The following is a 72,089-nucleotide window of genomic DNA, read 5'->3' as shown; positions in this document are numbered from 1 at the left end:
ACTTAACTCATGTGCTTTTCTATTTTTTAATAACTGAAAATTTGTATCATTTGACCCCCTTCACCCATTTCACCTGCTCCCCACTCTCACCTCTAATAACTCTCAATCTGTCCTCTGTATCTATGAGCTCATTTCTAGTTTTGTTTTTGTTTGAAGATTCCACATATAAATGAGATCATACAGTATTTGTCTTTGACTTATTTCACTTAGCATAATGCCCTCCAGGTCCAACTATGTTGTCAAAAATGGCAAGATTTCATTCTCTTTATGGTTGAATAATATTCCATTATATAGATACTACATTGTCTTTATCCATTTATCTGTTGGTGAACACTTTGATTGTTTCATGTGCCTTTTTTCTTTGCTGATTTTGCAAAGTATAACAGTAGCCTGAGTCCCATTAGTCCTAGTAAATCATCTAAACTGGGAGTGACCTGGGGGATCGCCAACACAAATGGCCATCAGGTTCTTCACATTTTGTAGAATGGGTGGGAAGGAATTTTTCTCACTCCTACGGTAGTATCTTCATGTATCCTGCCCAGCTGATCTGAATAATCTCACTGGCTATGGACCAGTGACTTGTGTGTCTTGAATTCTCTTTTCTGAATGGACGATTTATTGCAGTTTTCTTGTTAGCTTCACCACTGAGAACTGGATATAAATGCACTCTCAGCTTCTAACCCAAATCTGCTTTGTGCTGTCCTGAGACTCTGAAAACCACATTTCCGCTTTGCCAGCTAGTTCCCTACTAAGCTATTCCAAATGAGGATCTTCACAGGAGACCACAGTCTGAAACAGAAAAAAAGAAATTCTATACTTCCTATTCACTTATTGTTTCGGTCTGTCCCAAATCAGCCTCATGTTTTCACACTGGAAGTGGCAGTCCATTCCAGTAGCAGCAGTTGAATCCAGTTAGCAGTTTTTACAGCCCTCACAGAATCAGCTTCATTGAAGCTCCTCAGAGTCATCAACACCAGCTGAGCAACAATCATTTTTTAGAGGTTGAGTTCCTAGCCCCACGTGGCCCATCCTCCTAACAGAGACACCAGCAACAGCTGATCAGCAACTCTGTTTTGAATTCCACATTTCAGCTTCATACAGCCTCTTCTCCAAGCCTCTAAATACAATAATTCAAACTATTTCCCTTTATTGTCTCTGTCCTCGAGCTGGTGGCTACCACTTCTATGACCTCCTTGGAGCTCTTATTTTGAATCCTTAATTCTTCGAAACCTACTGATCAATACTCTACATCAAATTCCCTCTTTTAAAACAGCTGATGTGATTTCTGACTCCTGACTGGATCCTGACTACTTGTAAGTGGGAGAGGACAGAAAGGTGAGAAAGGTGATAATTTGCCCTTTAGTCCATTGGTTCACAGACCATAAAAAGCCTCACCCAGACTTAAGAATGCTGCATCACTGAGACACTCTGGACCATCAATGTGCTGCAGTGATCAGAAAGGACTTCCTGTTACCGTTCTTGGAGGATGTGTGAACAGTTCCATACATGGGAGGAAAGATAAAACAGGTATCTGATGGCCAGAAAGGCAAACTGTGGCACAGACCATTCGGTTGTCCACCAAACTTGTTTCCTTTCCTCCTGGGCAAATGGTTAGATTATAGCTTCCAGGTCCCTTGCTTTCAGATGTGGTCATGTGATGGTTCTGGATCAAACCGAGTGGCTTAACCAACAGCAACTCATGGTTTCTCAGTTCTAGAGGCTAGAAGTCCAAGATGAACGTATTGGCAAGGTTCCTTCCTTTTGAGGGCTACGAGGGAACACCTGTTCCATGCCTCCTATCTAGCTTCTGCAAGTTGTAGCAATTTCTAGCATTCCTTAACTTGTAGAGGCATCATTCTTATCTCTGATCCCTGACTTCATGTTGGCATGGTATTCTTCGTTTTTGAATGTCTGTCTCCAAATCTCCCCTTTTTAGAAGGACACCAATCATATTAGAAGCTCACCCTACTCAAATATGACCTCAACTTAACTAATTATGTCTACAATGACTCTATTTCCAAAAAATGTCACATTCAGCTAAACTAGAGATGAAGATTCACCATGTGAATTTTGAGGGGATACAATTCAACTGATAGCACTGGTGACACAAGATAGTGTGTCACCAGGCTGGCCTCTAGCAACACCCATATTGTAGGTTCTTTTCCTCCATCTTTCTCTTGTATATCAAGCTCCAAGGACCTTGAAATCAACATGTTGAGGAAGACTGGAACCCTGAGTGATGTATGGAGCAGAATCCCAAATGCCACCCCATCTTTAGGTTGACTGAACTCTTTGAAAGAAAAATATCTATTTTGTTGAGACACTGCAATTTCTGCATCTATCTTTTATAGAAACTAGTATTACATTAAGAAACATAATTACTAAGTGCAATTAAAGATCAGACACTTAAAAAGAGTATCATTATTTCACTTAGATTTTTACCAATACCTCTGTGACAGCACTTTAATACTTACATTAGACTTATATATGCCTAATCCCCCTCTAAGCAAAGTCCTACCAGAGGGCAGAATGTGTGTTTCATTCTTTTATTCTCTATACTTCCTTGCACAATGTAAGTGCTCCAAAATATTTGTTCAATTAAATAAAGAAAAATAAAGGTGAAAGCAAATAGGGAAATATATTAATACAGAGTCTATATGCATTGATTCATTGTGACAGTCAAAATTTTCAACTAACCAATTGAAATAATTTTCTTTAAATTAAATCTATTAATTTTAATAAAATTTTCCATTCAAAAGAGTAAAGATGTTTTATGCATAGAAAGCCTAAGGAAAATGACTCTAAATAATTTCATCTGGCCCTTACACCACAGAGCTGGTATGGTAATTGGCAATACTTTGTACTGAAAGAATGACCCAATACATGTACAAAACCAAAAGTCAAAGAACATAAGCCAAAAAAAATCAAACGATAGATTTCTTGAGTAAGTATAACATAAAAAATTAATAATGGACATTTAGACATTTGTAGAAAAGCACTGGTGAAATTCCCTGAAGGAAAAAGTACTGTCTAAACTGAAGTTATTTCTAAATTTAAAAATAAACTGTCATTTCTTAATGAAAGTTAGATATTTAGAAGTTCTAAATAAGTCACTAAAAACACTCTGTATGAGAGGGTAGAGTTGGATTTTAGGGCCGTCTGAGAAGTAAAAATCCCAGAAATTTTAGCAAATGGAAAAATATTGCATTTCCCCATAAATTAGTATATTTAAAACACCTTCAAGAACTTTCCAGCCTTACATATGAAAAGAAATGACTGAAGTAAGAATCAATTTGAACTCTTGAATTTCTGGAGAATGCAGAAACAATATTCTAATAATTATTTATGTGGTTAGTTGCTAGTAAGTCAATGTTAATCAATCACTCGTTTTGAGTATTTCAGGTACTTAGAGAAATATGTTTAAAGTCATCAACAATATGGCTAATCTTAGATAATTTTCCCTGTTTTCTGGTATAAAACAGTACTAATTTGAAGGCTCACATTGTCCTTCCACTATAAAATCATGGTTTTCAACACAAATCTAAGAAATTGAGTTTCTGAAAATAGAATGATAAACGAATAATGCCTTTGGTTCAGATAGACAATAGTGGCTGGAATGACTTTACAAGTAACTATCTTGATGGAAATTATTAAATCGCACCCAAATTAAATAACTGGGGGAAAAAAACCTTCATTTACCAGAATATAAGGTGAAATTATTTGTGATAATAGTACAAAAATAAGAAAAATGAGGTACAACAAATTACTGAGAACGCAAAATATTAATATGGGCATTTTCAACAGATAGGACATTGAACGTAAATACAGAAAAATTACAAGAATTTAAATACACTAGATATAATTTAGATAAGGGCAAGACAATATTGTATCCGGAAGGCAAATTACTATTCTTTCTCTTAATCCGGGCAAACCAGAGTTACTACTTTTTCTCTTTTTGAAGTGAAAGGGATCAGAGGCGTGGAACGCATGGTAGTCAGCAAACATTTATTCAGTACTCACAGGAAATGAAATGTCACAAGAGACTGTGGAGAAAGAAGATTCTTTATGGATGGGAGTAATTTGCCTGGTTCCAGATTCTTACAAATATCAACTAATAGTTAAATAAATGATTTTAGTAAAATTCAATACAAATATTTATGGGCATTTTTAGTATTTATGGGTACCTTCTGCAAGTCACCTAAGCTCTCTAAACCTCAACTATCTTGTCTGTGATAGGGAAATAATGACTAATTAATGCAATTTATGAAATCCACATGAGAGAATACAGGTACATCCTCCAGAATATCTTCCAGTTAACCTTTTCTTCATAGAACCAATTTTGGATTACAGTACCCATATTTCACAGAATGTATATATTTCTCAAAACAATATTTTGACTAATATTTACAAAGAAAAAATGTACATGCCCAAAACTCACTACATTTTTGATAAAATAATATGTGGAAAAATCTTGAATTACTTTTCAAATACAACTGTTAGTATGACAGAATCACATGTAGACCTTTTAAAAACCAGGTATCAACAAAGGGAATACATACTATGTTTCCACACATATGTACAATTGTATGGGAGCCAGTATATTGATTGATTATTGATATGTGATGGCTTAATTTTTTACTTCCTAACGTGATTGTGTATTATACATAGGCAGTTTATTTCACCTTATTTACTTTTTTAAGAAATTGACTGGGGGCTTTCAGTAGGCAAATGACTTCAGTAGACAAATTACACTTTTTAAAAAACTGGAAATAGTCTACCAATTAGTATTATTGTTCAGAGCATCAGATTTTCATGACATTGAGCAGGTGATGCCAATATATCCAAAATAACCACCACTATTAGAGGAACGAAATATGTGCGGATTTTCTAGCAAACCATGATAAGAGAGAGGAAACAACCTCTATCACCATCTATTTTTGATAATGTGGTTGCTAAAGATAATATAATAGCTTAACTTCTAGAACTGTCATTAAAAGAATTCATGCTCAGAATCACATCATTATTTTTAAATAAAATGTACATGAAATCTATTTTTGATTGTTAAAAAGTGTTATTTTGTCAAAAATATTTCAACCTGTTTTCAGTATTATTTGATGAATGTGTATAAAATACAAATATGTGTGGTCTTTTAATTGGAAGTCATTTGTGTTCATGTAGAGGTGACATGTTTTCATTTAAGACTTTGCGATCTGTTGCCAAACTGTATTATTGTTCCTGTGTATATGCTGTGATTGCCAAGCATCATTTCTACAAACAAATTCTCTCTTAGAATCATACAGTGGGAAGAATAGCTAAACAGAGGATCTACAAATGTAACTGCATAGCAGTGATTTTTTGTGGCCATGTTAAGAATTATCCTATCATTTAGGTTATAACCACAATCACTTATTTATTATTGCTTTAAAAAAGTACTTTGTGATGTTTAATCTATTTGTAATATTTAATGATATTTATATTATATAAATGTAGTTAAATCTTGAGCTATCCTATATGTGAATTAATTTCTGATTATTTTTAATAATTAAAAATCATGTATTTTTCCTTCCTATAAAAAATACCATTTTTTACTTAAAACTCTTATGAAAGTAATGTAAAGAAACATAGCTGGAATGATACCCAAATGAAAGAAAAGCAGAAATAGAAATGTGCCCTCAAGAGATAAAAAAATTATAGTCGGTTGTAGTAAGAATGCCAATATTTTCTTTTATAGACCCAATATTCTGTAGTTTCTAGACTGAGTCATCTTTACTCTCTCCTTTGATACAATTATTTTTGCCCAAAATTGTCCATTTTGAAGTAATGGAAATATATGATAGAATTTTTAAAATGACATGTTACTTAGAGATCATTAATATGAGTGAGTGTGTGTGTGTGTGTGTGTGTGTGTGTGTGTGTGTGTATTTTCCCATCTCTATATTCTCAGGTTCCCATAGTGGGCATTCAGAACAAGTTTTGGGAAAAATGTATTAACTAATCTAGTCCAGTGTATTCCAATCATTTTCACATCATTGTGAACACATGGGAAAAGATCGTTTTCTATGCACTCCTGGGTAAGTGAAAGAGGCTATGTAAGGCCAAACATCACTGGTTTAAAGACTCTGGCCAGCCTAGGTATTGTGTTGCTGCATTGAGGGCTGAAGCCATCAACATCTTGACACACCTATAACTCATCCTTGGCATCCCAAATAGGAATCTTGCAGATGACAATTTGTAAAAACCAATAAACATTAGTTTCATGTTGCTAGTCAGGGAAGTTATGAAGAGGTGCAGTGAAAACAGAGAATTGTTTTTTAAAAGAGATTGCCAGAGAAATGTCCATACAGTTCAATATATACAAGAAAAGTATCTACATCCATTGTGCACAAGCCCAAGCGAGGACTGGCCAACTTCATGGATTGGCTGTAACACTGGAAGCTGGGAAACCAGTTTCACCCTGATACGTGTTGAAATGAAGGAAGAGTGGATCGTCTGCATTAACGAGGGCAGATGTTCCATCACGTCCAGCAGGAGCTCCACATTCTTTCCCCACCAAGCAGTTCCCACATCTCAGATGGAAAACCTGAGATAGGCTTTCAGGCATCCATGGCAGTGGGCCTCCAATAGGGGGCCATGACCACCTCTTTGATCACCTACGACCTACATATTTCTTTTATAAAGCATTGATTTTTGTAAATGAAACCAACATTATCAACTATTCATGTCTCTAATGTCATAAGCTCATTTTACAGATGAGAAGACAAGCAAGGAGGTATTACGTAATTTATCCAACTTCTTCCAGCCATTTTCGGCAGTAGAATGACTGGGAGCCAAAACTACTGACCCCCAGCTACAGAGATTCATTGGAAGATACCAATCACAGCTATTCAGAAAAAACATACCACTTCAAAAGTGTTCTAAGACCTAGCTCTTAATCTGTTCTGAAGAAAAACCAAACACTAGAATAAGGCATGTGTGTGTGTGTGTGTGTGTGTGTGTATTTACAAACTAATAGTTTTAAAGTTACATATTTATCTGTTTTCCTGTGGAAATGAATCTTAATTGTAGCCAAATATATATACAGCAACATGAAATCAGGGCCATCTTTGGCATTTGCTTGGGGATGCATATTGCCTTTGATGCCTCAGTAACTATAATCTTGGGCTGAAATATTTCATGTTCTCCTTGGAATAGTTTTGTTCAATTAGAAGAAACATCCATTTATCAGCAAAATAAATAAGTCGCCTTTGTTCATATTCATCCACCTTCATTGATGAACAAGGCAGAAATCATCATTACCCTGAAAAGCCTTTTAACAGAAGGGTGTTCCCTTTATTATGTTAACATTTAAATAATGTGCTTCCTTCATATAATCATCAAAGACAAAATCAACACTCAAAATGCTGTCAAGCTTGTTGAGCAATCATGAAATTATGCATGCACGTATGGAGTGAAGCACTTACATAACAGGAGATAATATATCAACTATAACATCAGAATATTGTGGCAAGGGTGGGAATGAACTGGCCTGTGAGGGGAAAATAAACTCATTAAGAAGAAACGAGTGGAACATCTTGGATCAGCAAAACTGACTCATGTTGCAAAAGAGAACTTCCTAATTCCCACACTACACCCTCCTCCCTGGGTCAGTAATAATTAAATCGGAATAGATATTCCAAAGAGTTAATAGAGCATTTCATTTGTTTTTTTTAAATTAATAATATCATACATCTACTATGCATTTCAGAAACTATTAAAGAAAATCAACATAGTTTATGCCTTCATGGAGTTTGCATTCTAAACATACAATATACCAGCTGTTAAGATGAAGAAAAATAAAGGGGATAAGTGATGAGGTCAAGGTTCACTTTCCAATGGGGCTGCAAAGGAATGTCTTACAAGAAGAAGGCAAAGTTTAAAGAAATTAGTGTAGGTAGGGAGGTGGATATGGCAGTGGAAAAATGAGCAACTTGTTTTCCATTTCTGTATTTTCTCATAGAGAAAACAAAAGCAGTCAGATCAGCTGCGAGTAAGACGGAGAGAGGGAACGTTGGAAGTTTGAGAATCAAGGAGATGTAAAACCACTGTCTTAGGGACTCAGCTGACCTGAGGAGAACAGAAGGTTTGCTGGACAGCACTGAGGGAGAGCCTCATGCCTGAGATCCTTTTAAATTGTGAGCAGTCAGCATAGCCATGGGTTGTTTTCCAGTCATGTAGAGCTGCTCAGGAGCAGGTGAGGAAGAGAAAGATGGAATTTATCAGGTTTGGGGTTTGGGACAAGAACTTCAGGAGAGAGAAACAAAGCAGCTGAGGGGGATGACAATGATGGACCACAGAATGAGGGACAATGAAATGAGGACAGGATAATAGGATTGATGGGGGAGAATAGATTGATTGGGCAATGGATGAAAATTCCTGCTGTGGTTGAAGTGAATTTGGAGCATTGCCTAGAGAGCTGAAAGGTGACTGATTTCTGTGCCAGAAAGTTAACAAAAGACCTTGAGAAAGTTGGAAACTCGGTCTAAATGCTGAGTAAACATGGTGATGAGGTCTTTCTCCTGAGTGCAGAGGAAAGTTCTTGGGAGAGACAGCAAATGAAAGAAATAAAACTAAAAAGTAACTGCTTTATCCAGATAAATAATACCCTTATCATTGCCTTTTGTCCTCAGAGACCAGTGTTGGTAAATTTAAAAATGTGTAAATATATATAAAAATATATAACAGGCTTATGCTGCTAGAAATTGAAATTAGAATTTTATACTTTGACTTCCTGGTGAAAATTCCTTTCAACAATGAACCAAACTGTAAAATATTCTCTTTACCTGAATTCTCAACACAGATAATTATTCTATGTGGATCACTTTTTTTCTCGATCCTAATATTGGAAGAGACTTAAAAAATCACTATTCTATATTACCTAGGAAAATTATCTGTGATTATTGAACCCTGACAGTGACAGTTTGCTTTCTCTCCCTTCTTTTCTTCCATGTTTATTCTAAGTCTTTTTTTCAAAACATGTCTTGAAAGATAATTTCGACATCTAATTTTTCTTAGCAGGTGGTGGAGTGAGTCTGAAACTAATAAAAATTGCATAGGAATTTTCTACCTTTAATTACAATTATGGACATAAAGATTTATGTAAACGTTCTCAAGTAGGGTGAGATGTATATTAAACACGTTGGAATGACAATGATGGAATTCATCACATTCCACTTTCCTCACCCAAAAAGTTAACTACGAAGTAAGATGTTCTGAAAGTTGAACTGCACAAATGGACTGTGCAAAATGGATAAGACTTACCTAAACATGAGTGCAGAAGAAAAACTACGTCACAGAGAGGTACATAACAGCCCCTCGAATAAAGGAAGCAGATCCCCCAACTGTGATTCTCATACTCTGATGCAGTATCTAACAGTAAAATAGCAGGAAGTCATCCTCAATTTTGAAGAAAACACTAGAAGCAAACATGTGTAAGATAAAAGAACTAAGCTCCAATGCTTTGTATACTTAGCTGCAGTGGTTATCTCTTTCACCTTTTATGAAAGCTATTTGCACCTTTGTAGCAATAAAGCAGCCAGCCAATATTAATGAAGCCTTTTCCATTTTACAAAAATAAATCGAGCATTGTTATTATAAAATATTTTCATTATGGAAAAAAAAGGTCAACATATAAAATAACAGAAAATCATACACTAGGCGCTTGGGCATGTACGGATTAACATTACCTTCTTTGCTCCTCCTTTCTCTCATTTTCACTCTTTCTTTCTCTCCATCTACCCCCAACCTGCTCACCTCTCTTTTCCTTTCTCTAAAACTGCACTGTTGGAAATATGGTCATCCTTTCTCTCTTCCTCTGTTTCCATACTCAGAAATAGTTTCCTCCATCCCAAAGTTGTTATTCATTGTTCCCAGGTATGTTCTTATTAGATGCCTCCATGAACAATGCACCCTATTGTTTTATGTGTTTTTCATATATGATAAACTATATGATATGTACCATTTTGCAACTCAACGTATTATTTTGAGAAATATATAGAATTATTATTAAAATATTCAGAGAGGGTGATATTGACTGAATGTTTATAGCCTCCCAAATTCATACACTGAAGCTCTAATCCCCAGTGTGACAACATTTGGAAGTATGGCCTTTTGAGGTAATTAGGCTTAGATGAGGTCATGAGATGGAGCCTCCATGATGGGATTAGTGCCTTTAGAAGAAGAGACCAGAGAGCTTGCCTTCTGTCTCCACCATGTGAAGACACAGTATAAAGGTGGTTGTCTCCAAACCAGGAAGAGGGCTTCCGCCAGAAACTGGATCTGCCATCACCTTGATGTGAACTCCCTGCCCTCTAGAACTGTGCAAAATAAATGTTTTTTTTGTTTGTTTGTTTAAGCTAACACTAGTGTTTTTGCTTCGGTAGCCTGAACTGTCTAAGGCAAAAGAGAACACATTTCCATCTGATGCATTCATTTTAACTGCTGTAGTATAATATTCCACCTTTTGAATAAGTCACCCTATGTTTGTTCATTCTTTTCTTAGCAAGGTTGCCACATTGGGCAATTCTCATTCTTATGGACAATTATGTTATTTCTACATTTTTGCTTGCAAACAGTGCTGTAGTAAACATCCTTGTATCCATGAATGAATTAGATGAAGGTAGATACCAGAAGATAAATTGCTGGGTATAAGTATATGAATATCCCCCCATATCAAATATTATAAAATGCTAGGTTTAAGTATATGGACATCTTTTTATACAAGGTACTATAAAATTGTTCTTTAAAGTGTCTATAATTTATACTCTCCAATAGTTATAGTTAAGGGTTCCTGTTTCCCCCATCTTCATTAATACTAATATGATTACTATTATTAAATTTTTCATTCTATTGCCTATAAAAGAGTATCTCATTGTTTTACTTTGCATTCTCTTAGCTGTTGGTGAAGTCCAGCCTTACATTTACCTAAGACATATAGTAAGTAGTTCTATGTGATAATTGACAGGATTGCACATCAGTATATTATGCTTCTCATGTTGATTCAGTATGTGAACACTACCTATGATTCTGAGTGGAGGAGAGAAAAGGTAATAGTCTTTGAACTTCAGGCTGGAACTGTAAGTTTTGGGGAATGTTGACTAAATGAGAACCTGAAAAAAATGAATAAAAATATAGCTGTGATGATTCCTTCAACTCCCCTAACAATTTCAAAAGGTTTATATGACAATGTGACTGGTCTTTCATGAATTTAATTCCCAGGTTGTACGCAAGTGAGCTGTCTTACTCACACAACAGAGACTCAGTTAGTTGTAGGTGACAGTAAAAATGATTCTACCTAGAGATTCTTGAAGAAAACAATGGGCTTTTATAATTTACCAAGAAAGAGCACAAATGAGGCTGTTTGTGTATAACAGATGCCGTTGATGCCCCTGCTTCAGCCTCCTGCTCAATTCTGAAGAAGTTCCATTCCTATTAAAGCCAGCAATGGATGTCTATATGAGTCAGGGAATGGACTCCCCCTTGTAGCAAATCAAATCTTCTTAGCTTCACTTCCTATTCCTGCCACTGATGCAGAGACAACATCTATAACATAGGTACAACCCAACCACACCTTATATCAGGCCTAGATGGGGTACCTCTAGCTTCCTGTCCAGCAAGGGTCTTCTCTGACAGCAGACTATAGGACACCTCAGAGAACCCACCCTTTACTTATGCAATCACATCTTGGGAGTACAGGGGAGTTGATGATTCATGGGGCAGCCTTGACCAATGAAGGTGGAATCCAATGGATAAAAGCTTCTCTTTTTCTTTCCTTGGGTGAAACGTCCTAATACATACTTTATAAGGTCTAGGAATCAGTCTGATTTTCAAGGTTAATAAAAGAAGAATTCAGCAAAGCAGACTATGAAGATCTTGCAAGTGAGATAAGAAAAGGACCAGGAGAGGGAAAGGAATAATTGTGAGAGCACATTCTTAAGGGTGGGAGTGAGGTGCATTCATAAGAGGAGGGGACAGTTATAGATTAGAACAGGGAGAGGGCATCTGCTGTATCAAGATAAAAGTTAAAATATGTGAATATAAAGGTGAGCCATCTGGTAAATATGGTAGGGAGAGGATAAAGTTCTCTGCTAATTCGGTTATTTCAGGTAAATTTAAAGCACTGTCATAGTTTAAGGTGAGGAGAGGTAAGGAGATTTAGGATATTTGAGAAGAGAAGAGATATGATTAGAGAAGGTACTAGAATTAGTGGCAACCCATATATTCTTCATATTTTTCTTCTGTACTACGCAATTTATAAAAGATATTTTCATAATTATTATAACTTGAAATCTTGCATTCTTGGACCAGATCAATCTATTGCAGTGATTCTCAAAGTACAGCCCCTGGACCTACAACGTCAGCATCACCTGGAAATCTGTTAGAAAGGAAAATCTTGAGGCCCTCCTCAGGCCTGAATCCGAAACTGTGGGGCGAGGCCCAGTAATATGTGTTTTTATTAAAAATCCCTCTAGTTCTTATGAGAACTAAAGGTATAAATCCACTGGACCACTGTAAGTCCTTATTCAATTTACCTTTATGCAATTTATCTGTGCATATTTGATTTATAAAAATATTTATGAAAATAAAAATGCTATAAGATGAACACAAACTTTCAATTTAGAATATGTTAATATCTAGAACCATCCGTTTCTTTACATTTTGTTCAAAATATTGAATAAAATACCAATTACATACTTTCAATCAAAGCTACATAATTACTGTGATTTGAATTTGAGGTATTTCAAAAATTCATATAAAATGTAAAAACAATATTTTTCTATATGTGTTAAACAATATATAGGCTAATTCCCTTATTGAATTTTTAAGAACTGACAGCTGTTAGTTCAAATTTGATCACAGCACTGCAATTAATCCTGGATGTTAATGAGGCATAAATTTGCCAAGGTAGAATATATTCATGTCAAATTATAATGTACACCTGAAAATTATATAATTATATTAACCAATGTTACCCCCCCCAATAAACTTAATAAAAAAATTCTGTTTCAATATCTTGATGTTTAAAGGCATAGCAAAAGTACAGCTCTATTATTAATAGTTACCGATGAGGAATAAAAAAGCATATAAATCTAAAATACTACCTTTATTAATCTCAATAAAGTAGTTTCTATGTGGGACTTATTTGGATGCTATAGAGATTATCTTAAATATAATAAATAGCATACAAAAGAGTTCTACTAAGAACACCTCTCTCAATTTAATCTACCCATCTCCCTCTGTGTCCAATGCCCACTCAGGAGCATTTGCCACACACATTTTAGGGAAAGCATCATAATCATCGTCAAAAAACATATTAAATATTGATTTTTATACAAAATGAATAAGATATGGTTTTTGTGTCCTTGGAGCAAAATAAAAATGAAGAGTTTTCATTGCCTTTTGCTGGGTTTTGTTTTATATTGTTCCTGTGTTCCCTTTTTCTTCTTTGTCCTTTGTCCAATTGTTTCTATGGCATTCTAATTTAAATTAAAGTTTAATCAGAATGACATGCTATGATATCTGGAATTTGCTACAAAATACTTCTGTGGTGGGTAGAGGGGAGGAGTAAAGGATATAAATGAAATTAGATTTGACATTTATCGATAACTGTTAAACCCGGATCTATGGGTACCTAGAAGTCTGTAGCTCTTTACTATTTAATATATTTGAAATTTTCCACAATAAGATATTAAAACGAAGTTTAATCTAATTTAATTTTGTTTGGAAATTAAGAACTTTACTTCAATACTTGAAACATTCAAAGGCATACTGGAGTGGGGCAAAGCAAAGATTGAGAATTAACGTTGAAACTTGTGGAACAAATTTTCACAGTAAGATTTTTTTTTTTTAAATATCTGGTAGTGAATAAATAGCATAATAACTTTCTAGAGACTGATAGGAAAATAGCACCAATTTTCTTATCACTTTCAATTTGCGATAATTATGAATAATTCCAGAGTCTCTCAGGCTGTTTCTGGGATGATTTGATATCTGAACTGAACCCAGACTCTGATACAGCTGGTTACCACAGGCAACTGCTTAGCTTCAGCCTCGGTTTTGGCCGCCTACACAGGCACTATGTTGGATAGGATGTGTATAGTTAGAAAGAGTGGTGGAACGAAATGAGGGTTAAGATTTTGAGAAAGAAATCTACCAATAAGCTCAATTACTAGATGAAATCACAGAGCGTTCACAGCATAATGCACACAACCTTTCAAGGCAGCAGGCCTGTGTTTGAATCCTTTGTCTGTCGCCTACTTTCCGTGTCACCAGAAATAACTTAATAACTTACTTTCCTCTAAATCCTCATTTGTTTGTTTGTTTCATTTGTAAAATGAGGATGATAATACATATCACATAGAAGTATGGTAAGGGTTAAGTAAAATTTGTGCATGTAACATTCTTGGAACATACTAGATAATACCACAGATGATAATGACTTATCCTGACATGTATTACATGCCACCATATCTGAAACACACTAAGTTCTGATTCCATGACATTAGTGGATGCAAGTGATAGGAAAAGGGATAGATGTGACTCCTATAAGAATGCGTACAAATTCCAACTATCCCTTAGTGACATCTGAGGGTATTATGTTAACTTGAGATTCAACCAGGCAGATTCAGAACTGGCCATGGCGATATTGCCCTAATATGCAAGTTTGGGAAGGCTGGGTTAAATAGAAAGGGAAAAAATCCTAATGTGTACAATGGACCTCTCGAGCTATCAGTCTCTCATATTGACAAATCTAGCCAGATTAAGCAGGAGCTGTATGGCAGACAATGTATATCTTGGACTGCCATGGAGCTGTAAGGCAAATATTTTATGTTTTATGTTTTTCTTAACCCATTTCCCATTTCCCCTGAGAATACTTGCCAGCAGTGCTTGTTTACCCTGAGATAATGTGTGTGGATTAGAGTTCTAACCTTGCCCTTCAAGTTTGCCATGAAATATCTCGCTTTCATTATCATTTTCACACCGCTCTAATATATCAATAGTCTTTGGAAACAAATGACATCATTCTATAGCATTCTGTTTTTAGTAGTAGTATTTCCATTTACAAGATATAGTAATTCTCGATTGCTGAAAATGTCAAATCCTAGAAAACGCAGTATTCCTACGCATGATATTAAATTAATGCTGGCAACAAGCTGCACTTTTTTTTTTTCTAAATGGGAAAAGGGTTAAATGAAAGGAAACATACTTGTTTTAAACAATAAGAATGAAGATGGCAAAGTTGATAAGAGCAATTCTTTACTTACACCTTATGTTTTATTGATTGTTGTATCCCCAACATGTTATGCTGACCTTTATAACTTATCCATTTATTCACTGAATAAATAATCACTGATTATGTACAAGATCTAGGCACTGCTCTAGATGCTGAAGATATGGCAATAAATAAAATACATAAAATCCTCCCTCCCAGAGCTCATATACTAGAAGGCAAAAGCAAATAATCTTTTCTAATTTAACAGGCACCTCAAGAAGCCCTTGCAAACAGGCTCAAGACTTTTTCTAGAAAGTGGGTAGGGTCCTGCTCGAGACCCAGATTTCTGCACTACCATGAAATAATCTTTGTCTTGAAGATTATTTTCCAGAAGAAGTTCATCAACTTCTAACTCTGTGTTTCACTTTTGAGCAGAATTCTTACTTATTTAATCAAGATAATTTATCCTCGGGTCCATATACAGTTAAATAAACAAACCCCTTGACTTACATCCTTTAGTGTAATTCTCTAGTTGCCAAGATTCTGCTAAATGTAAATTCGGGTTTGTCACTAAATAAAATGCATTCGATCAGAGAAATGTGAGGAGTTTACAATAAACCTTTTAATTTAAGGATGATAACTATTTGAAACTTATTTACCATCAGTCATTAGTAAATAAAAATAATATTGTTAGTACGTATGATATTTAATTACCAAGTAACAAGCAGTTTTAAGTACTACACATACATTAACTCTCTTAATCACTACAAAACTCTATGAAGTAAAGACTACTATCATCTTCATTTTATAGATGAAGAAACTGAGCCAAAGATACGGTTATGTACCCAAGCTAAGTAAATGAAAGAATTAGAGTTTAAATGTAGAGTTTGTGCTTATAACTACAACATTATGTGTCCTCTGAGAAGATAAACAAATAGATTTCAGCTAGTAGAGACATAGATCACAAAGGAAAGACAGCTTAACTTGAATATAATAACAAAAGAAAATACAAATGTTCATATTGCCTTCTCTAATGATGATCTCTTGCTAGAGATGGTGTTACATGGATTCAAAGTATTCATTTTAGATTTAGATTTAGAATTTGCTTAGTTTATTAAGAGTTTATGTTGAAAATTGATAATAAATTCTAATATAGAGAAATTGTTTTTCTTTTTCAGAAAGAGAAATTTTATTGAGCATGTATTATTTGTTCATACTAAATTACCTTATCTCATTTAATCCATAAGATGACATTGAAATATAGGCACTGTTCCCTGTGTTTCATAGAATATGAAAACAAGACCCAGGAATATTATATAACTTGCTCAAGATAACACAACTGTCAGCTAAAAGGTCTGGAAACCAAACAAAAGTTTTGTTATGTTTGCCTGAATCAAAAACATTTTGAATTTTTTTGATATATTTTATTTACATATAGTATTTTAACTATATCACTGTTACAGAGTTTTGCTAATACGATTACTTAACCCAAAGTTGTCAGAATTCCACAGAAGAAATTTGCAATCCTACAACTGAGTTACACTGGTCCTCTGAATCCTGAAAACATACAAAGACTAGAACTCCCCAAGGACAGAGTACATTTGAGGACGGCTCTCTGTATGATGTACGATTCCTCAGTTTGTAAAAACATGTCACAGAAAATATAAAAAGTGTTCTAATCTCTCCACATATTTCCAGCCAGCATGAAAATAATGTGCTAGAAATTTGGGGAAATCGTCATTTTCATAATTCAAACATTTAAACACAAACTTTTATATCACTACTATGTGTTGAACAAAATGAACTCATAAGGCCTTTGTCTTATTCGAAGTCAATAAAACCAGATCTCCTGACTACCAGTAATTTTCTCCAGACTATTCTAGCATGAAGGAAATTAGGTTCTGAATTAGAAAACTTGGTTTCCTATTTCAGTTTTGCTACCAGTTGATTCTAGGATTTGGGGGAGACATTTCAGAATTAAGAACTCAATTTTCTTCTCTACAAATGGAATAAGTTAAATAGCTTTCAGTTTTAACATTCTATGCTGCCTGCTGTTTACATTGGTTTTCACTTTGGAAAATTATCATGCTCAAATCTGTATTGAAAATATATTTGTTATAACATGACTGGGCCTACGATATCTATGTTAGTCTGTCAGATTAGCTTTCTACTTAATCATATTGAAATACTACATCTGTTTAAATATATCTCACAGATATGCACTGCAAGAATGTATGGAGTATGTTACAACATTCAAGACAAGACACTAACTGCCTAACCTCCATTTGCTCCTTGCTGCCCTCATTCTTCCTTCCTACCATTTTCCTTCCCTCTCTCCTTCTCTTCCCTTCTCCTTCCTACCTTCCTCCCTCCCTCCCTCCCTCTTTTCCTCCCTCCTTCCCTTTCCCCCTTCCTTCCTTCCTTCCTTCCTCTCCCTCCCTCCCTCCCTCTGTGGCAGGCATGAAGAAAACCCTAGAAAATTTTAGTTAATTCTCACATCTCCTGCTTTCATCTGTAATTCCCTTCCTTCCTGCTAGAATATAACCTCCAGGGAGGTAAGGATCTTAAGATCTGAGGATCACTGCTGATGTCTTTATACTATGCTTCAAGATTCATTTCTTAAGTACTATGAAACTTTTCTATTATGTCTCTTTGTTTCTGGTAGTTTCAAGGATGGCTCAACATAGCTTCAGGTGACCTGGTCTTATCTAGAGATAAGAGTCCTTTTCCATGCCTGCCTTTTACACACTGAAAATTCCTGGCCATTTATCTCTTTTTTTCCTTTTCTTCCTAATTTTATTTATCAAACCACCACCTTTCATTTGTTGATGATTCTTAATGTGTTGAAGATCATTATTCATCTAATTAAAATTTGGGGTTATCTCCCTAGAAAATGCACATAGTCACATACATGCACACAAATTTGACATTTTATTTCAGGGGTTTCATTGACTCTCCCAAATCTCTGGGTCTTGGAACCTGGGTTCAGAATTCCTGATTTAAAAAGCATGGCATACATAAGTGGTATACATAATGACACATGAAAACAACAGAAAAAGTTTGATACACGCACACACACAACCAGGAGCCTACAATATATCATTTACTTTTATTTCATTTTATTACATTTCTCCAATTTCCTCAGTAATATAAAACTACTCCTTGAAGAAAGTAAAACCATTCAACTCATATTTCAACTTGGATATCCAAATAGTTTGGAAGCAGTAACTGTTAACATTTACGGTTAAAATTCATAGCTGCTCAGATTGACGTGAGATTCATTTGTAGTTGTCCATGCATGAAAGTGGTATTGTATAAAGAGCTGTTTTCTGTTTTAACAAAACCATTCAGCTTGAAGCTGTTTCCTTCAGAACTCCTTTGTCAGGTACCTGTAAATGCTGCTAGTGTGATTCTAGATTGATACTCCATTTGATATTCCTGATAACAACCACAGTCACAAAAACATAGTTACAACACAATAGGGCACTCCTGTTTGTTCAGTCGAGGTGCCCAAAGGTTTCCATGGCACCTTTTTTCCTTGTTCCCAGGTTCAACTTTCCCTAGCCAGTAATGGTAAAGTTCTTTAACTTATTAATGCCATCCTCCTTTTCTTTATTTATTTTATTGGCTGTTTTTCTTTTTACTCTTTCTCCATCTTTCATACCCTCATCACACTCTCATATATCTCTTTTCCTACTTTGATATGTATTTGTCTCCCTTCTCCACCTCTGTTATTTCTTTTGTGTCTATTTTCAAAACAGTAATCATTTCCCTGAAAACACACACACACATACACACACACACACATTCCAATAAAAGTCCTGTCATCTTAAAACTAGTTTCATTGTCAAAGTAACACCTCATTCATGAAGTTACACTGTCATATTGCCAGGACAACTGCAAATATGATCAAGCTCGAACAAATTCTTCCTCATGGAACACTACCCATGTTGTCATGACAACTTGTAAAAGTTGGTTTGTGTCATTTTTCTATATGGGAGATCTGCATATACAGTGGTTAAAATCAAAAACATTTGATAAATTTCTGCAAATTTTCACACTTCAGATTCACTTCAAGCTTCTAAACTAAAAGTAACCAAATTTAATAGCAGTTTAAAACATGAGAATTTTGTAACCCTAGTGAAAAAAATTATATGGTTGATACAGAAGATATATAGCAATGGAAGTTATGACTTGCAAGTGAAATTTTAAAAGCTACTAGTAATTTGTGATTTGTTTTTGCCTGATTAATATTTGAAATTTGGACTGCGTAATGATGAGATCGTGGGTCCTTACCATCTACAGATAGTCCTACTATAAGTTCCTAATTAACGATATTTATTTCTTATGAAATCTAATAATCCTTCTAATAGTGATACAAAATATTAAATGGTAAACCAAGAAAGGTTTTATAAGAGTGAAATTTTATTACCGCTATGCTAATTGCATATCTCTTTTCTGAAAGGTTTCAACGATTCATTGATTCAGAAGACTATATATTATACCCTCTTTTGTGATTTGAAAACCTTCTCTTTTCACTTTATTCAGTGCAGATGAATTATTCATATTTATCTATATTGAGTACTGAATTACTGGCAGAGTAAAAACTGCTTTGAAAATCTTCTTAAAAATAATTTTTCTATTCTTGATCATCTCTAGAAAGTATCACATGTCTCACCTCTTTACAAATAATCCTAGTGTGGCTTTTGAACTCTCCCCTTCTTTTTTCCTGTTTTATAAATCTCAAATTGATCCCATCTCCAATCCCTTAACATCATTTCTTTGGCATTAATATGGAAGATTTGTGACTCACATAAGATTCAGTAAGCTCTCTAATTCAGTGAGCTCCATCTTGCATTCTCAGGATTCCAATTACATGAATTTAGAGCAGAGCTTCTGAGAGTTCAGAGACGGGCTTCAGAGTGTCCAAAAGCACACCCGAAATTGCACAGTAAATTTTACGTATATGTTCACATATGCATTTTTATGAGGAAAATAGCCCATAACTGGCATCACATTAGCCAAGCAGATAGTACCAAAAATGATTAAGGACCAATACTTTAACTCCTAATATGGCATTGTAAAGTATTCATGGTAAGGTAGAAACAGCTTTAAATCAAAAGAGCTGCTTTTTAAATCCTAAGTTTTACCCACTAGGGTAATGCATATAAGAAAAAATATAAGCATTATATATCCTACTATAAATTTAAGAATATACTAGTGGTTGATAATTCTGGAAAACAGTGAAATCTATTACAGGAAATTAAAAACTAAATGCAGGCAAAATCATTAAGAGTAATTCAATTTAGAGTATATTATTGCTGTAAATTAATTTCCACATAACATTCCTCTAAGAACTGACAAGGGAGATGTTTTTTAAAGGGCTGCATCGTCTCCAAGAGAGGATATTAAAAAAGAAAAAAAAAAAGGAAAATAAATTCTCAGAAAAAACTAAGTGTTTGATAGAGTTTGTGTTATAGATATTTGGATAAGCCATTGCCCTTAGGTTATGAATTCCTTGAAATAGAAAACTTTAACAAATATCTTTACAACTACAACATGTGATTAGCATTGGTTGGATTTATCAGGTTCTCAACAAATTAATAGACATATTTCTTAAGGGATTTTCAAAATCAAATTAGGTGTCGTCCTCCTATACATGAACCACTTCTCTAGCTCATATGAAAAACACCTACCTTTTAGGTAAAGAGAGAAAGCAAGCTTTAGGTAGAGAAAACTAAAGCAACTGAAAACCTGTGATAAATCTCTACAATAGTGCCATAAACAGACACCAAACCAAAGAGAAAACATCTTTTAAACTCAGTGTGGTCTCAGTAGATAACTGACCTTAAAGAAGCAATATAGCAGCCAAAAGGGAAAAAAATATACCCAAGAAAATGATAAATCAAGAAGAAAAGCATGTTAAGAAAATGTTTGTTTCTTAAAATAAACATTCCTCTAAAAATTTTATTTACTAGAAAATTAAAGCTAACGTTGAATTGCACTGAACTCAGAACTCCACCCAAATAAGTTAGTCTGGAAGGAGACACTTTGTGTCAAGTCACCTGAATTCCAGTTAACTATCTCACAAACGTGTAGGGGTTTCAAGCACAGGTGAATGACTACAATTATTTGGAGTTTGGTAGTGGGAGTTGAAGGAGGCTTCCCTAACATCCTCCACACTGTTACTACAAGTATTTACTCTTCATCTCTAAAATGTACTGGATGATATACATATTGTGTTAGGTGCTGGTGTTATTAGCAATTGCCAGAAAGTATCATAAAATCCTATTCGAGGCAGAGTTAGGGATGGAAGGAAACCTGGAGCACCAAAAACACCATACATTAAGCAGAATTAGGCAAGGATATTGACTTTGTAGCAGCCAGCACATATGGAGCAGTTGACTCAAGGGCTGAGTCAGACTAAATTAGCCCTTCGCCTGGAAAACCCTGACAAGAAGTGAAAACCATGGTGATGGTGCCAGAGTGTTCCAGCTCAGGCATGACAATTCAAACTACCCTGGACTGAGAAAGATAAATACTTGGTCAAGTAGGCTGTGGTTGGCAAATGAAAAAAAATCAGGGCACAGCAGCCCAAAGAATGAGAGCCAAAGGCAATGGGTCAGGATTCATAATGGGAGTAAATAGAGGAAGTAAGTTTTCGTACAAAGCTTGAGGTTAACTAACATTCAGTCTGGTGTTTTAAAGTAGAATAGCCATTAGAAATGAAAGCCCTCCTTGTCTTAAAGAAAGCACTTTGTAAAGGTGAATGGTGCCTATAGATAAATTTCTATCAGACATAAGTCACTGTCCTTGCCATCGTGAAACTAATTCCAGAGACCATATATATAGATTTATATGACTCTCTCTTTCTCTCTTTCCCTCTCTCTCTCATTCTCTCTCTGCGTGTATATATATATATATATATATATATATATATATATATATATATAACATATATACACACACACACACACATATATATATACATATATACATACATACACACACATAAATATACACACACACACAATCTTATTGTGCTTATACTGCGTATAGGACATAAGACATCATGTTAAGCCTTGTAGAGGATACAAGGATGAAACAAACATGATCACTGCCTTTAAAGTTTTCATAGTCTAAGAAAAAGATAAATATGAGGACAAAGTTTGCAGTTCATAAAAGCGCCAGTTAAGTAGAAGCGTGCAGCCAGGTCTAAAGACAGAATGGCGAACCTCTAGGGAATGACAACGGCACTTAGATCACAGTGGCAAACAGTAGTTAAACAAAGGGTTAATCATTTCAAGCAAATGTTTCTTTCAGGGAAGGAAAAGTCCTGCCAATAACAGATGGAGACCTGAAAAGATTGCACATTTAGTTAAGCAAATGGAAGCGAGTGCTGTTGACATATCACTTCAGCCACACCTGTACCAAGGAAAGTCACACCTGGGCACAAAGTGTGAGTGTGCCTCTGTGTGTGTGTGTGTGTGTGTGTGTGTGTGAGCATTCTTAAAAATTGAAATCTTCTTTAAATACTTCCATTCCTGTTCTTATTATTCAAAATAGATTTTATTAACCTCTAATTTTAAGAAGTATATGCCTTTTATTGTACATGTGCCCCGTTCACCCTCATTTCTCTTTTTTTCTAGAATAGAAAAAAAAAATTTTACCTTGGAGATTCACAAATTAGTCTTCTTTGCTACTTCTCTTCTTCCACCAGGAAACCATCTTTCTGTTCTTAGGTAACAAATATAAAATTCCAATAAAACTAAAATGGATCGTTTGAAAATCAAAAATTGTTTACTAAATAAATCATGAGTTCTAAACAGAAATTGTGCTTTCCTGCTCATTTTAAACTATACTAGTCGACATATACTAAATAAAGAGCAGAAATTTGGTAAATATGATTTTATAAAAAATATCAATTAAGTAATTGAAAACTTGATCTTAGAGTATGTTCTGAAGGAATTGGTTTTAATCCTAGGATCTCTAAAGACTTCAGGTTCAGCTGCTCAAGACTGTCAGTGCTCACTCATGAATCAGAAATAATGGGCGTGGTAATGGAGAATTATGAAAACTGGAAAGAAACAAAATGATTTCAGAAGACAATTATTTGACTGGAAAATACAAACAAATTAACTGACAAATTTCTGTAGATTAAAAAAAAAAAAAGAAAGGGTGGTAGATTGTGAAGAAGTTCAAGAATTGTCAAGTGAGCCCGTGCGGAGGTCTGATTCCAAGTCCTGAGTCTTTGCATAGTCAATGCTTCATTCCCTTGACAGGGTCAGGTTGACCATGTTATACTTTTAAATTTTTATTCTCAGCTATATATTGACTAATTTATATCCGTGATGGATTGTTAATCAAAAACAGGAAACATGGTGTTGAAACACAACCTCTTATCAGATGATTATAGAAAATTTTATATTTTTGCAACTTTACTTAAGATTATTCATTCATTTATTCAACAAATATAAAATAAATGTTTACTGCATATTGGGCACTATGCTAAATGTTAGGTCTAACATGAACAAAACAGACAAGATTTCTACTCATGGATTTTATAGTTTTGCTGGTGTGAAAATAAATAGATATAGAAATGAATATGTAATTATAAACTCATGATTGCTATGAAGACAATAAAGTACAATAAGAACATAACTGAAATTGGAAGTCAGGTAAGACATCTCTGAAAAAAACTGAATATTTAAGATGAGATATGAATGATGGAAATCTAGAACATTCCAGAAAAAGAAACAAAAAGAAGTTGGTGCAACTGGGAAACAAAACGATACCACTGTGGTTAAAGCTTGGGACCCAGAAGAAACTCGCAGAGAATTAGGCAGTGACAGACCCTTATTGTCCCAACTAAGGAATTAGACTTTTATTCTAAGTGCAGTTGGAACCATTAAGCAGTGGAATAAACTCATATGCCTCTTCAATCATTATTATGTCTTCTATGTAGAAATGGCTAATAGGGTGGTGAGGATGAAAGTGGGGGTACCACTTAGGAGGCTGCTGCTGTATTCCAGGGAAGAATTTACTTTGGTAAGTGCATAAGCAAATCTACAACGACTTGGACTGTGGTGGGGGCAGTGAAGAAAGAAATGGATATGTTTGTGAGGCTGTCACATGCAGGGTATCCATCCTCTCCTGCCTGACAGCCAGGTGCCCTTGGCAGTGAGATCCTAGTACACTGTAAGGACCCTTGGATCCTGGAAACACTTGGTTTCAGATTGCAGCACTTAGATCTGATAGAGATAAATCACAACTTGTCAAAGCTTAGACCAATGGTTGTGGGACATACAAACAAGTTAAGTTGTTCATCTGAAACTAAGTGTGGGCTATAAATAGGAATGAATTGAATATAAATGTCAGAGACCAGATGAGGTCAAAGGTTAAGGATAAAACAGAAGTGGAAGCCTGGTTTCAAATACTCTCATCTTTTAGAACTGGCTACCTTTACTGCTAAAGAAAATTTATCAGCAAAGTGACAAAGAAAGCAACAAAGCAAGCACTCAATTCATAATGTTAAAGAACCATTCTAATAATGCCTACATTTGGAGATATTTAAAACCAAATATAATAAGGAAACCTAAGAAACCAGCCGAGAGTAAATGATTAATATGGGAAGGAGAGACAGGTAGCCACTAGTTTTCATCTGTAGCTAATGTCAATATCGACTCTGAGATCAATGGAAAAGATCTCAGGTATATCTTGGAACTGTACGAAACAGACTTAAATTTATTCTGTATAATTGTAATAAAGAAATTCTACTATATTAAGGGGAAATTATAGAGAGGTTGACTTCAATAAGAAATTACTTTTCTAATTTGGGCATTAACTCTTTTAATTTTTAAGGAACAACCCATCCAAGTTATATAGCCTCTAACAATTCCATGGTCCAAATTCTAAAGCGCAGAGAAGCTTTACTTCTGACAGGCCTCCAGAAGACTAGTTCAGAAGACATATAGTCACCTTACTTAGGTATTTACTTGTTTAGAATTTTAGGAGAGATGGACAGTATATAAACTCTCTTTAGGTGATTCTAATAGAGTTTATGACTTCAGAAGCTCCCAGTTCAATGCAGACACCCTAACAATCCATTGTCATTCATTGACCCTCCTCTGCCCTGTAAGTACTCTTGGCTATTGTTAAGTTTTTCAGGTGTGTGTCCTCAGGGACACGAGCTGGCCCTTCAGGCCATTCTCACTTGCCATAGGCTATAGCAATAGGGCAATTTTGCTACCTCCTCTTCTAAGTCTGATCATTCCTCTACTTTTTACAACTTTAAAGCCATTATTTAGTCACACTGAAATATTCAAAACCTTTAGAAAACCCCACAAAAATGTTGTCAAATAGGAGTGTGCTCTCTTGTGCATACCAAAAATTAACAATAGTAAGCGCAAGAACAATTAAAGAGGGGGTATTGACAAGAAAGGTCATTCTAGATATCTAGGGGCTTGTGCAGCCCTAGATATGGCATTGGGAATTGGGGCTCTTTAAAGTTTTAAATCACGGCTTTTGTCTTTGCAGTTTCAGGATGGCTGCTGTACCTCCAGACATCGCATCTTTATACCAGACAAGAAGAAAGGGTAAGAGTAAAGGAGACTTGGCAGCTTAATCTATTCTTTTTTTACAAAGAAAGGAAAAATCTTTCCAAGAAGCCCCAGCCAGAAGTTTCCTACCAATATCTCCTTAGCCAGAACTATGTCACAAGGCTACTCCTAGCGGCAAGACAGACTGAAAGCTGTATATTTAGCTGAGCATGTGACTGGGATTTTACAACTAAAAAAGTAAGCAACTTGTAGTGTTCACTATAGGGAAAAATCAATCTATTGAAGCATTCTTTGAGGTTAATTCTTGGTTTTGAATCAAACTTGTTAATTATTATTAGGTTAAAAGACTATACTACTAGTATAATTGTGATATATGCAGAAGTAAGTTTACCAAAAGAAAACATTTAAATCTTCTATTTAATCATTTATCCCTATACTTAAAGTATCTCTGTAGGCTGAACATTAGAATTGCCTGAGAAAAAATCTAGAAAATATTGATGTTTGAGTTCCACTCCCAGAAATTCCAATTTCACTCATTCTGAGTTAGAGCATCAGGCTTTTTTTTTTTTTTTTTTTTTTTTTTTTTTTTTTTTTTTTAAAGTTCTTCATGTGATTCTATCACACAACTAAGTTTTAGAGCCATTGATTTAACCCAATACCAGAAAAATTAAAGCTGCCTCAGAATACAGCATAGCCACCTAGATATACTTGAGAAAAGTTGTCCTTTCCTTGGGGTCCCGGTACACAACAGATTCCACAAATGCTTTGGGAAGCTTCTCGGGTTGACTCGATACAATGGCAGGCAATGCCCTGCCTGCTCTCTGTGTTTGTTCCAAAGACACTGCCACTCCTGCCGACCCGATAACTACATACAAACATATTACATCTTGGGTATGGAGCACTGAATTAATCACCCTCGTTTCATATAAACACCATTGTCAGGCATGGCCTTCGCATTTGCTTTTATTATTTTATTTGTTTTTAATCAATAAAATGAACATTCATAAGCTCACTTAACCCAAGATTTAGAATATTACCAATCTTTATTTATGTTACTCCTCTATCTTTTCATTCCTCTTGTATAGAGATAATTGTCATTCTGTATTTTGTGCTTTTATTTTATTTATGGATTTATTACTTAAATTGGTATGTCCAATTACTGTTTAATTTTTTTTGTCTTGTTAACTTTTGAAAAAAGGAATCTTCCGGTACTTGCTTTAGGCCTGAACCCTAATGTTACAAAGATCAATGCACAAAGTTAATACACATTAATTTATTTTCACTTTTACATTTAAAAAAAAAATGAATGCACCACAATTTATTTATTCATTTGCCCATTAATGAGTATTAGAATTATTTCCATTTTTTGGTACCATCGACAGTACTGCTATAAACATTCTTTTCCATGTCTCGTAGTGCACATATGTGTGCAATCCTCATTGGTATATGCTAGCTCCTCTTGAGAACTCAAGAGTCCAAACCATGGAAATATTCAACTTAATAACAACAACAACAACAAAAAGTCAAATTCTTCTCCATTTAAGAAGAAATCTCAATGATTTCAAATTTGGGGTGAATTTTTGCCAATCAAACGTGTGTCGAGTAGTATCTTGTTGAGATCTTGAGATTCTTAAGAAGATATGATTAGAGTCTAAAAGGGTTTTATTTAGTATTAAAAATAGATATTAGGTCTAGATGAATTTCATTGCTGCCTATCTTTCAAATAATAGATGACTGTGATAGTATTCTTCCACACAGAAACATTTTGAAATATCTCTACAGTTAAATGTACTAACCTCAGAACATAAATTTGATTTTAAAATACTAGAAAATGGAAGCTACAGATTGATTTAACTTATGGCCACTAATGAAAATTTCTGAATAGCTACTCCATCAAGAAGATGAATCCAGTGGTATATTAATACAATCATGTATCATGATTAAGTGAGATTTTCCTGGGAATATAGGAATATTTCACTATTAGGAAATCTATCAAGGTGGTTTAATCCATCAGAAAATTAAAAAGAAAAATAAATGAATACATCACTAGATGCTAATTCTGATAAAACAAGCAGGCTGCTAAATTTAAGTAAAATAAAAATAGAATGAAACTACCCAAACATGAGACATATTCCTACATCCATGAGTTGGAAAATTCCTTAGACAATTACAGTATTTGTTCATTTTTATCCTCATTATCCAAGGTTTCATCACCTATTGGTAACTGAGAGAAAAAAAATGTATAACCATTTACCTCCAATTAAAAAAAAAAATAACAGAAAACTATGGGAAAGAAGATGCTATATTAATGGAAACTATAGTGTGATATGAATAAAAGAAAGACTAATGGAAGCCAGAGAAATGAGAAGAAATCAATCAGGTCATCTGTACTTTTGTCTGGTGGTTAAGATCTAATCTCATGCTAAATAAATAACCTTGTACATAAATATTCTCATAAATATATGAGAATAACCTTGAAATCTTTTCTAACATTTCCATCTCATTAACTTCTGAGAGTCTCTGGCATTAATGCAAATATAAAGGACCGTCACACTCCCGTGCTTGTTCTGCAGTCACTGTACAAGTGCGTCAGGGAGGTCACAGAAACCAGGAAGGCACTTTATTAAACCATAGGAAAACTCTCTTGTCAATCCTAATGCAATTTAATGTGCTGCCACTGGTGCTTAATTGAATTCAATTTTTTTCTTGACTGATTTTTGTCTTATATTGTCTATATTTTTATGAACTTTTGCCATGTGAAAAAATTTGCATCTGAATTCTCAGCAAGCTCACAGCAAAAGCTTTTTACTTTTATACCTTCTTCCTTAGATACTGAAAACCAATTAGCTTCCTTGATTAAAGTGCCTATGTCTATGCACATACAAATATACACTCAGATGCACATATAGTCTAGATCGGAATACTTAATTGCCTAATCCATTAAAAATTATAGAATTCTTTTTTCACCAATACACAACATGTTCAAACAATGCCAGGTCAACGGGAACAAAACCATGTGACTGAATGCCACCAGTAAATGGCAGAAAAAGAGGAATTATGAGTTGTTGGCATTTGATATATAATTTTTTCAATAACTGTTAAAAGCTAACTTACGAATTCAAATGTCAGAGCTCTGAGAAGGATGCTGGGCAGGAGACAGTGCTACTATTTTTCACTGTAGTCAATAAATTCAATAGTTTTTCTTGCACTCTAAGAAGAGACAAGGTTTAGATACTTCAATTTTATGTAAGACTTAAAAAATTATTGTCCTTTGTTACATTAACTTATACCTGACAGTTGAAAATAGTGTGACTTGTGCCTCAGAAAATCACATATTTTCCTCAAATGTTCATCTTATTGTAAACTGAAATCACTATCAAAAAAAATCTTCTGTGTATTCATTCTTAAACCACAGTCTCCATTTGAAATAGTGCAATAAGAAAATTCGGCATAAATATCCTGAGATAATTAAATTAACCACTGTACTTCCTAGTACAAAGTTGCTATTCTTTAATACTGACATGCAGATGGCATTCTCTTCTGTATTCCTAAGGGTCAAAGATGCAGAAATAACTCTTTCCGAAAAGAAGACTTAGTTAAATATTTCTGTAATACTAGAAAGTCTTGCAATAAACCTGGCCAACAACAACAACAACTATAACAACAACAACAACAGCAGCAAACAGAAAACAGAAAGGAACATTTGAATCCTATTAAAGGAATTAAACTTTTATTAACTCATTAGTGTTTTTCAATAGCCAATGTACCTCCATATGATTACTTGAGATAATATATGGACATTGTCTGCCTAATAACCACTCATTAAATGATAGCTATTATTGTTAACATTTATTGAATACTTATAATGTGCTACTGTACTACAGTATGTTGCAAATACTCTACCTTTGTCCTTCCAAACACTACTATTGGAGATCCCTATTATATCAGGCTTGGAGACTTAAACTGTTCAAAGCCTCACAGGATAAAAGTGGTCTAAAGTCAGATTAAAAACTCTACAGCCCTGACACAGAAAAAAATTCAGTGCTTCCCCTATACAAATCCACAATACACTGAAATTTTAAAATAATTCTAGGCTATAATATAATTGTTAGTTCAACCAATATCCATTTTTCCAAGATGTTTTTTTTTCCCTCCTGAAATATCAAATTCTTTCATTTGGGAGGTATAATTGAATCTGGACTTTGGATTCAGACAGTTGGAGCTCAAATTCCTGCTCTGCCACTGACTCATTCTGTGACTTGGACAATTATAAACCTCTTGGTGCTTTTGTCTCCTTAGGGTAACAGTAGTATATCCCATAGAACTGCTGCGAAGGTTCAAAGAATTTATCTACATGTCAAGTGCTCTGAGTACTACCAAGCACATGGTAAGCCTTGAATAAGCATTAGCCATTATCATGAATAGCTGAATTTTATTGTATGTCTGGGGGATTTGGCTTTTCCATGCCCCAATCCAGGTGTTTGGTTTGCATAATTTATCTGGAGCACTAACCCTGCATTCAGCCATCTGGCCTTAGCTGATCAACTAATGGTGGAATATTTTGAATCACAAGAATTCAGGGGCTGTGGAGGAATTGTCATCATCATATTTCAGAGGAATAAGACTAAAGTTGAAAATAGGAAGCGAAAGAAGATGGGAGTTGAGGTAAGGTTCACATTGTCTTAGGGTAGAGAGAGAGGCAGGGTGAGAATACAATAAATAAGAACCCTCAAGACTTGCCCTTGAGACTTTCATGTAATTTTTCACACTTGTTCTGAAATTTAGTTCTTCTGACACTAACCCCTCTATAGGAATCTAGGTGTTCAAGCCATGGAACAAATTCTCATGAAATTTCACTGATGGTTCAGGAGAGGGTTAGAATAAACAAGGAGACAGGGTGAAAGATGCTAACTTTTTCAATTTGTTCAGTCTGTCTTTAGGCCTTTGGATACTATCAGAAGATTAAGATAGGAGAAATGAATAAAATCATAAGAGGTTTCTTATAGCTTCTCCATGACTAAGTTAAACAATACCCCCAGACATTTAAATTTGTTTTTCAAATCAGATCAATGAACCAGTGAGGGTAGAAGGTAGATGAGCAATTAAGTTATATAACCACCAGCTCTTTGGGTCAGGCACCCTGATCTCCAACAGCATCCCCCAAAAACATTATTCTTAAAGCACGGGTTCCACTAAAGCACCTATTGCTCCCCAAATCTCTAACTCATGGGAATGATGGATCAACAGAACAAACTTCAAATCTGCACAAATCCTAAGTAGTAGAACCAATATTTGAAACTGGTTGAGATTCAGTCAGGGTGCTGATGAGTTTGAGAGGTTTCTTCTTTGTATTTCCATCTACGGGTATGGCTTCATCTAGTGGTGTGTGATATTCATATAGAGTGAAAAGTTATTATTTTAATACATGAATAATTTGGAAACAAAACCAGTAATAACAGGTTTCATTTTTTCCAAATCTTTCCAGATACAACATAACTAATGCTTCCTTTTCAAAGACTATATGCAGGGTCTGTGGACACAAATGTTTAGGAGTGATGGGAATATGACTGCTATGCTGGCTTGTCACTTGTTGTACTAAGCTGTACTATTGGAGATGCATAAAAAAAGTGCATGACAAATTATATGCATTATTTCATTCTACTAGACACAGATGTTACTAAGAAACTAAAGTACAGGAATATGCATTAATGATAATTATTCTGCTTATGTTATTTTAATTATTCATATCTTCAATATACATAAGCTTTTTTGCTTTAACATACAAAAAGATGTTATATTTCAGAAAAAGATTTATTTTTGAAAATAGTTTTTAATATAACCGCACCATACAAAAACATACAGCATATTTTAAAAACCTGTCAGGGAATAAGTAAATAGTCAAAGAAATTTGTAATGTTATTTATGTTTAGTGCCTTCTTTCACTGTCAAAAGGGAACTTTTTGGGACAATGCATTGTATGGTTTCCTATCTATAAGTTTGTTCTGCTTTACCAATCCACTCCAGGCCTACTGATCTTTCTCTCAGCCTTGCCCTGAGTAAATTCTTTTAGTTCCACTTGAAATGAACTTGGACTTATTATGTCAAAGACCCAAAGGGCACTTACATACTTGATGCTTCCAAGACAAGTATTAGTTCTAAAATAGATTTAGATTTGAAAGGTTGGCATCTCCTCCTCTGACTTTACTAACACTACCAAATGGTCTTTGGGACTTTTTCCTGGTCTTAAATGGACCAGGAGAAGATGGAGGAAAAAAAAAAAAATCTAATGTATAGAGATAGGTGAATAGATATAGCTTCATATACAGTATATTTAGTGTATTATCAACTGCTTTAATTCAAGTCTTCTTGGAAAAGATTATATTTAAATAAATTTCAAAATATACACGAAGTTATCTATAAACTAATCACCTTTTGCTTTGGCAAATGAGCCTTCCAGTTTCTCTCTGTTCTGCATCATTCAAAATGCTTCATTAGCAAGATGCTTCATAAATATTTGACATCTCTTTTAATTCCTTGTGGCCAAGATTCAACTTCACTTAAGTCAAAAATACTGACTTCTCCAGCCATTATCTTGGAGGGAAGCCACTCAAATGGAATTTTCAAATGTACATACAGTTCCTAGTAGCCATGCCTTTGCTTTTCACTTATCACATTCATTTATAATCGAATAATATGTGGACTATCCACACATTACAAGAAAAACAGGAATGTCTGCTTAATATTTAAATGAGCACAAAGCGTCAGTGGAAATACTTTCAAATCCAAACTATCAATCGCTGCTGGAAACTACTTGTAAAAAGTCTGTATCATTCCATGCCTTCTGAGCTTGCAGGGGTATAAAGCCTGCAGACTGTTTTCAGATTCTTTGGCCAAAAAGGACCTATCCAGGGTATAGCGAGAGAGGCTCATATGAGAGGTAGATGGCAGAAAAGAAAGAGAGACATTACTCTCAGGTGGAAAATCGCTGCAGGTATGACCTAGACAGAGAGCTCATCAGGTTTTGCCCAAGGCTTCCAGGTAACTTCCTGAGAAGTGCCCACATTGGTTGCTGCGGGCAGTTGAGACTGTTGGTCCAACTCAAGTTCAGCTCTTCCAGGTTCCCTACCCCAAACCTCCTTTCCACAGTAAATACCAAGGTTGCTTCTGCTTTCCCAGCCACAATCTAACTTACACGTCAAATGAATAACCAAATGTTCAAACGACAATTCAGATAATACTTTTCAGTTCATGTATACAATATCATATCATTAATCACAGTCACACATTTGAGCCTCAGAACTTATTCTTCTTATAACTGAAAATGTGTGACTTCTGACCTACATTATCCCATTTCCCCCTCACCTCAGTCCCTGGTAACCACGTAATTTTCTGTTCTGCGAAATCAGTATTTTTTTTTTTTTTTTTATAGATTCCACATGTAAGTTATACCATACAGTATTTGTCTTTCTCTTTCTGGCTTATTTCACTTAGCATAATATCTTCCAGATTCATGCATGTAGTAATAATATGATATTGTATACTGGGAAGCTGCTGAGAGCAGATCTAATTATCTTCACCACACAAACTAAAAGAGTTACCTATGCCAACTATGTGAGGTGATGGATATGTCAATTATCTTAATCTTGCTAATCATCCTACAGTGTATATGCATATTAAATTATCACATTGTGTACTTTCAATATGTGCAATGATATTTATTAATATTAATTATTTCTCAATAAAGTTAAAAAAATAACTTTCGGTTAACAAATTTCACAACACATCTTCATTGAACCTCACAACAATCTTACAAAATAGATGTAGTTGGTATTAGAGCTCTCATTTAACATGAAAAACTTAGATGCTTCTAGACACAATTTCTTGCTGAATGCATATTCCTTTCCTTTTATTTTATTTTTAATTTTTTTTAAGGTAAGGCAACCCTTGGTTGACTTCACAAATTCCAAAGACCTTGTCAGCTTATAATCCCTTATTTTTTATTTTTATTTTTTACACCTACAGCACTTGGTCTTCCTAGGTGGTCTCCCATCCAAGTACTAACCAGGCCTGACCCTGCTTAGCTTCCAAGATCAGACAGGATCAAGCTTGTTCAGAGTGGCATGACCATATAGACATTCCTTTCCTTTTAAATGCATGCCCAAATTAAATAGCTAAGTATATAAAGATGTGATGCAAGGATCCATTTTACCTAAGTTCTCATTTTAACCTTGTTTTTGTGAGTAAGCCCAGTATGGTAGAAGCTCTCTTAACTGACTTTCCTTTAAGTAACCCACTGGGTTAACTTTTATTAACAACTTCTATTTTCTCTGTAAAGTAGTGACTAATGCATATTGAACACCCAGTGAGCCTAGGTATCAGGATCCCACAGGTTAAGTTTATGAAGAATCAGTTATGTTTGTTCCCAATTCTGTCATACTAGCTGCACTTGCTTTTAGAATTACGTAATTTAATATTACAAAAAAATTATATTATAGTAAATATTTATAAATCAGGTACAAGTTCCTTGCAATATTCTATACATTTTATATAGATTAATCCACTCAACAATCCTATGATATCGACACTATTGTTATCATATTTTTAGACATGAGAAAACTGAGGCCCAAAAAAGGAAGATACCTTTTACAAAGTCACACAGATAATAAGTTGCAGATCTGAATGTAAACAATCTAACTCCAGAATCCATGAATACTCTTAACTACTACACAAATAATAGTGCAAAATGAGTTATTTCTATTAAAAATTAATTATAAAAACACACATAAAAATGTTCATAGCAACATTATTCATAACAGTCAAAAGTAGAAACAACCTAAAAAGTCATCAACTATTGAATGAAAAAGCAAAATACAGTATATCCATACAATGAAGCATTAGACATAAAAATACATGAATACAGATGCATGTTACAATATAGATGAACCTTAAAAGCATGCCAAGTAAAAAAGCCAAACATGAAGGCCATATAACATATGATTCCACTTATATAAAATATCCAGAATAGGCAAATTTTTAGAGACAGAAAGTAGACTGGTAGTTGTCTAGGGCTGTGTTATGGCCACAAATGGAGAGTAATGCTAATGGGTATGGGAATTCTTTTTGGTGTAATAAATATGTTCTAAAATTGATGCAGTAATAGTTGTACAACTCCATGAATAAACTAAAAACCACTGTATTTAGGAGGGGAAAAAAACTAAACTGCTTCAGAAAGACTCAGTAAAGATGGCCTGCTGGAAGACAGAAATTCAACGGGAAAAGACGAAAAAAATAAAATAAAATAAAATAAAAATCTCTAAAGATTCCGCAATTAGAGTATTTAAAAAATGTTTTCATATCTTGTTTCATCTGAAAGAAACTAAAACTGGAAATCATAAACGTCGTATTACGGATGTGGGTAATACAAGAAAGGAAAACCTGAAGTCCAAAAAAAAAATACATGAAGCACCAGGAAAGCCCTGAATAGGGGAATAAGAAATCTGGAAAGATTTCAGAGAAGGACAGATACCTGTGGTGGTTACTAAATGTCTTCCAAACAATGTTCGCCAAACACTGAGAAGTGCAGATGGTTTTCCAAACAAGAGTATGAAAGCCACGTGATCAGGATACAGTGAAAAGCTCTGTGTACCTGGACCTCGAGGCAAAGAGGAAAGAGGAAGAACATGCAAATAAAGAGGTAAGTCAGGGGAAAAAAAGTCTTCCTAAGGATTATATACCTTATTTTGTCAGTCCAGGAGAGCCAACAAATGTGTGTAAGGGAGGATCAAGCACTGGTGCAAACTCGCTTGTGTCAAAGAGCGAGACGCCGTTTGCAACGCAGGCTGATCAGAGAAGAACACTGGAGATGCAGAAACCAACTTTGTGGTTAGTCACTATCAAAGCAGGAAATGCTGAGACCCAGACCACAGAAATGACTATGAAGACGAAGAGGAAGGGATGTGATGATATCTTTAAATAGAATTAAAAAAAAAAAAATTAGTTACAAGAATAGAGGGTAAACGTCATGAGGACAGGAAGCAAGTGGTTTTGCTTAAAATTTTACCCCAGAGCCATCTGAGTCCCTGACATGCAACTAGTGTTCAATATTTGTTTAAGAAATAAATGACTGCTGAATGTGTAGGAGGGAAGAAGGATGACCCCATGATAATTTTCTTATTTTCTAATATTATTTTCTAAGCTCGATATAATGGTATCTTTAAACGGAAATGAAGGTGGCAAAAGAGAGATCAAAAGGGAAATGATCATTTTGGCAGGACAGCTTGGGAGTGAAGTATCTGAAAATAAGAACCTGGTGAAAATGTACCATGCGCAACTTACTGGAAATGTAAGATTGGAGTTCCATAAACAAAGGAGCCTTGGTGGGTATAGATTTAGGAGACTTTGAGGTAAACATTAGCTAACACTGTGAGACTGGATGAGCTCAAACCAGTTAAGTCTTAGTAGAAAGGGAGAAGAATGTCAGAGGTGGTAGTTTGAAAAACTAAGGAAAAGGGAAGAAGAATCAAGGCAGACTGTAGAAAACACAGAATTAGACTTTGAGAAGAGTGTTAATATTGGGGTTTCTAATACTGCAAAATTAGAAGTCTCCTGTCTACTCAAAACCTACATGGTGGAAGAAAAATGGCTCCTTTTACCTATCATGACAAGCATTACTAAACATTGGATTTGAGAACCCATTCAATAAAGCTCTGGATCGGCTACCAAGAGCATCCTCAGCTAAACTGTTAGATTATTTTTTTCTTTCCAGGCAACAAGTTTACTGACCTTATATTAAAATACTGACTGCCATGACACTTTTTTTTCTTTGAAATTTTTATATTGTTAGAAAACAGTCCAGTAAAAAGACAAATCTCCTTGAAAATTAAATTATGATGACTGGCATGTATCCACAGAACAAGAATATAACTGAGTAATGAAACAATTGACAGTCATATTTTATCATAATTAAGTAATGATAAATTCTGAAAGTGGGAACTAGTTGATGGCCATGCCACCGTGAACAAGCCTGATCCCATCTGATCTCAGAAGCTAAGCAGGGTCGGGCCTGGTTAGTACTTGGATGGGAGACCACCTGGGAAGACCAGGTGCTGTAGGCATAAAAAATAAAAAATTAAAAAATTAAAGATTAAAAACTGACAAGGTCCTGCAATCTATGAGGTCAACCAAGGGTTGCCTCGTTTAAAAAAAAAAAAATAAAGTGGGAACTAGAAAAGGGTCGGCTAAAGGACAGAGACGTTCCAGCTTCCCTCTAGCCTGGGCCTAAGAGAAAGTGCATTGACTCCAGGTGTCCAGTCTCATCCTATAGAAAGAAATAGCTCTGAAGGAGGAAGGGGGTAGTTCATCACTACACTTAGAATTATTTGAAAGAATATCTCTTAAGATCATGCAACTTCCTTTATTATTATTTGATGGCCACCAGCCAAGCTCTTTACCTGTAATTGTTTCTGGGAGGACATGCCGTGTTTGGTAACCTCCTGGTGAGACTGCACAGTCAGCCAGCATCTCCTTCTCTAAAATTAACACCTTTCCATATGAATACATGAATCCAAGAGCAGCCCACTACAACTCATGTCCTAATTGAATCACTCGTTCTCAATATCAACAGTCTAAGAGAACAGTCATTCATCGAACAATTTTATTGACTGTCTACCATGTGCTAGGCACCATGTTGAGTGATCTGGATACTGGACACATTAGAGATTAAAACAGAAATAGCCCCTTCCTCATGGATTTCAGTGAGAAAGAAATACAGGAAAGTAAATAAAAGGATTAACTATTGCATTGTGATAAGTGTTGGTACACATGCTGAATCCACTCCAAACTCATGGGCCCCTTGCTGGTCCTCAAACACGCCAAGAGCTCTCACTCCAGAGCTTTCACATGTACCGTTCCCCCTCCTAGTCATATGTCTCATTCCTGAGCTTCTTTCAAGATTTATAAAGACGTCACCATCTCAGGAAGGACTTTTCCTACCACACTACTTAAAATTATAATTTTTACCCTCTAACTTTTCATCCCATTCTCTGCCTTGTTTTTTTCTACCAGCACTTGCCATCTTTTATTACTGGAGATTAGAGATTTTGGTTGGTATATTAATTGACTTATCCCATATCTAGAATAGTTCCTGGTACACAGTCGAGGCTCTTTCTATGATAGATAAAGTAGGAGTAAGGAAGGAAAAACTATTTTAGATTGGAGTGGGGATCAGAAGACCTTGATGAGGAAGATATTTAAAGAATAAAAAAGAGTTTAAGAAATGTTTTGGAGATATAACTGACCTCATTTCCTCATGGATTATGTTGGGACATGAAGAAGAGTGTGGATCTGAGAAAGACTCCTAGGTTTCTAGCTGAAGAATCATCTTTCAGCAACAGCATCTATGGATTCCAACATGAATAAATTGCTACAACTATATTGTAGAATGAAAGAGACATAAATGAGATAAAGCATTTATAAAATTTGTTGAATGTCTCTGAAGTCTACCATCTGACTCCATTAAGTCTGTTAAAGTGCATTTCTATTTTAATCCTAAGATTTCATTGAGTTCAAGATCGCAGCCCATACAGTCTTTTTGGTCAATGTTTTTTATTCTACTGAAAACTTGAATACATAATATACGTTCCCTGGCTTCCACTGCTTTTTTTATTCACCCAGTGCTTTACTGATGCTATTTCATTCTTCCTTCTCACCAATTCTGTTTTGTCTATGTTGCTATTACTTCTAAGAAAACTAAGGCTCTATAAGGTTGAATATTTCGCCAAATAACACTGAGCTAGTAAGTGTTGGATCTAGGATTCAAACTGACATGCTTACTCCTAAGTTTCCTCTTCTTTAATGTCATGCTACTTCAGATGGTTTAAATTATTCGAAATTCAAAACAGCAAATCAGCCCCATATTTCTGCCATTTTTACCTTCAAATGCATTATTTCATTATTTGTACAGTAACTTTTCCTACATTTAGACTAATATTAAAATAGTTATTAGGACTTTCTGAGGGATGCTGCCTGGACAAGGTGGACAGTGAGAAGGGGAAGGATTAACCCATCCTGAGATGAAAGACTGACTATGGCTCCAAAAGTCATTTCTTTTTTTTAAAAAAGTGACTCATTTATTAACTAAATCATATAGGATAGTATCATCTTATTAAAACTTTTTTTCCCATGATCTGATTATAAAAAGGAACACTGTTGTTATTTAAATAGGGCATTTTAATTATAAGTAAATGATATTTTATCACCTTATTTGCATCTCCAATGTCTAAATGCCTATTAAAATATATCTGATTGGAATATATAATAGCTTTCAGGGACAGTCGTTTATAGAGTATTATAGCTTACACGTAGGGGAAAAAAAAAGGAAAAAAGAGTTCCTTTCTTCATTTGACTTGGGATACAGTATGATCTGATTTTGACTCTTGAGAATTAAATGAAAATGTTTCAAATTCTGAAACACACTGTATAGTAAAAATGCCTGCATATGTAATTATTTACCAAAATTCTATGGATTTTTAGTTTAACCAAAATGAAGCAAAATTAATAGAAAACTGGTTTCAGTTGTCTTTAAATTTAATCATTTCCATCGATCAGCTGATATTTTGTTTTATTCTTACATGTTTCTATTGATAATGATATATAGGACCATAATACACATATTCATTAATTTTTAAATGCATATTAGCATTAAAGTGAAAAAAACCTGAAACTCTGGATGCTAATCACAATATACATGATTCACTGAACATAAAATATTATGCTTGAAATAATTTATTTTTGTTGTTTTAAATGATACCTCAATTAACATGCCCTTCACAGGTATTGGTTAGGAAAAGAGCAGAAAAAAATATTAAATTATTGTCATTATTTTTCAAGTAATAAGTAGTATTTAAGTCACCCAACTAGAATAAGGTATATAAGCATACAATATGGCTTTGAGGAATCATAAATATGCCTTAATTGCAATATAATAACTAAGGACACAGAATAATAGGCATCTAGTGGTTTAAAATTACACTGCTATTTCATTCCATTCTTTAAAATGAAATTTAAATATGTGAAAAATTGCTTCAGGTTCCAAAAAGGGGTGCAAGTATATATTATTCCACAAGGTGGCGCAAGCATGCCATGAGTTGTTCTTTTGTGCATGCTCCAAAAGTGTTTTACTATTTTATCTATTCCGTGGAATGAGCGTTTTCTGTTATAAAGAGTTACACTTCAAACAGCCATCTTTTGCTTAGACAGTGCTTGCTGGTACACAAGCTATGCACATTACATGCAAAAGTACAATAGAATCAGGACAATTCTAAGCAAATAAAATTTCAAACCTATTCAGTAAACTCTTCTGAGAGACTACAGTTACAGCTTTGACCTTATTGCTCCGGATTCTCTCTGAATCCCACTGCATCAAATGCTTTTGCACTTGCAGTTTTAAAACACATTTACAAAATGTGTTTTAAAAATTCTCCTTGATCTATGTCCCAGGGTGATATCGATGATGTTTCCTAATAAGTGCAAAACACAGGTCCTCATAGGCTTTGTGATTTGAAGTGACCAGAAGGAAGCTATTGTCTTTACTGTCAAACAAACAAACAAACAAACAAACAAACTTTGTCCTAGCTAAGGGGGGAGAGGGGTTAAGTGTCTAAAATCCTACTTCTAGAGAATTATTCTTTTAGTAAAATATTACCTTCAATACTTGGTCTTGGAAAGCAAACCCTCTACTAGAGTAATGCTAACTCTTTACCACCCCCTCTCACTGGCTGTGTGACTTTGGGTAAATCACTTAAACTCTTCGTGCTTCAGTTTACCCATGTGTGAAGCGGAGGAAGTAGTAGAGCCTACACAGGTAGATAATTCACATAAAATACCTTGCTCAGAACCTGGCATACTACAAGGACCCAACGAATCCTCGCTATTATAATAATCATGATGAACACCTTGACATGTTTCTTAAGAGATCTTTTGTTCCATGACTGGAATATAGCAATGGGAGAAGAGAAATGGGCAGCGGAGCAATTCAAAGCAAATTTTGTGTGGCAGTTTTATTCAGTGGTTACCTATGTGCCATGATATTTTTGTACTGCTTCAGCTTCCCAGCATTTCAATTAATCCCCTCTAAAACGTTCATTTGGAGGTATTTTGCATTTCTTCTCTTTATTCCACCTGTACCTACTCAAAAAGATGGCCGAACACATCCAGAAGAAGAAATCTGTGTTTCTACCTTTCCAGTGGCCCCTCTCCCCAGTCTATGATTTAACCAGTATCCCCATAGGTCTCTGAATTCTGTAGGTACTAAGTGTCTATCAACTTAGGGATCTCTATTCAACGTGCATCAAAAACATAGAAAGCATATTGTCTACCAGTCTCTTCACATACCCAGACTAGCACAATATATCAATTCCAGCAGATAGTCTGCATTTCTTCATCTCGGTATTAGTTTCATCTTTGCCGAGTGTTGTTAACCTTAGCAAATAGGTGACATTGATTAGCCTGATTAAGAAGTAAATTTAAAGTCCAGAGCTACAATAACCTGGAAACTTAAATTTCATAACTGTTATTCTTTTTTAATAAGCGCAATGTGTTAAAGTCTCAAAGAGGTGATTTTGTTTGTATATATTTATATTTCATATAATTAAGCCAACAAATAAGCAAACAACAAACAAACAAACAAACAAACAAACCTATGTCAGACTCAGTCTCCTAACTTTTGAATAAGAAAATATATCCATCATTTTTATATTAATTTTGCCCAATAATTAAAAAAAATATGTAAGAGCAATGGCAGGAGAAATTTAACTGCTAACATTATATAATTAAGGTGGTGACAATATTATAATCCCAAAACTAAACCTCCTGAGTGAGATGGGGCCTCATATATGCTATTTCAGGGCTCTGAACTGGGAACTAGTACAAGTTGTACCAACTCAAGAGAATAAAACATCCACATTTCTCAAAGATGATCCGCAGTTTTCCAAGTATGATTTAAGGCTCCTTGGAGTCCCTAAGACTTTTTTAAGGAGTCCACAAGGTAAAAATTATTTTCATAACAACATGAAGACACTTTTCCTTTTTGACTGTTGCTTTGTCACAAATGGATTATGGAATTTTCTGGAAGCTACATGACAAGTGATAATATCATTACTCTTGACAGCTAATGAATATGTTTGTGTATTCACATGTTTTTAAAAGTTCTTGATTTTAATTTCTAATATAAATATCAGTAGACATAATCTACATAAATTAAGAAGTCTACATAATCTTCATACATCTACAAGAAGTTCTTTGAGCTCTTCATTAATTTTACACAGTGACAAGTGTTACTGAGACCAAGATGTTTGAGAACTACTACTCTAGGTCATGTTTAACTTTCCATATAGCACTAAAGACTTTGTTACTCAGTTCATTAAATAAAATATTCAAGAGCTACAGCTTAGAATTCTGACTCATGATTTTAAGAAGTAAAAATTCTAGAGAGGGATTGGTTGCCACCTTCTCTGCCATAGGAAGGCCAGGCAGAGACTCTCAACCAGGAAAATTTTTCAGAACCACATCAGAGGGTCAGTCTCACTCACTGATGTTCCAATAGCAATAGAGGCTCAATTACAACAGGGGAGCACAAACAACCCACACAAGGGACACTCCTGAAGTATCTGGCTCAGGCGATCAGAGCAACTATGCCACTGGTCCTCACAGGACACCTGCTCCATACGGCCGGCCTGCCAAGACTAGGAGACATAGCAAATATACCTAATACATAAAAAAAAACAAACACAGAGAGGCAGCCAAAATGAGGTGACAAAGAAACATGTCCCAAATCAAAGAACAGAAGAAAACCCCAAAAAAATAACTAAACAAAATGAAGGCAAGCAATCTACTAGATACCAAGTACAAAACACTAGTTATAAGGATGCTCAAGGAACTTAGTGAGAACTTCAACGAAGAGATAGCAAGCATAAAAGAGGACACAGAAACCATAAAAAGAGCCAGTCAGAAATAAAGAATAAAATAAGTGAAATGAAGACTATACTGGAAAACAATTAACAGTAGATTAGATGAAGCAGAGGACTGAATCAGCGATTTGGAAGATAAGGTAGCATAAAACACCCAATCAAAACATCAACAAGCAAAAAGAATGGAAAAAATAAATAAATAAGAAAAGTTTTAAAAACTTCTGAAACAACATGAAGCTTAACAACATTTGTATAATAGAGGTACCAGAAGAAGAAGAAGAGAGCAAGAGATGGAGAAACTGTTTCAAGAAATAATGACTAAAAACATCCCTAATCTGGTGAGGAGAATAGATATACAAGTCCAGGAGTTGCAGAGTCCCAAACACAATGAACTAAAAAAAGCCCACACCAAGAAACATTATAATTAAAATTCTAAAGGTTGAAAACAAACAGAAAAATCTTAAAAGTAACAAGAGAAAGGCAGTTAGTTACCTATAAGAAAGTTCTCATAAGACTGTCAGCTGATTTCTTAATGGAAACTTTGCAGGCCAGAAGGAAGTAGCATGAAATATTCATCATGATGAAAAGCAAGGATTTACAAGCCAGACTATTCTACCCACAAGGGCCATCATTTAAAATTGAAGAAATAAAGAGTGTCCCAGACAAGAAAAGGAGTTCATTACCATCAAACCAATAGTATAAGAATGTTAAAGGGACTTCTTTAAGAAGAAGGGGGGAGATAACATAAATATGAATAATAAAATGGTGATACCTATCAATAATCACTTTAAATGTAAATGGATTTTGTTCTCCAAACAAAAGACATAGGACAAGAAAACAAGACCCATACATATGCAATCTACAAGAGAGCCACTTCCGATCTAAAGACACACAAACTTAAAGTAAAAGGATGGAAAAAGATATTTCATGCAAGTGGAAAAAATACTCATATCAGACAAAATAGACTTTAAAACTGAGGCTATAATAAGAAACAAAGAAGGATATTTCATAATGATAAAGGATTCAATCCAACAAGAGGATATAGCCCTTGCAAACATTTATGCACTCAACATAGGAGTACCTATATAAATAAAGCAAGTATTGACGAACATAAAGGAAAAGGTCAACAGTAATGCAGTCATTGTAGGGAAATTTAACACCCTATTTACATTAATAGATAAATCTTCCAGACAGAAAATCAACAAGGAAACAGAGGCCTTAAATAACACATTAGACAGATGATTTAACAGGTAATTTTAGAGCATTTCACACAAAACAGCAGAATATACGTTTTTTTCAAGTACACATAAAACATTTACAAGACAGACCACATGTTAGGTCACAAAACAAGTCTCAATAAATCTAAAAAGACTAAAATCATATCAAGTGTCTTCTCTGACTATCACAGTATGAAAGTAGAAATAAGTTATAAGAAAAAAACTGAAAACACAGAAACACATGGAGGATAAATAACATGCTACTAAACAATGAACTGGGTTATCAATGAGATCAAGGAAGAAGTCAAAAGATACCCCAAGATAAATGAAAATAAAAACACAATGACCCAAAATCTATGGGATACAACAAAAGTAATCCTAAGAGGTAAATTCATAGCAATTATAGGCCTACCTCAAGAAATAAGAAAAATCTCAAATAAATTGTCAAAGTTTACACCTAAAGAAACTAGAAAAAAAAAACCACCAAAGAATGCCCAAAGTAAGCAGAAGAAAGGAAATAATAATAAAGATCAGAGTGGAAATAAACAAAATAGAGCCTACAAAAAAATGCAAAAGATCAATATAACCAATAGCTGGTTCTTTGAAAAGATAAATAAAATCAATAAATATTTAACCAGACTCATCAAGATAAAAGAAAGAGAACTCAAGTAAATAAAATCAGAAATGAAAGAGAAGTGACAACTGAAATAAAAAGGATTATAAGAAAATACTACAATTACATGACAACAAATTGGACAACCTGGAAGAAATGAAGAAATTCCAAGAAACATACAATCTTCCAACACTGAATCAAGGAGACACAGAAAATCTGAACAAACCAATTACTATTAACAAAATCAAACCAGTAATCAAATAATTCCCAACAAACAAAAGTCCTAGACCAAATAGCTTCGCAGGTGAAATTACCAAACATTCAAAAAAGAATTAATACCTATTCTTTTCAAACTATTCCAAAAAAATAAAGAGGAGGAAAGGCCCTCAAGCTAATTTTGTGAGGCCACCATTACCCTGATTCCAAAACCAGAAAGAGACATTACCAAAAAGGAATTTAGGCTAATATCCCTGATGACTGTGGATGCAAAATCATTCAAATATTAGCAAACCAAATTCAGCAATATATTAAAAAGATCATATACCATGATCAAATGAGATTTATTCCTGGGATGCAAGGCTGGTTCAATATCCACAAATCAATTAATGTGATACACCACTTAAACAAATGGAAGCTAAAAATCATGTGATTGTATCAATAGATGAAGAAAAAGCATTTGACAAACTCCAACATCCACTTAAGATAAAAACTTTCAGCGAGTGAAAACAGAGAGAATATACCTCACCATGATAAAGGCAACATATGATAAAACCACATATAATATCATACTCAACAATGAAAAGCTGAAAGCATTTTCCTTAAAATCAGGAACAAGACAAGGGTGTCCACTTTTACCACTTCTATTCAACACAGTATTGAAAGTCCTAGCCACAGAAATCAGACAAGAAATAAAAGGCATCCGAATTAAAAAGAAGTGAAACTGCCATTATTTGCAGATGACATGCTACTAGATAGAGAGAACCCTAAAGATTCCACACCAAAAAAAAAAAAAAAAAAAAAACTATTAGAACTAATAAAAGAATTCAGTAAAGTAGCAGGATACAAAGTTAATATTTAAAAATTGGTGCATTTTTATACACTGATAACAAACCATCAGAAAGAGAAATTAAGAAAACAATCCTATTACAACCACATCAAATACCTAGGAATAATTTAATCATGGATGTAAAAGAAAAAGACCTGTATTTGAAAAAATATGTCATTAAAAAGAAGAAAATGAAGAAGATACAAATAAATGGAAGTACATACCTAGTTTATGGAGGAAGAATTAGCGTGTTAAAATATCTGTACTACCCAAAGCAATCTATAGAGTCAATGCAATGCCTATAAACATACAATGGCATTTTTCATGGAACTAGAACAAATAATCCTAAAATGTATATGGGACCACAAAAGACCCTGATTATGTCCATGACCTTTAGAAAGAAGAACAAGGTTGGAGTATCACACTACCTAATATCAAACTACACTATAAGGCTAAGATAATCAAAACGTTAGAGTACTGGCAACAAAACAGACACATAGATCAACGAAACAGAAAAGAGAGGATCTATGAGGAAAGAGGCAAGAATATACAATAAGGTAAAGACAGGCTATACAATAAATAGTGTTGGGAAAGCTAGACAGATGCAAGCAAAAAAAAAATATGAAACTAGACCACCTTCTTAAACCATATAAAAGAATAAACTCAAAAATGAATTAAAACCATCAATAAAATGAAAAGACAACCTATTGAATTGGATTTGCCAATGATATATCTGGTAATATGTTAATATCCAAAATTTATAAAGAACTCACATACCTTAACACCAAAAAAATCAAACAATCTGTTTAAAAAATGATCAAAGGACCTGAATCGACATTTCCCCAAAGCAAACATAAACATTGCCAATAGACCTATGAAAAGATGCTCAGTGTCACTAATCATCATAGAAACATAAATTAAAACCACAATGAGATATCATCTCACTCCTGTCAGAATGGTCACCATCAATGAATTGACAAACAAGTGTTGGAGAGGATGTGGAAAAAAGGGAACCCTCGGGCCCTATTAGTGGGATTGCAAATTGGTGCAGCTACTATGGAAAATAGTATGGAGATTTCTCAAAAAATTAAAAATTGAACTACCTTATGACCCAGCAATTCCTCTTCTGGGTATTTATTTGAAGAAATCTAAAACACTAATTCTACAAGACATACACACCCCTGTGTTCACTGAAGTGTTATTTACAATAGCCACGATATGGAAGCAACCTAAGCATCCATCAATAGATGATTGGTTAAAGAAAAAGTGGTACTCAAATGCAATGGACTATTACTCAGTCATGAAAAGAATGAAATTTTACAATTTGTAATACCATGCACAGACTCAGAGGGTATCATATTAAGTGAAGTAAGTCACACAGAGAAAAGACAAAGACTGTACAATCTCATTTATAAATGGACTCTAAAGAACAAAATAAATGAACAAACAAAATGGAGACACACTCATATATACAGAGAACAAATTGATGGTTGCCAGATGAGGTTGGGGGGATGGCAAAAAAGGTGAAGGGATTAGGAAGTACAAATTAGTAGTCACAAAACAGTCACAGGGATATGAAGTACACCATAGGGAATACAGTCAATAACATTGTAACTACTGTATGATGTCATGTTATAGGATACTAGACTAATCAGGGGATCACTTCATAAACTAAATAAATATGCTGTACACCTGAAACTAATACAAAATAATATTGAATGTCAATTGTAATTGAAAATTTTCTAATGAAAATATATACCTTTTAAAAGAAATAAGTCTACATTTCTAATAACTGAAAATTGTACTTATTATAAGGGGTCTTAGAGACTTCTGGATCTAAAGCCTTCCCTTGAGGATCAATTGAAGAATTACGTAATGCAAATCCAGCATTTTAGGAAGGTATTTTGTATTATATTTTTCTGATTATAAAAATAATTCGTATTTTTCTAGATAAAGCACTAAGCTGAAGTAAGAAACAAAGGATTAGATGTAAACACATTGATGTGAATAAATCTTAAAAATAAATTGCTAGGTCTTTAAAAAGTAAGAAAAAGTCTACAGCACAATTTCATCTATCTAAGTTAAAAAAAAATTCGTGCACACAAAATAATTCACATTTCACAAGTAACAATCATTTGAAAAATTATAAACATGTCATTAAAGACTGACTATGGGAAAAAGGGAAATGAGAGTGAGGGTCTGAGATCAAGAAAATAAATAAGAAAAAGTGATTCAGAGCCTAAGATAAATTATATGCTGAGAATGAGGAGTATGAGCTCTCACATCTACCGCTAAGGTACAACAAGCAGAAAAGGAGAAAGAAAAATAATTTACTACTAACCCATCATTCAGAGATTATTATTGTTAACATTTTGGTGTTCCACATTACAGTATTTCATCTTGTTTCTTTTTTTCTGATAAATAATAATTTCTTCTATGCTTTTTATGTAATTAACATTTGTCTTGTTAACTTTCCTTTAAACCAGCTTTAAGCACCTAAGAGTATGCTATACTAAGATCCATTGTTTTAACCCATTAACAAATTGGTAATTATTTAAGTTGTTTCTAATATTTGCTATTGAGAATAACAGCAAACCCACACATTTGTATTCCTATTTCTCTAGGATAAATTTCTCTAAATAAAGATTTTAGCTGACAAGAAATGAATTCAGTAAGTTTCTTGATACACATAATGGAATTGATTTCCAGAAAGATTTGTACCAATTTTACTCTCTCGCCATCAATATAAGACAATGCTGTCAGACTACACTCTTACCAGCTCTAAGAATCCACCTTTCTTCTTGTCATTCCAGTTGGGTCAGAAGAACATGGAATCACACTGGGTTTCATAAGTTTTATTTCTTTAGAAACTAATGAGGTTAAATATTTTATCATATTTTTATTGCCCATCTAAATTTCTCCTCTTATGAGAACTATCTAAACATGACTTCAAGTCATGTTATTCTTAATACAATACGTCAAGACACTTCTATAATCGGTGTATATTCTGGTGTCATAAGGAAAGACGTAATTATTTTTAATTAGTCCTATTATAAATTATGAAAATCAATATAGTTTATGCAACTCAAATTTTAGACAAATTCTTTGTCTTCCATATTTAGGAAATAAGTAGAAAAAAATCTTAAACTTTTTGTGCTAATTATTCTCCATTTGCCCCAGATGCACTCTCTGTCCATCTCAGCTCAGTGCCCGGGAAGGCACTGAGAGCATGGAAAGGCATCCCATGCTCTCCCTTACTCTGGCTCCTTCCTGGTTGTGTTTGGCCAATGAGGGTTGCTGTAGGAGACCAGAGTGCAGGAGGAGGAAGGTAAAGTGTATAACCCTCTCACTTCTGTCTTGGTTATTCACACTGTGGCTTCTCTTCAGCAGCATCTCTTTCATATGTGATTCTCACCTGGTTCAGTAGGTCTTGTTTGTTCCCCCAGACCCCTTGAATAACAGAGGTGATGGTTTCCTTTTGTTGTCAGTCCAAAGGTGCCTCAGTTACCCTTGGTTCTTTTAAATCTGGCTGTACTGCTGTAAATACCACCTCCATTAAAACATTTCATCAGTCCCAGCTGAACGTGTTTGGTTCTTGCTAGAACCCTGACAGATATGCTAATTAAATTCACTATCTGATTTATGTTTAGGAGTGTCTCTGATATATGATTGATCGAAAACATTTTATTCAACATTAGCTAAGTATTTATTTTGAATCTGGTTCAATGGTAGAGTCTAGGGACACATAATTCACCCTTCCTAATTTGGCCAAGTTTTTTTTTTTGCCTAAAAATTAAAAGCCCTGAACGTTTTCCCGTTTTCACAGCATCAAATGCGATGACATGTAAAACTCTCTGTAACCTAGCTCTCTCCCTTGCCTATCTAGTCTGAATCTCCACCTTCTTAATTGTGCTCCCTTTGCCTCACAGAGCTTGCTCTTTCTACTGAACATGTCAAATTTCTTCCCCATCTTTGAGTCATTGCTCATGAGGGTATTTTCACTTGCTGGTATACTTTCACATTGCTCCCCTCCCCCCAAATCTAATCATCTAATCTAATTTTAAAATACTATCCTCTTCCTACGTCCTCTTCAAACTCTGAACATACAGTGGTAGCTCTCCTCTTCTGCTGATCACACTCCAGCATGGCAACAGGTGTCTTTCAAGTCATAGAATATTTTTTTTTTATTTCTGATATTCTTTACTAAATTTGTCATGACACTAAGCATCCAATAGTGTTCACGTAGACTTTTTAGCTAATGCAAGAAAAGGTTTAGCTAATATACAAAACAATAAAATATGAATAGAAAATGTTAAGCCATAAGAATAGATCAGTATTTAGAAGAGAATTTAAGGGAGTAAATTCTGACTTAGTATATTAAGTACATGATTTAATTTTAGAGATACATGAGCTGATCCTTTGTTTAAAATTATGAATAAAACAGAAATTCTGTGGTCCTTAAATCAAATTTAGAACCGCGCACGTTATTGATGCGGCTATTCATATGGAAATTGACTAACATAATCTGTAAGTTATTTAATAGAGTTATGATTTTGAGATTCAAGCGAGACCATAATGAAAGTAGCTAAAATATTATAAGAAGCTTATGCCTAAATTTTTCCCTTCAAATTCCAGAGCATACATCCATGTGTGTTCAGAATGTGGAGGTTACAAGAGTCTCACATTCACCACCGAATCCTGACTCAGGTCAGATTCAAGCAGATTGTTACAACCAGCAGCCTCTGCAGCTGCCTCCTAACAATCTCCTAAGCGGCTCTCACAGCTGCATAGTAAAATGTTGGAGGGCTCATGGGAAGCACAGCTGTGTTCCCAGACACAGCTGTGCATCAGAAAAATCACTGGGTGGGGCCACCTATTGTTACAGGCCCAATAATGGGATCTGGTAACTTGGTTTCTATGAGCATAGTATCTTTGAGGTCTGGAGCAAAGGGCATAAATCCACAAAGTTATATTATGAGCCGCTGTTCAGCTTCAGAATAAAGAATTCAGTGCATTTTCTCTTTTCCACACAATACACATTACACACACATGCGTGCACACACGCGCACACACACACACACACTATTTTGTTTTGTTTCTTTGTGGAGTTAATCTCACTGGATTATCACTTGAAATGACACTACTTTGAATTTGCATTGACCCTGAAGTGAGCTTTACACGCTGATCAGCTATACCCCACCTCCCCAAAAGATAAGAAAAAAGAAAGCTTAATCTTTCCATGTATGTAGCCAAGAAAGCACAAAATAAAATTGCACAACTAACTTTTCTGAATACTAGTGAATCACCATTATTCAATAAATATTTATTGTATGTCTACAATATGCAAAGCACTTAGAGACAAATCTTAAGACTTTTTTTCTTGATGAGGAAAATGAACATTAAAAGAAGGCTGGTAAAAATACTTTTTATATTAGTGAATTTAAAAACCCAATCTGTGTAACTGAAAAAAGATGCATTCTAGATACATTTTTATATATTTTAAGCAAAGTTATTTAGGCTTTAAGTTAACAAACTTTCAGTTCATATCTGTGCCGCCACACACACACACACACACACGAACATATGTGTGTATGTTATACTTAATATTTTGAAAAGTTTAAAAAGATGCTTAAAGGTTTCATTTATTCTGAAGCTTGCATTTTTAAAGGCAATAAAACAGCAATATTTTACTTAGGTCTATTCTTTCCTTCAAGAATAAACCCCAAACACATTACAAATTTTAATTATTTTTCTCAAAATCTATTCAAAGGGATAAATTTAATAACTATTTAATATATTGATACATATAAGTCAGATGACACAAACATTGAAAAAGTGAATGGAGATACTGAGTGAGATTTGAAAATAAAAGCTAAATAATATTTGCATTTTTTAAAATATTTGCCTTTTTTTTTTAATCTGGTAACTACTCCTCACTTTCCTAGAATGTTATTTGGTATTCGCCTTGCCTAAAATTGGTGTCATGACAATTACTGGATTTATCACACTTTTCCTTATACCAACTGCCTCATTTGGTTTTTATTTAAGGTTCGTGAATAGTGCTGCGTTGGAAGCTAGCTATATTAAACAACAGAATAAAATGTTTACTTGTCAACATCTATGCAAAGAGTTATGCAGAGAGTCTTGCTTTAACAATTGCTTTAACAATCAAATCAATTATAAACAGACTGATAGTTAACTAGGAAAATATTCCTTTAAACAATGGAGAAAGCATTCATTTGACAATGCCCACATTTTGCGTCTCAATTGACATTAGCATTTTTCTTTATTCTGTACACACATTTAGGTGGTGTTGTCATTATGAGTTCATCAGACATTCCATTAACAAAAATATGCTTTCTCTTCCCTGCGTTTTCCTGGCACAGGCTTCTTCCTCCTCCCTTCCCACATATGTCCTCTTCCAGTAACTAATCTCTACAATCCTGGCAGGAAGAATATGAAATGTTTAGAGTGAGATTTAAAAGAAAGATGGAAGCATAAGTGCCAGTCCTTTTGCACTATAGTATGGAATTAAAATCATAGATCACTCCTTCCTACAAAAGTCTTTACTCATTAAATTTATTTTAAACACAACTGTCTGTACTAGAAATAATCGTGTTGCTACGCATCAGAATGTAGATGAGATCCAAAGAGCTCACTTGTATAACTTTAGTTATAACTTGAGCTGCACACTGCTCTATGAATGAGAGCATTACAGAGATGACTATTTTGACTCAATTGAAATAAAAATCCTTGAACTTCTGTTCCTCTCTCAAATTGATGATGATGCAATAGGAGATTATAATGAAGGTCAGAAAGAAAAAAGTTGTTTATAACTGGATCTTCACTTAGACTGAAGGAAAGAAAAACGTCTATAACCAACAATCTCACAGTAAAGCCTGGAGATCTGTGACCTAATGAAATCACTAAATCCAGTGGAGAATCCATGTTTGGGTCCCAATTCAGCATTAAGGACTTTCCTGTTATGATTCCAGGACATTCTGGAGTGCTCATAGAAGAAACCTAAAACTACTTCCGTAAAAGTCCGGAATAAACCCAAATAGTAACATAACTTACAGAAAGGAGAAAAGGTTGAGAACAAAGTGGAGAAAGGGGATAGCATAAAATGATTAGTGAAGGAGTCAAGTGAAGAAAGATTCAACTGACACAAAGTCTTTGGCCTAGAGGAAAGAAGGCTTGAAATTTTTAATTAACATTTTTACTTACATGGAGATTAGGAGCACGTATTCTTTACATCTGTCTAGAAATGACAAAGAAACCTACATATATATTACTCTAGTATGTATGCATACATGCTCTACACTACATAGGCATTGCTGCTGAGCCCCCAGAATGGGTTACCACAAAGGGGGGTGAAAACTCATGTTTAATATCCTTTTTTTTTTTTTTTTTTCAGTTTTTTATCTGCCTGAAAAGATTTAGATCCAAAGAGAGGGATGAAATACCCAAACTTTAGTGTTTCCAAATAAATTATAAGGAGTATGATAATGGTCTGAATCATAGGGTCCTAAAGGTAAATCTTACCAGGAGCCTCTGGTCAAGATAGAAAAGCGCGCGCTTTTGTTACACACTGGTCCAGAGGACACCTTAATTCAGCAGCTTGGTCACTTAAAGACTCACTCTCCACACTGTTTATAAGAAACCCAGAACAGACTCAAGTAATTGAACTAGTATACTGGGACACTTAGTGACCCAAATCAACATATGCAGATTTCCCACTATATTTTTTATTTAAAATAACTCTTCTAATGGTTAAGGGTAGCTGATAGGTCTAAAAGTTTCCAGCCAATTCTTTGTGTCTTTCACCGTAATTTATCACTAGTTTGCCAACCACTATTAAAACACTTTCACATCTAAATGTAAAGGCCCATATCCTGACATTGATCCAAGGGCGGAACTCCCATTGAAGTCGATGAGAGTGTTGCATAGAAATCAATGACAGGATATGGACCTCAAAGTTGGACCATATCTCCCTTGGAACCTTTTTTTTTTTTTTTTTTTACACTGACATTCAGAAATTTGAGAGTATTACAAGAAACTAGGTAAATAAACAGAGAATTTGTGGATGAACTTCCATAGTTCTCTGTTCCTTCTCTGGCAAAGTTTATTGCAGGTGAGATGCCAATTGTATTTAAAAGGTGAGGGGAGAGAGTGCTCTAAAAGGCCAACTTCAGCAGCAGCAATGTACTTGACGAGAATTTCATCTCTCACTATGCAGGTGAACAGGTCTTGTTTTAATCACAGCCACTGTTTTGGCAAAGACGCTGACGTACAAACTGAATGAGATCTTTTTCCAGCTCTGTTTTATGATTTCATTGACAGTTATAAAATATTTTACAAAGTATGTTTCTTATTCAAAACATTTCATAGTCTCATTTCTAATAATAAACGTGATTTATTCTGCTATGTTATAAAGGCTAGAAATAACCCTTTAGATTTAAATTGAGTCTTCTAGTGAATGCAAACTATTTCAGGTATATTAAAGGTAATTCTTTCATTTTTGCAAACAGTTTTGAGCAGTTTTCAAAGACCTTTAAGAAAGTGCAAACATCTTAAAATAAAATTAAAATTCATTTCTCTCTTACCACCAGTGTTATATATACAAATATAACAGAAATAGAAAATTACTTCAAGTTTAAAATAAATCAAGGATTAGTTTCCTAAAAGAGCTGCTTTGATTTATATGTTGCTCATAATATTAACCATGTTTAAAGTAAACAGGTCAATTACTCACCTTGGCCTTGATTCCTTCTAGGTCAATTGGATGGGCTGTCTAGAATCGATGGTTCTCAAAATTTAGCTTGCTTTATAATCACTTGGAGGGCTTGTTAAAACACGAGTTGTTGGGCCCCACCCCCCAAAGTTTCTGATTCAGTAGGTCTGGAGAAGGACCAAGAATTTGTATTTCTAACGATTTCCCAGGTGATGCTGACTCTGCTGGTCTAAGACCACAGTTTCAGAACTACTGGTCAATGAAACCTGACCTTTAGCAGGTGAAAGAATCAACTGAGAAGCTTGTTTAAATTGTGCTGCTCATCTCTCTCTACCCCTAATTTAGATGCAAAATGTCTGGGTGGGTTCTAGGTATTCTCTTTTTAAGGAACACTGCAACTAAGTCTCATGATGATCTCAAAACACCCTGAATAAAAGCTACCTTCTGAATCCCTCTAGCTGTGAATTAGTACGATTCTTTTTTATATAAGCCAAATCAGGAAGGCTAAGACAAATATCCTAGAGGCAGAAAACAGACACCAGAGACAAAGACATCACAGAGGTAATGACATAGTTACCCTAAACAGGTAACCTTTCAGATTCTTTGCTTAATGGCAAAAACAAATGCCCAAACCACATTCCAATCTAAACTTATCTTTTGTAGCATTTTATGTATTTATAGTTACATAATTGCTTATTTTAAGAATATGTAATCTCTATCTTGTCAATAGCAATAAGATGGCCAGGTTCCATCATTTCTTAAATTTGCCATTATATCTGACACTTAGGTCTGACTTATTTTAACACATTGGGTTGGGGCTACTTTCTTTGGTATGGGAACAAGAGAAACCCTCTTCCTATTATACAGCAAAATCCTATAAATAGAAGAACTTAGTAGGATATATAAAATTACTTTTGAGTATGTTGACTAAGTGATTACTTAGCAAGGTCTAGCGTAGCTATGCACTTCATCAATAAGATTCTAGATACATGTTAGGATTATAGAATACAAATTTATTATTCACTACGCTGAGAAAAGTTAACACACATTGCCTCACTGCAAGTTCTGGTTTAAGACTCCAGAGAACAATTCAACACCCTTGTCCATTTGAGTTCTACACAAGAGCACCAGCTGTGAGGACTGCACTGTGAAATAAAGGGTTCACAGTGAAATAAAGGGTTCCTTCCACACTCAGCGTACCCGTTCTTCTGGCAAGTCACTGAACACTGAAAAAATGAACACATTTTCCCTAGTTCAGTTCATTTGCAAAGAAAAATGTTGTTGGATTAGGCGATAACTAGGGAAGGCTTTTTCCAGTTTCAGTTTCTTTATGATTTATGATTAAGAACTACTTAGTTGACCCAATGTCTGTCGTCAAAAATTCCATAAGAATGCATAGTTTATATTTAATATTGAACTGATATTATAAATTATGTAATTCTTAGTCTCCTAAATGTCTTCATATCTATTTTTACCTGAAAACAAAGTATTCCTCTCAGGGAGATCTCATGTCAAGTGTTCTTACTACAATACAAATAACAATAACAATAATAATAAGAAGAAAAACAACAACAACAACAACAATAATAAAAGAAGGAGGAGGTGGAAAGGAAAAAAAATTAAAAAAAAATACATGTTTCTCCTTGAAATCTAAAAATAAATTAAGTATTCTTATGTTTTGACCATTTATTAACATTTTTCACATTATGATTAGCTAATAATTAGGTTTTTTTCATAATCAGAAAGATTGGATATAGGAAATCAATTTCTCTAATTATTTGTATATTATTTCTTATACTACATAAGTCCCTGTGAGTGCTATAATTATAGCCCTTTATAATTGGCAGACATCAATTACTGAAATTGTACCAGAATTTCCATATAATTTTATATCACAGCCACATGAATACTAAATACATTTATCATATTTGGAATACCAATGAGAAAAATTAATTTCCAACTATTAAAATATGCAAGAACTTGTATGCATAAAAAGATGTGCAGAATCCTGAGTCTTATGTCACTAATAATATGCCGATATATGTTCAAGTGTATTAAACCTAGAGCAGTTGTTCTCCATTCACTGAAACTAATCCAGTCTCCTCTTACTGTAGGGTTCAGATGAGTGAAAGAAAGCAAGAACCAAATTATGAAAAAGCTCCCAGCTATGGATGGAGAGTACAGGGCAAGAGATGATCACAGTTGTCCTCGATAAGTTCATCTTCAACATCTCTGTTTCTGCAGTTCTCCCAAACTTCCAGGCTTCTAACTTCAGAGATATTTTCAACTCCCTACCACGTGGCACACATTCTATAATAGATGCAACTTTAATAATCTCTTTTTAGATAAGTATTTCTTAGCTTGGGGTCCATGAATGGCCTCATGATGTCTGTAAACCTACTGAAATTACACGCAAATTGCTTATCCATATATGAACATATTTTCTGAGGAATGGGTCTGTAGCTTTTATCAGATTCTCAGAGCTCTATCACTCAAAAAGTGTAAGGGCCACTTGGCTAAACTATTTCATCCTTTTTCAGTTCTACTACCACCAAGCAAAGCCAGGTCCAGTGCTCCCTCTTTTGAATATCAGCATTCCTCCCATCCAGTCTCATGGCTCTAGTTTCTCGTCATCTTCATCTAACCCATGTGGTGCTGCCAGTCACCTTCCTGAACCTCATAATCAGTCATGTGGATTTCTCCTGTTCACGAACTTTCACGGCTCCCCTCTTGCCCACTGAATAAATCTAAGTTCCTGGGTGCAGACACCATATCTTATTCATCTTTATATGCTTATGGGTATCTAGCTAGATCAAAAGAGTCTTGCTTTGGAATTCTCCTGATATGAGAAAACTTGCTGTGTTCCAGCTCCAAACTATCTTTCCAGTGTTATCTGACACTATTTCCTTTCATAAAGTCTGTTCCAAACGATTCACTCATTCGCCCTCCTGTCAGTTCTCTGAACATAAACTATGTTTTCTCTCTTTTCTTGCGTCTTTCAGTTTTTTCCCTTTGCTCGGGGTGCTTTCTTCACCTCTATCCACGCAGATCCTTTCTACCTGATGAAATCTAATCTATCCTTCAATGCTTAAAGAAAAAAAATGCTCCTTCATGAAGCTGCCTAAGTTCTGTCTCTGTCTCACTGTGAGAAATAATCCTTTTCTTCTCTAAACTCTCTGTACATTTATTGGGACTTTTCATCTGTTAAGCGCGTAGCACTCAAATTTTAATATCGAATAAATCATTTATATAGTTTACATATTACACTACATTGTACACTCCTTAAGGGCAAGGATTGTGTTTAATTTTTCTCTTCCCCACCAAATGTAATAAAGCCTCACACATAATATTCAACGAATGTTTGCTGAAGAAATGAATGAAGAATAAGTGAACAGTCGTTGATCTTTCGGATGTTTCAGATTGTGACTTGAAGTCAGCACTGGTTTTATTGATGAAGAACACGAGGCTCTAAGAGGCAGAGAAAGTGGCACAAGGTCACAGAGCCAGTGAGTGGCCTTTTGGGGCTGGAACTCAGGTATCTGAACTTGATCTAAGTCTGTCCATTTTTTTGGACAAGAAAATGCCCTATAGTTTCTTTTCAGTAACTATAACCTTCTCGCCTTTATAATTCTAAATATTGCTTTACCCTTTCAAAATGTGTCACTATTTTAGTTTGCTCATCTATAAATTGAGAGTTGGATTTACTGCTCTCTGTTCTTCCTTCCAGCTGTGAAGTTTGAATTGCTTCCATCACCTCATCCCTCTTTCTCTCCAGCAAAGAAGGTGACCTCCAGGTTTTCCCAAATTTCCTGGTGTCCCACCTCTCATTTTGTAGTTTATTGAAGCCTGGTTATCAGTACATGGTAATAAGAAATACAATAGATGGGGTCAAAGAATTCATCTGTAAAAAAAATCGGGCTTGATAAAGATAAGAACTTAAAAGATTTTTATTTTTTAAATAAAAGATCCCTTAAGACAGTCAAAATTTTAAATAATTAGAGAGGAAAAAAATAATTATTCTACAGATCTGATACCTAACCTATGAAGTCCTATTATGGGAAGTTCTCATATGTTTCTTCATTGTGACAAATATGTATGGCAAGACAGGGTTTAAATTCAAATGGCTCCAAGTTCCACCCCAACAATCGAAAGTGAACCTATTTCTCTTTCATTCTTAATATCCGAGAGTAAACAGAAAATTCCTCTCTCTCACCTTGAGGTAAATGATAATCCATTCTAATTCTTAGTATCTCTTTCATGTATGGGTTTTCAAATATGAATACCTGCTAACAAGACATGCATGCACCAAATTGGTCTACTCTGTTTCCTCCTTGTTGCCCACAGGCTGCTCTGTGGTTTCTTCCAATTTATATATTTTACCCTACAAGGGATTCTCACTCACCTCAATTCCAACACAAAGCGCTGGGCAAAATGACTAGCTTTACTATTGGGTTCTGTAATTTCCTATCCTGTACAGTTCTTTCTTTTATTAAATATTATGTGAGATGCAGCTTAAAAAGGCCCACGTTTGCTCCTTGATAATGTTTGTCATTTGCACAGTTGTCAAAAGAACATGCTTTGCCCTCTACGTGCAGCATACACTACAGAGAACAATATGGTTCATGTTCTAATAAGAGGGTAGCAGAATCTGATAAGAAAATGTTATTGGGTGAAATGAGCACTATAAAAAAACAAACTGACCCACTTATTAGTCAAGAGACCAAGAGAATCCCTATAAGGTCTCTAGATTTAGCCAAGAGAACAAAATCTCATGCTTTCTAAATTTGTTTCACAAATTTATTACTTTCTCTCAGGAAACATCGATTTTCAGTTGACTTGCTATCAGGGTTTTAAATCAAATCTAACTTATTATGTTTTCTCTGTCATATAGAAGCCTGAGCAAAACAATAACAGGTGATCATAAGGGAAATTAATCCTTTATGCCATTTTAAAATACAAACAGCCTTATAACTCAAAAAGCTGCCCTATTCATAGAGCTCTTTTGCTATTATATTATCCCAAAAGAGCAAACAATAATAAAGATAAGGTGATAACTTACTAAGATAAGATGGTGCCTATGCACATACAGGTAGCTTATGGTTTTCTTCATATGCATATATATAATATGATAAAAATATTTATCTTCTTTAAAGTATAAATATGTATACATGTATATATGAATATATGTAATACATTATTTAAGAATTCATGTAAACACACACATATCAGGAACAGAAGAGGATAACTATGTTTCGAACGGTGAGGAGCCCTATGCCTTTTGATAGAGCTCAATTCATCTTCACCCTTATAACACAGGTTAACTCACAATCGCTCTCTTACAGCAGTTGTTACAGAGTTGCAGTACTGCCACTCGATTCTGCTTTGGACTAGAAATTATATTAGAAACCAAGGTATTAGGGCCAGGTGACATGATGCATTAAAGGTAGTTGTGGCAATCATATAAAGCAACTCCTAGAGTTTTGGGGTAATAAAGCTGAGGTACAAGAAGCTCAATGAGTCCCATGCTGGCTACACAAGACCTAATAGGACCTCACCCCAGACAGGTGAAATTCCCTGCCCACTACTGAAGCCCAGCTCCCTGAGGGAATGTCTGTTTTACTCTAAATTTTAATTAAAAATAAATAAAAATAAAAATACATAAACCACCCACGTACCATATTCTACCTCCAAACATCGAAAAATATTTTTCTATTTAGGGGGAATCAACTCTACCTACTGTCCAAGATTGCTGCTTTTCTAAACTGGGCTAAACAATGATAGATTATGATATAATGCAAATATCCTGTGAAGGTTGCCAGAGAATACCCATTATTTGCACATGGTGAATTTGGACCTAACTATATAGTTCTTCGGCATCGAAAGCCAAGGCCTTATCTTGGAGTTAAAGTCATCTGTTTAGGAACCTCATGTTCTTACCCCCTGGATGGCCTCAGGTCCTCTGTCATCTGAGACTACCATTTTCTTCAACATTAAGTGGAATGCATGACCACACACCTCAGATTCCGTGGGAAACCTAGCCTCTCTCCAGCCCCAAATCTACAAAGGTGGTCAGAGTGCTTATTATCTCCTGGTCACCTCTTGAGCTGATTTTTTGTTTCATTTTGTTTTCACTGGATTTTAGGCCTCTGCTCTTTTTAAATAAACAGCAGACATTTTGAAATTACCAGGTTATGTTTCCTTTGTGTAACGACAATAAAATTAGAGACGGATACAGCACCTTGGCCTAGACCACCACTGTCTCTCACCTAAAGTTCTGCAAGTCTCCAAAGCAGTCTTTCTGCTTTGTCTTGACCTCTCTCCTCCACCTCCTCTCCATGTTGTAGTAAAAGTAATTTTCTTATAACATAAATTAGATCCTTCTATTGCTTTGGACTTAGAACAAAATCCAAACCCCTGACCCTGCCTGGCAATACCCAGCATGATCTGGCTCCTGCCACCCCCTCTGACCTCACCTCCTTGACTGGGTGAACTCTAACACTTCTTGTGCCAATCTCCTCTCCCTGATCTATGCTCCAGCCATAATTTTCTTCTTTGAGTTTCTATCACATGAGAAGCTCTTTCCTACCTCAGATCCTTTATTCGGTCTGTGTCTTCTATTTTTCTCTCTCTGGATTACTGACTCCTCTTTTGGAAGGTGTTAGCTCAGGGTCATCTCCTCAGAGAAGGTGTTTACTAACCCCTAATTTAGAGTAAGCTCCTTCTACTATTTTCTGCCATTGCTCAATGGAGGCAGTGCAAATATTAAAATTTTAACTGAATATTAGAATACATAGATATATTTATTTTCTCAGCTTTTATTTCTCATTCCTAACAGATTATAAACTAAAGATTGCTGAGAATTCCAAAGTACAGGAAAAGGGACTGTGATGGATTGACTAGCTGACATAGGAACATCTCTGATAAAGAGGTGAGAACACCAGAAGAGTTCTTTGATATGAGTAAAGGAAAAGGAAAAAGAAAAGTAATGGTTTAGATGTCACTGGGCCTTTCAGAACCCCGATCTCTTCAGTCAAGGAGGAAATAAGCGTGAGCATCAAAATAGCAAAGCACTGGGAATCAGAAGGATGAAAAAGGTCAAAAAGCTGCTGAAGCAAATGAGAAAGAAAGCTGATTAGAGACATTTGAAATGGATTTGTAGTGGTACCAAAGTAAGTCTTCATTTAGTTATCCATTCAAAAAATATGTATCTAATTCTGACTCAGTACCAGGCACTGTATTTGTTTCTAGCATCACAAGACAAATGGGCACCAACTCGTGAAAAATCCTCTGGATTTAACCTAGAAGGTGTCAACTGGGTCGCGTCCATCATGTCCAAACACTCGGCTGCCTCTCTTGGCTCCTTTTTTTGTGGTCAGAAATGTGGCACAGGTCACTAACCTTCCCTTGCTCTTGTATTTCATAAAAGTATTAGGCCAGGACTCATTGTATGGAATTTACAAAAACCTCATTATATGAGCTTGAGATGTTTGAAGATTTTACAAAATACTCCCATTGCTCCTTCACAGACCTACCTCTCCCTCCATTTCCATGGAGCACAGTGGCTTTTAGGTACATGTCATCCAAGGAAGAGGAACGATGTACGTTATACTAGTTTTCTAAGAGAGATTATCTAAAATAAATTAGAATAGCAATACTTGATTCATAAAAGTAAAATATAATTATGTGTAAATATGTATATATCTGTATATCTGTGTGTGTATATATATATATATATATATATATACATATTTTTTTTTTAATGAATAACACTAAGACAAGTCCTGTAATCTGGCCACCACTTCACCTTTTCAACCAATCTCAGCAGTGCTGAAGCCCAGGTTAACTTCTAGACTCTTGAACAAGTCAAACCAGCCCTATGGCTGAGGCCATATGACAACAGCCTAGAATCCTCTCTTCCTTCCTCTTCTTTGCAAAGCCTACCTTTTATTTAAGTTTCATCTCAAGCCCTACAAACTGTTCTAAATTATCTGAGAATTTTAGAATATCTAAAGTCGTTTGACATGTTTTTAATAATAAAATTTTTAATTGATTGCCCTGGATCTTATGGCTAAAAATTAAATAACTATTAGAATTATGTTGTTAATTAAAAAAAAAAAAGTAATGAAAACTCATCAGAAGGCCATGCCAATGTTCAGAAAATGCTGGGGTTCTGTTCACTCAGATGGCTTATTCCATCTCTTAGGAATGCAAGTTGTTAATGGCAGCGCGAGAGATGAGGTGATCTACACATAAACACAGGGCTCTGAGTCAGCCTGAATGCTAGTGATTTTAATGCCAGACACATCCACTTTCAGCTGGAGGGTATTTGTTGAGAGCTGCCGTGCAGAATGCCCACAATGAAGAAAAAATGCATACCCGTGGCAATCACAAATGAGTAAAATAAGAATCTACTAATCAGAATTTGGAAATTGCAAAAAGTAATATGATTTGGTATTTTGAAGTAACTCCAGGTATACAACCAAAAATAGATCTAGAAATACAGGTTAGATTCTTCAGGTATTAGCCAAGCTGCCTTTCCTTCATGATCCTTGGGAATTTTGCCCAAATAAGCTCTGGAAGCTTGAATCTTATTTTTCAAAATTTCTGGATTATCTTCTTCACACCATTTAACAGTGGGAATTTGAGTTGGTGTATTGAGAACTATGTCATGCCAAGTAAAATTTGTCTATAGGAAGAAGATATCTACTTCTAAGAGACATATCTAGGAAATGAGAAACCAGCTACAAGGGTCATTTGCCCTAATATTTCTGTTCACTTCTGCCTCCTTACTCACCCTAGATATTGGTCCAAATAACTGGCTATTTCATGGAGATAACAAGGACTGGTGTAAAAGAAAAATATGAGGGAAAGCACCCTGCCATTAAATCATGAAAAGAACTCCTGTCTTTCATTTCCACTTCCACCACTCATAATGCTTGAGTCTCATTTTCCCAACTGGTACAGTAGGGAATCAAATACTTGTTCTGCTATAACTCATCCAATATTTGTTGAGCCCTTACTATGTGCTAGGGACAGCAGTAGGTAGTATGCTAGGTACAGGCACTATTTTCAGGCAACTTACCATTTATTTAGAGAGGAAGACAAACATCCAAACATATAAGTAATATGTAACTGCATTTATAAAAATTATCTTGAAGAAGTAAGGAGTACAAAAAAAAAAAAAAGATGTAACTTAATCTAGGAGAACATCTCCTTAGGAAATAATGTTTAAACAAAAAGGGTGGGAAGGTAGAAAACATTCCAAGACAAGGGGATAACATGTGCAAAGGCCCCAAGGCAAGGAGGGGTTTGACATGGTCCAAGAACAGCAAGAAGACTCACGTGGTTACATTGAGGGGGAGAGTGGCAGAAGATAAGGCTCATATTTACTGCAAGAATCAAAGAGAAATGTGTGTGAACATGCTTTGCAGAGTACAAAGCTCTGTACCACTGTGAGAATTAAAACAGTCATCAGTTTCAAAAGTCCTGCCCTCAGGACCAGAAGCAACAGGTCAAAAAAGAAAAAAAAGACAAAAATCCTTGAACACAAGTTCTACCTCTTTGTTCCACCCTTGGTAACTTGACCATTTCTCTCATTTTCGCCATCAACCAAAGTGTTAGGTTTTTAATTTGCATTGATATTAGAAGTATTAAAACAGGACCTAATTATTTATTCTTTAGGTACTCAACTGGGCTTCTTTAAAGCTGAAAGAAAAAAATTACGGCGGCACTTTTATGTCTAGGCAACAGAAAGCAGAGTACCCTGAAAAGCCAGGATTCCTTTATATTTACATTTGTGCCACATAGTGCCATACAAAAAATGAATGGAGAGGAGCCGGACACTCCCTCTACTGAATGTCTCCATTTTTGCCACTCATTTTCCGGTGAAATTTTAAAAATGGAATTTGGAAGAATGGTGGGCTAATTTCCAACAAATTTATTCATTCATTCACTTACTCATTTATTCTTTCAACCAGCAAATATTTATTATCTATCCATCTCTATGATGTTAAATATGGGGATTCCAGAGATTGATTTTTATTATACTGATTTAGTATCACAGTTATCCAGAGGACTCAAGGACCTTGGGGGGGGGGTGCAGATTTCCACTGAATTATGTTATTATACACTTCATATATATTGTTAGCCCATAAGAATGTTACGAAGTCCAGCTTTCCTGTGACATCAAGAATGCTTAAAAGCCAAGGGTTCAGAAGGGTGGTAGTGGTGGGGGTGGGGGAGAGTACGGGGGAGAGACAACGAGAGAGAGAGGCCAGGAGGAAGCAACAGGACCCTAACATGGGCATGGGGGTGGGGATGTGCACATAGGGTACACTGACGGCAATGAACGTGAACAGTGAATGTGAGCTCACTTCTCTTCTCCGAAGAGTGTATCAGGAGACAGCCCTGCTTGGAAAAGATTCTTAAACCAAAGTCATCAATAAAGCTTGTGCCTACTTCAATAAGTGCTGTCTCCAGACCATTTTGTCTTCTGTCTCCCATACACTGAATACCTTGGGAAAACTGAGCTGACAGTGATGCATAACAAAATATTAGGCAATTGCTGAAATGAGAAACAGAACAAAAGAATTGCTTCTGAAAAGCTGCCCATAAGAAGGGATACAGAAAGAAGCAGAAAGGAATTATCATTAATGTCGTTGAGAGAAACTGGGAATAGGTGTTATTCTTAGAGGATAAATATGCAATCATTTGGGTGTGCTTAGCTGTAGATGATAAACCTGACTTTTAATTGAACTGCCTAGAAACCAATAAGAAGCACAGAGATTTAGAATAATTAATATATCACAGAAGAAACTTTTCAGAAACTTAGAAAAATCTCTTCCTATAAGGCAGCAAGGCACCTTATCAGCCAATCAGTTTCTGTATATATATGACACTAAAATTAAAGGCAGAGTGGGGTGGGGAGGGAGTTGCTAGCTATAGAATTGAATATTTTTCTGTTTTGTTTCTCCAGATTAAAAAAAAAAAAAGGTGAAACCTGGTAACTAGGAAAATCTGTTAAAGAGAAATGTCAAGAACTAAGTTAGTTAAAAGTTTGCTCTTAAAAAGAGAATAGTTTCATATCAGGAAATAGAATTCTGATCTAATAGATAGCATATTTTTAAAGAAGACACAAAGAATCTATTGCCAATAAACACACCACATATGCGTTACAGAGCTCCTTTTCTAAACACAGTAGGAAGATTACAATAGGAAATCTGAAAGAACAATAATAGCTTCTCCCCTGATTTCTCCCTTGCTCTGCCATTTTTGACAAGTCAATTATCAGTTACTGTCCTTTTAGTTATATGACCACTTTAAATAGCGCTAAAAGCCCTCCCAGGACCCCGTTATACTCATTTCACTATCTATTCCAAATTATAATTGTGACTCTTTTAAGTGTCAAAAAATTAGACTAAATGTTCCCTTAAAAAAAAATACCTCCAACAGCATTACTATCACAATCACTTGTGCCAAAAATGCTTTCAATAAAATTTACAAAGTCAGTGTTAAAATAAGATTAAATCAATGTGAAAAACCCAAGTACTTGCCACTAGAAGGGAACTAAACTGTCAGTCTCCTCTGAACGCACATTAAATATGTATCTAATTGGAAAAGCCAATTGTTAGGAAAAAGATCCTTTTGTAGAGGTACTAAAATGTTTATAAAAAGGCGAACTGCTTCATATTTTACCATAGACAATACTTGAGGAAGTCACCGTCAGACATGTCTCTAAGGCAATTTCAACTGCTAGTTCTAGGTAGCCATGGATTGTATATAGAAGAAAACTCACTTATAAACATTCTTATAAAAATCCATATGGTGACCTCATACAAAGACAGTAATGAGCCTGCAACTTCACTATAAGTATCTACCTACTGATCATATTTCAAGCACAGAAAACAATCGTGAAAATTTCCCTGGTTCTTGATTTGCTTTTTCAAGTCAATCTCAAAACTGAAATAGGTCTCTTTTTTTTTTTAATTTTGATAGCAATTTATTAATAATGAAACATAATCTTGGCCTCTTTCATCGAAACTTAACTTCTCTGATCAAAAGGGGCATTACCATGCCCCAGTTCCAGGCATTATTCTCTTTGATTTAGGTAATCTAAACCATCTTTTAATTGGTGTCTCTTCCTCTAAGCTCTCTCTCCTCAATCCATCCTCTACAGTGTCAGGATATATAGCTTCCTAAAAAACAAAAAGGAAGAAAATCTAAGAATTTCTTTCCTCCCTATTCACAGTAGAACACAAAATCCACTCCTCAGCATAACCTGCCCACCACAGACCTGCCCTAACCGGCTTCGCCCTCCCACTGCCATTTCCTGTCTCTACCAGTCAACCCTCCTGAACACTTCATTCACTTCTCAAAGCTCACACCCACTCTTAATTCCCTCTACCTGGAATATCGTTCTCCTCACCTGCGCCTGTCAGAACCCTACGCTTCCAGGAACAAAATCCTAGAACCATCTCGCTCACCTCCTGAGCCTTTAAAATGTCATTCCCTTTTGTATAGTTTGTCTTTGAACAGTTGAGGTTTTGTTATTGTTGGGGGGCATGCTAGGTAAACCTTTTTTCTCAGTGTACCATATAACAAGAAGTCCCAAAGTACCTCCTGCATACCTCACTTAAGACACATTGTGTAAGGTTTTTATATTGCTTCTATCTACTATTTGACTTTCTGAAGCTTGACATTAAATTCATCTCTTCTGAGTCAAGGAGGCTTTCTGAACTTTGACATTAAATTCACTCTTCTGAGTCAACCTGGGGCTTGAAAAGGGCTAAACAGTTAAGTGTTTGTTGTATGTTACTGATATGCAAACATCTGCATTAGCAAGATGCCAAATTCAAGCTGATTCATAATCATAAGAGGTTCCCACAAAATAATTTTTGAAGCCCATCAGTCTAATGGTTTTAAACATCTGTTTTAGGGTTCGTTTGTTTGTTTCTTTGCTTTCAGTAGAGCAAAACTATTTTCAACAAGGAGTTCATTTGAAAGCACAAAAGGTAGAACAGGTAAACATTCATATGAAAGCTTGATGGAGCCCACCCACAAGTACCTACCACTCCCATCCCTGCCATTAAAAGGAATCTGAAGGACGCAGTTTAAAATCTACTTTACAAGAATTAAAAAGTACAGAAGATACTCACCCAAAATTCTAATGCCCAGACCTTTTACTATTTCCAAGTTTTATCGGAAGCAGACGTGGCATACTACCTATTGTCAAGTTAAACGAGTTCTTAGAAGATGAAAACTATTTTATGGCTTTTCAGGGGAGGTTAAAAGGTTTCTAATAACAGCCAGTCTCTAATATGCCTATTTTAAAAAATTATTCTGAAGAGGCAATGTGTTGCATTATTTATGCGCCTAGCTCTGGAGTCAGGTCACCTGGGTTCACTTTTCCGCACTACCACTTACTAGTTACATAAGTTGCTCGGGCTCTCTTATTCTCAATCTCCTCATACTTCTCAGTAAAAATTATACCTCATAGGATTTTGGTTAAGTATTCAATAATGTAATGCAGCTTAGAAGAGATGCCGCACATAATAACTGTTCAGTTAATACACTTCGTTAAGGTCCATGATGAGAAAAGCGAATGAAGAGTATGTCAGATACCACTGGCTGGATTTGGTGTCTATCTAATCAAAAACAGTGTGCCCATTGAGACTGTAAATATTTTCCTGCTGCTTAAAGTTTGTGTTGTCCATTTTATTAATCCAAGGGATTTGCCAACTGAATTCACTATTCTCTTTCTTTAAAGGTAAAATATCTAATGGTACAGAATTTCAATGCATGTAAGCACACATTTATGTTTCCAACTGATAAGTCCTACTAACAACACAGTTACCCAAGTGTTTACTAAACGCTTCGGCTCCCTGGCATGCAGACTCCTACCAGGAGACACTGCTCTCACCTCCATACAGCTATTCTGCAGATTCTCCATCACCACTGTGCTGATTTTCATCACTCCAAAGGCACTTCCTAGAACTCAGTGGAGCAAATGTCTGTCACGGAAAAGTAGGAATCTTAGAGCAGAGCCTGAGACGGACAGAAGAGCAAACCCATTCCAGGTAGTTGATCTGATAAAAAAAACAACCTGCTAATCTTGTCATTGTAAGGACAAATAAAAAGTGTCTAAGAGCTCCCTATGAGATCGTTTCACTGGCCTGGAAAAGCAAAGCTCAAGCCTGGATAATAAAACAAAGAGAAGCAATCAGATGGTGATCATGATCACACATTTGGAAATTCTGTTCCATAGTCAGTTGGGCCGTCAAATGCTTCTGCATAATTGATGTAAAGTCCTTTCTGCCTCTAACAACCCGACATACTGCAAAAGCTCAGCACAGCCCCAGGAGTGTGGGTTGCCTGTCTCAGGAGTGTGGGTTGCCTGTCTTGAGTAGGATTCAAACAATTATGGACCAAGCTTGGAATCAGAAGGAAGTGTCTCTTCTAGCAGGAATCAAGACAGGCTCACATCTATCAGAGGAGCCCAGAAACCGGTGGTTCTCAAATTTAAAATCACAAAGGAGTTACCTTTAAAGTTTACCAAAATGCATAATTCTGTCTATAATAAAAAAGTGTGAGTCTGTGTTTAATATTTTGCCTTTGACAAATTTTGCATCCTTGTCTCTTCCCTGCCTGCTCCACATTTGAGCACAAAGTTTACAGCACCCAGATTTGCCACTTGTTTTCAGCACCGGGGGAAGTTGAAATCTTTCAAACTCCTAACTCATGCTTCAAGCTCTCTGAGGTCCACTCTATAGCCACTCTTAGGGCCCAATCCACTCTCTCTGCCTGTCTGTGGTTTCTCTCTAGACCTAATCTGAGGCCTTCTCCTTGGAAAATCCTTCTGCTGTTTACTATGTGAATAATATGCTTTATTTCACACCATCAGTGCCTGTGTGTCCTTCATTCTAACATCTACAAATTCTTCATCTGTGGTGGGGGAGGTTGCGGGAGGGGGCTGTTCAATGTCCAGCAGAGGATTCCAGGTCCCCAAATAAAACACTGGGCTGAATTCCGGAGATCCTGATTCAATAAATTATGGGAGTGGAGGTTTGGGTCCAGGACCACTAATCCACAATTAAACAAGTATCCCAGGTCAACCTGTTACAAGTGATTCAAAGATTACTTAAATATCCTCATTCTCCTCTTCAGTCTCCGATATAAAATTACATTACTGTCCTTACCTTTCCACAAAGTGACTCCATATTTTAAGGTATGCTTTTATGACCCTTCTTTCTTCACCATTCAACAATCCTCTTGCAGTTGTTCTATCAGACAATTTTCTCAATTCGGTAGAAATATAGCAGAGTGACTTTGCCGGACATAAGGCTGAGCGATCCAATGTACCCTAGGATGGTGGCTCCCTCCCCACCACCACTGCAACTATCACAACCTTTTTGAATGAGACCATTTTCTAGGGAGGAAGTAAAGGTAGGGAAGATCGCAAAATGGAGATAGTGGGCCAGGGTACTCGGGAAAAGAAGCAATAGTGGAATCAGGCAAAAAGAGTGTGGCTCAGCCCCTAAACCTCAGCTCTGTTAAGAGAGAGAGTATTCTTCCTATTTCTGTTCAGATCACACTATGACTCTAGAGAAGCAAGACCTTCTGAGTTTTTAGGATCTTAAAGACTTTCAGCTTTGGAAGCACAAGAAAGATACTAGACAGGGATGCTCCTTGAGCAGAAGTGGTGGACACCAAATATCTTCAAGTGGCTTTGTTGGTGATGAACATTAACGGGGCCACCAGACACAGAGTACTGAAGAGACTTGTTCATGAGCGTACTGGAGACTCAAGAGCTGAGATTCTCTGACAGCATGGGAGCCCAAGAAAATGACATATGTACCAAGCTAGTAACAGAGTGAATGTTAATAGTCTCATTTGAATATCTTCAGCAATTATGAAAGTTGCGCAATGAATATAAAACCACTAAGTGCACTGTGCATACCTCATCTCTCTTGAAGGAAAAGTCTCACTTTTGCAACTTTTATCAAGAGTTGGCCTGAAGCATTAATAATGGTAAAGAATAATTTAAGGTGCATGCTGAACACCTGTTCCCATCCTGTTTAGAGTTTTACCTCAGAGATAACCAGAGGGTGCCAGCCTGGACTAATCCACTCTAAATCCTCCTCAAAAATCACTTCTCAAAGAGCTACTCTGATTTTGTACCCTCATTTTTTCTTAATCAAGTGTTGATGTAGATGATGACAACATGCCTACTAAAATGTTCGCTACTGATCTTTGTATAAAGTCTCTGCAAAAAATTCATCTTAGAGTTCAGAATAAGTAAATTTACTAAAAGAAATAAATCGACGTGCCATATATATTTGCTTTCACTTTATTCTTCATCAGATGCTCACCCGGAGATGAGTAGTGTTATTCCCATTTTATATATAGGTCGAATAGAGCTCAGGTAAGTTCCAATTTGTCCGAAGTAAACTGTGAGTGAAGGGCAGACAAGGATCAGAACCCACTTCTGTCCACTGTCAATGTCCATTCCACTCCTCATTATCTCTCTTGACAAAACTTTAATTTCTCCTTTATTGATTATGAGAATGATAGGAGCCTACTGGTTTCCATTTTTCTAAACCTCCAAGGAAATTCTTTGCTCAAATACCATAGCTCTTATGTTCTCATATAATTCTTTACATATATTTTATTAGCTAGATTGTTCTTGTCGCTTTTCACATATTTTCCCTAAAATCTTCCTGGAAAGTAATGGAACTTAAGTAATCAACAATTTAGTAAACATTTACCCAAGCATATTCTTTATTAACTTAATGATTCAAACTAGAAAGTAGGTGCTTTATACATAATAGATAGTATGTAAAGTTACTTGAAAGTTGGAATTTTCAATATACCTTTTACTTTTGGCATCTTTTTCCATCTTTATGGAATGGAACCATATATGCAAATGAATGTGACCATTTAAAAACTCTGGAGGAATAAGCAGCCATCTCAAACCCACATACCTGCTTGCTCACAAAACCTTCTTCGGGAATCCTGCTTGGTGCCCTAGTTATCAGGCTGCAATCCTTCAGGAAGAGAAAGTAGAATGCTGCCCACCAGATTGTAATTTTCATTGCATCATATTTTGAAACAGGTACATTTACAATACAAAAGACAGTTGTGAAAGACTCAGAATTTCGTAGGTGGTCCTTGGAAGTTCTGTGCCACAGGAGCATGGCTGACTAATGGACAATGCCAAAGGCATTCAGCCCCCACACTTGCTTAGCTGAGGAATGCCATCAGGAACAGTAGGTCAGCCTTTTAGTAAAGGTAGACAAACCAGTCTCAAACACCAAAGAAGCAGAATCTAGAAACTGACACTCAGTGGATTGTTGAATACCAGTTGCTGCCCATAAAAACTGAGTTACCCTGAAAAGGTAACTTTTATTTTGGCTTTTGTATTCTTTTTCAGTATTTCCTATAATTTCGACCAATACAAAGAGTGTATTGTCTAAGAGTAGGTTGAACCTGAGATATCATAATAAGTTTGACAAAATTCATCTGAGCTAAAGACTGCATTCTAATTACATGTGTGTTAAAGAGATAAGAATTAGTGGATCTAAAATCCACAAAGACTGGGGTGACATTTTGGAAACCACTCTTGTAGAGGGAGGACTTCCATGTGTAAGACATATGTAAAAATGGGTGTTGTTCAAACAGATCTTTCAGGGGGCTAAGCAGGATGATGTTTTTC

General features: G+C 35.3%; 1 non-coding gene and 1 pseudogene across 1 annotated transcript; one reads left to right on the top strand and one right to left on the bottom strand.

The window, feature by feature from the left end:
- Positions 1-33,819: 33,819 nt before the first annotated feature.
- On the bottom strand, positions 33,820-33,938 carry LOC118614296 (annotated as a pseudogene).
- A 2,863-nt stretch (positions 33,939-36,801) lies between these two features.
- LOC118614621 lies at positions 36,802-36,920 on the top strand. Its single transcript, XR_004956129.1, has one exon. It is a non-coding gene; the product is annotated as a 5S ribosomal RNA (ribosomal RNA).
- Positions 36,921-72,089: the final 35,169 nt, after the last annotated feature.

The sequence above is a fragment of the Rousettus aegyptiacus genome, unplaced genomic scaffold, assembly GCF_014176215.1.
Source record: "Rousettus aegyptiacus isolate mRouAeg1 unplaced genomic scaffold, mRouAeg1.p scaffold_m13_p_2, whole genome shotgun sequence".
Lineage (NCBI taxonomy): Eukaryota > Metazoa > Chordata > Mammalia > Chiroptera > Pteropodidae > Rousettus > Rousettus aegyptiacus.
This window is presented reverse-complemented; position numbering and strand designations above follow the sequence as displayed.